At 53.8% G+C, this 71,281-nt stretch overlaps 1 protein-coding gene across 1 annotated transcript; it reads left to right on the forward strand.

Moving 5' to 3' along the window:
- The first annotated feature begins 869 nt into the window (after positions 1-869).
- Positions 870-47,481, forward strand: LOC147093065 (uncharacterized). The gene is made up of 2 exons (XM_085974252.1): positions 870-964; positions 44,314-47,481. Exon 2 carries the CDS (start codon positions 44,423-44,425, stop codon positions 46,376-46,378), a length of 1,956 nt encoding a protein of 651 aa, XP_085830378.1. The 5' UTR covers positions 870-964; positions 44,314-44,422; the 3' UTR covers positions 46,379-47,481.
- The last annotated feature ends 23,800 nt before the right edge of the window (positions 47,482-71,281 follow it).

The following is a 71,281-nucleotide window of genomic DNA, read 5'->3' on the forward strand; positions in this document are numbered from 1 at the left end:
CTGACATTTGTAGTAAACCTCCTTTTTCTGTTTTATTCTAACCTCGATATCCTTTGTCATCGGGAGCTCGAGCTTTGGACGCCCCATCTTTCCTCCTTATGGGAATATGCTTGGTTTCTACCCGGTGTCAAATTTTGTTTTATAACGCTCCCGTGAAGCGTGTTGGGACATTTTACTACATTAAATACGTTCTATAAATACAAGTTGTTGTTATTGTCTGACACTAACAAATTCCACAGAGGAAAATAACAATTTTTTTACTCCGAAATATTAAATATTTTGTTCCACGAAGTTTATCTGCTTTTATTGATGAATTTAAAAAGTCTGTATTAAAACCTGAGCCAGTGTGTTGTGAGACAAAGAGCCTTGTGTCCAATGCGGGGAATAAAGGCCCACAGCCTCCCCTGGCCCCGGACCCTGAACAAGGGACTGGAGAAACTCGCTGCCCTGCGGATCAGACAATCAGCCGGCGATAGTCCCGCCCCTCGGGCTCCCCGATTGGTTGGAGGACCCGCCGCCGGCTCGCTCCTCCAGCCCCGCCCACTGGGTGCCGCCAGCCCCGCCCACTGGGTGCCGCCAGTCCCGCCCCTCGGGCTCCCCGATTGGTTGGAGGACCCGCCGCCGGCTCGCTCCTCCAGCCCTGCCCACTGGTTGCCGCTAGTCCCGCCCCTCGGGCTCCCCGATTGGTTGGAGGACCCACCGCCCGTTCGCTCCTCCAGCTCCGCCCACTGTTTTGCCGCTAGCCCCGCCACTCGGGCTCCACGATTGATTGGAGAACCCGCCGCCCACTCGCTCCCTATTGGTCGGAGCTCCCGTCAATCAGGTTGTGGACCCGCGTCACATGTTTATGGGACGATGACGTACGCGGGGCCGCCGGTCCTGGTAACGTGTGTCTGAGGAACTCGAACCCTCTCCGCGAGACTGAATCCGCTCCGTTTGCTTTCCGGGACCCGAAAACTCCCAGGTTTGTGTTTACCGTAATTTATTTCCCCGTCCCTCTCCACTCGTCCGTCTAACTGAGAAAACTCGCTTTCCGCCGGTAATTCCGACTCTTCAAGCGTTAACGCAGTGTGTCGCCCCCGAGCATGCGCACTAGCAGCTGGGCCTGGGACTCTGCCCCTGAGCATGCCCACTAGCAGCTGGTCCTGGGACTCCGCTGCCCCTGAGCATGCCCACTAGCAGCTGGTTCTGGGACTCTGCCCCTGAGCATGCCCACTAGCAGCTGGTTCTGGGACTCTGCCCCTGAGCATGCCCACTAGCAGCTGGACCTGGGACTCTGCCCCTGAGCATGCCCACTAGCAGCTGGTCCTGGGACTCTACCCCTGAGCATGCCCACTAGCAGCTGGTCCTGGGACTCTGCAGCCCCTGAGCATGCCCACGAGCAGCTGGTCCTGGGACTCTGTGCCCCTGAGCATGCCCACTAGCAGCTGGTTCTGGGACTCTGGGCCCCTGAGCATGCCCACTAGCAGTTGGTCCTGGGACTCTGCTTCCCTTGAACATGCCCACTAGCAGCTGGTCCGGGGACTCTGCCCCTGAGCATGTCCACTAGCAGCAGGTCCTGGGACTCTGCTGCCCCAGAGCATGCCCACTAGCAGCTGGTCCTGGGACTCTGCCCCTGAGCATGCCCACCAGCAGCCAGTCCTGGGACTCTGCCCCTGAGCATGCCCACTAGCAGCTGGTACTGGGACTCTGCCACTGAACATGCGCACAAGCCGCTGGTCCTGGGACTCTGCCCCTGAGCATGCCAACTAGCAGCTGGTCCTGGGACTCTGCCCCTGAGCATGCCCACTTGCAGCTGGTCCTGGGACTCTGGGTCCCTGAGCATGCCCACTAGCAGCTGTTTCTGGGACTCTCCTGCCCCTGAGCATGCCCGCTAGCAGCTGGTCCTGGGACTCCGCTGCCCCAGAGCATGCCCACTCGCAGCTGTTTCTGGGACTCTCCTGCCCCTGAGCATGACCGCTAGCAGCTGGTCCTGGGACTCTGCTGCCCCTGAGCATGCCCACTAGCAGCTGGTCCTGGCACTCCGCTGCCCCTGAGCATGCGCACTAGCAGCTGGTCCAGGGACTCCGCTGCCCCTGTGCATGCGCACTAGCAGCTGGTCCTGGGACTCTGCCCCTGAGCATGCCCACTAGCAGCTGGTCCTGGGACTCTGCCCCTGAGCATGCCCACTAGCAGCTGGTTCTGGGACTCTGCCCCTGAGCATGCCCACTAGCAGCTGGTCCTGGGACTCTGCTGCCCCTGAGCATGCCCACTAGCAGCTGGTCCTGGGACTCTGCTACCCCTGAGCATGCCCACTAGCAGCTGGTCCTCGGACTCTGCCCCTGAGCATGCGCACTAGCAGCTGGTCCTGGGACTCTGCCCCTGAGCATGCCCACTTGCAGCTGGTCCTGGGACTCTGCCCCTGAGCATGCCCACTAGCAGCTGGTCCTGAGACTCTGCTACCCCTGAGCATGCCCACTAGCAGCTGCTCCTGGGACTCTGCTGCCCCACGAGCATGCCCACTAGCAGCTGGTCCTGGGATTCTGCCCCTGAGCATGCCCACCAGCAGTTGGTCCTGGGACTCTGCCCCTGAGCATGCCCACTAGCAGCTGGTCCTGGGTCTCTGCTGCCCCTGAGCATGCCCACTAGCAGCTGGTTCTGGGCCCCTGCGCATGCGCACTAGCAGCTGGTCCTTGGACTCTGCCCCTGAGCATGCCCACTAGCAGCTGGTCCGGGGACTCTGCCCTTCAGCATGCCCACTAGCAGCTGGTCCTGGGACTCTACCCCTGAGCATGCCCACTAGCAGCTGGACCTGGGACTCTGGGCTCCTGGACATGCCCACTAGCAGCTGGTCCTGGGACTCTGCTTCCCTTGAGCATGCCCACTAGCAGCTGGTCCTGGGACTCTGCCCCTGAGGATGCCCACGAGCAGCTGGTTCTGGGACTCTGCTCCCCTGAGCGTGCCCACTAGCAGCTGGTCCTGGGACTCTGCTTCCCCTGAACATGCTCACTAGCAGCTGGTCCTGGGACTCTGCTACCCCTGAGCATGCCCACTAGCAGCTGGTCCTCGGACTCTGCCCCTGAGCATGCGCACTAGCAGCTGGTCCTGGGACTCTGCCCCTGAGCATGCCCACTTGCAGCTGGTCCTGGGACTCTGCCCCTGAGCATGCCCACTAGCAGCTGGTCCTGAGACTCTGCTACCCCTGAGCATGCCCACTAGCAGCTGCTCCTGGGACTCTGCTGCCCCTGAGCATGCCCACTAGCAGCTGGTCCTGGGATTCTGCCCCTGAGCATGCCCACCAGCAGCTGGTCCTGGGACTCTGCCCCTGAGCATGCCCACCAGCAGCTGGTCCTGGGACTCTGCCCCTGAGCATGCCCACTAGCAGCTGGTTCTGGGACTCTGCCCCTGAGCATGCCCACTAGCAGCTGGTCCTGGGACTCTGCTGCCCCTGAGCATGCCCACTAGCAGCTGGTCCTGGGACTCTGCTACCCCTGAGCATGCCCACTAGCAGCTGGTCCTCGGACTCTGCCCCTGAGCATGCGCACTAGCAGCTGGTCCTGGGACTCTGCCCCTGAGCATGCCCACTTGCAGCTGGTCCTGGGACTCTGCCCCTGAGCATGCCCACTAGCAGCTGGTCCTGAGACTCTGCTACCCCTGAGCATGCCCACTAGCAGCTGCTCCTGGGACTCTGCTGCCCCACGAGCATGCCCACTAGCAGCTGGTCCTGGGATTCTGCCCCTGAGCATGCCCACCAGCAGTTGGTCCTGGGACTCTGCCCCTGAGCATGCCCACTAGCAGCTGGTCCTGGGTCTCTGCTGCCCCTGAGCATGCCCACTAGCAGCTGGTTCTGGGCCCCTGCGCATGCGCACTAGCAGCTGGTCCTTGGACTCTGCCCCTGAGCATGCCCACTAGCAGCTGGTCCGGGGACTCTGCCCTTCAGCATGCCCACTAGCAGCTGGTCCTGGGACTCTACCCCTGAGCATGCCCACTAGCAGCTGGACCTGGGACTCTGGGCTCCTGGACATGCCCACTAGCAGCTGGTCCTGGGACTCTGCTTCCCTTGAGCATGCCCACTAGCAGCTGGTCCTGGGACTCTGCCCCTGAGGATGCCCACGAGCAGCTGGTTCTGGGACTCTGCTCCCCTGAGCGTGCCCACTAGCAGCTGGTCCTGGGACTCTGCTTCCCCTGAACATGCTCACTAGCAGCTGGTCCTGGGACTCTGCTACCCCTGAGCATGCCCACTAGCAGCTGGTCCTCGGACTCTGCCCCTGAGCATGCGCACTAGCAGCTGGTCCTGGGACTCTGCCCCTGAGCATGCCCACTTGCAGCTGGTCCTGGGACTCTGCCCCTGAGCATGCCCACTAGCAGCTGGTCCTGAGACTCTGCTACCCCTGAGCATGCCCACTAGCAGCTGCTCCTGGGACTCTGCTGCCCCTGAGCATGCCCACTAGCAGCTGGTCCTGGGATTCTGCCCCTGAGCATGCCCACCAGCAGCTGGTCCTGGGACTCTGCCCCTGAGCATGCCCACCAGCAGCTGGTCCTGGGAGTCTGCCCCTGAGCATGCCCACTAGCAGCTGGTCCTGGGTCCCTGCTGCCCCTGAGCATGCCCACCAGCAGCTGGTCCTGGGACTCTGCCCCTGAGCATGCCCACTAGCAGCTGGTCCTGGGACTCTGGGCCCTGAGCATGCCCACTAGCAGCTGGTTCTGGGACTCTGGGCCCCTGAGCATGCCCACTTGCAGCTGGTCCTGGGACTCTGCTTCCCTTGAGCATGCCCACCAGCAGCTGGTTCTGGGACTCTGCTCCCTTTAGCATGCGCACAAGCAGCTGGACCTGGGACTCTGGGCCCCTGGACATGTCGACTAGCAGCTGGTCCTGGGACTCTGCCCCTGAGCATGCCCACTAGCAGCTGGTCCTGGGACTCTGCTGCCCCTGAGCATGCCCACTAGCAGCTGGTCCTGGGACTCTGCTTCCCCTGAACATGCTCACTAGGAGCTGGTTCTGGGACTCTGCTCCCCTGAGCATGTGCACTAGCAGCTGGTCCTGGGACTATGGGCCCCTGTGCCTGCCCACTAGCAGCTGGTCCTGGGACTCTGCTGCCCCTGAGCATGCCCACTAGCAGCTGGTCCTGGGACTCTGCCCCTGAGCATGCCCACCAGCAGCCAGTCCTGGGACTCTGCCCCTGAGCATGCCCACTAGCAGCTGGTCCTGCGTCTCTGCTGCCCCTGAGCATGCCCACTAGCAGCTGGTTCTGGGACTCTGGGCCCCTGCGCATGCAGACTAGCAGCTGGTCCTTGGACTCTGCCCCTGAGCATGCCCACTAGCAGCTGGTCCGGGGACTCTGCCCTTCAGCATGCCCACTAGCAGCTGGTCCTGGGACTCTACCCCTGAGCATGCCCACTAGCAGCTGGACCTGGGACTCTGGGCTCCTGGACATGCCCACTAGCAGCTGGTCCTGGGACTCTGCTTCCCCTGAACATGCTCACTAGGAGCTGGTTCTGGGACTATGGGCCCCTGAGCATGTGCACCAGCAGCCAGTCCTGGGACTCTGCCCTTGAGCATGCCCACTAGCAGCTGGTCCAGGGACTCTGCTGTCCCTGAGCATTCCCACTAGGAGCTGGTTCTGGGACTCTGCCGCTGAGCATGCCCACTAGCAGCTGGTCCTGGGACTCTGCCCCCTGAGCATGCCCACGAGCAGCTGGTTCTGGGACTCTGCCCCTGAGCATGCGCGGTAGCAGCTGGTCCTGGGACTCTGCCTCTGAGTATGCCCACTAGCAGCTGGTTCTGGGACTCTGCTCCCCTGAGCATGCGCACTAGCAGCTGGTCCTGGGAATCTGCTGCCCCTGAGCGTGCCCACTTGCAGCTAGTCCTGGTACTCTGCCCCTGAGCATGCCCAGTAGCAGCTGGTCCTGGGACTGTGCTCCCCTGAGCTTGCCCACTCGCAGCTGGTCCTGGGACTCTGCTCCCCTGAGCATGCGCACTAGCAGCTGGTCCTGGGACTCTGCTACCCTTGAGCATGCCCACCAGCAGCTGGTCCTGGGACTCTGCCCCTGAGCATGCCGACTAGCAGCTGGTCCTGGGACTCCGGGCCCCTGAGCATGCCCCCTAGCAACTGGTTCTGGGACTCTGCCCCTGAGTATGCCCACTAACAGCTGGTCCTGGCACTCTGCCCCTGAGCAAGCCCACTAGCAGCTGGTCCTGCGACACTTCCCCTGAGCATGCCCCCTAGCATCTGGTTCTGGGACTCTGCCCCTGAGCATGCCCACTAGCAGCTGGTCGTGGAACTCTGCTGCCCCTGAGCATGCCCATTAGCAGCTGGTCCTGGGACTCCGCTGCCCCGGAGCATGCCCACGAGCAGCTGGTTCTGGGACTGTGCTGCCCCTGAGCGTGCCCACTAGCAGCTGCTCCTGGGACTCTGCTCCCCTGAGCATGTGCACCAGCAGCCAGTCCTGGGACTCTGCCCTTGAGCATGCCCACTAGCAGCTGGTCCAGGGACTCTGCTGTCCCTGAGCATGCCCACTAGGAGCTGGTTCTGGGACTCTGCCGCTGAGCATGCCCACTAGCAGCTGGTCCTGGGACTCTGCCCCTGAGCATGCCCACTTGCAGCTGGTCCTGGGACTCTGCCCCTGAGCATGCCCACTAGCAGCTGGTCCTGAGACTCTGCTACCCCTGAGCATGCCCACTAGCAGCTGCTCCTGGGACTCTGCTGCCCCTGAGCATGCCCACTAGCAGCTGGTCCTGGGATTCTGCCCCTGAGCATGCCCACCAGCAGCTGGTCCTGGGACTCTGCCCCTGAGCATGCCCACCAGCAGCTGGTCCTGGGAGTCTGCCCCTGAGCATGCCCACTAGCAGCTGGTCCTGGGTCCCTGCTGCCCCTGAGCATGCCCACCAGCAGCTGGTCCTGGGACTCTGCCCCTGAGCATGCCCACTAGCAGCTGGTCCTGGGACTCTGGGCCCTGAGCATGCCCACTAGCAGCTGGTTCTGGGACTCTGGGCCCCTGAGCATGCCCACTTGCAGCTGGTCCTGGGACTCTGCTTCCCTTGAGCATGCCCACCAGCAGCTGGTTCTGGGACTCTGCTCCCTTTAGCATGCGCACAAGCAGCTGGACCTGGGACTCTGGGCCCCTGGACATGTCGACTAGCAGCTGGTCCTGGGACTCTGCCCCTGAGCATGCCCACTAGCAGCTGGTCCTGGGACTCTGCTGCCCCTGAGCATGCCCACTAGCAGCTGGTCCTGGGACTCTGCTTCCCCTGAACATGCTCACTAGGAGCTGGTTCTGGGACTCTGCTCCCCTGAGCATGTGCACTAGCAGCTGGTCCTGGGACTATGGGCCCCTGTGCCTGCCCACTAGCAGCTGGTCCTGGGACTCTGCTGCCCCTGAGCATGCCCACTAGCAGCTGGTCCTGGGACTCTGCCCCTGAGCATGCCCACCAGCAGCCAGTCCTGGGACTCTGCCCCTGAGCATGCCCACTAGCAGCTGGTCCTGCGTCTCTGCTGCCCCTGAGCATGCCCACTAGCAGCTGGTTCTGGGACTCTGGGCCCCTGCGCATGCAGACTAGCAGCTGGTCCTTGGACTCTGCCCCTGAGCATGCCCACTAGCAGCTGGTCCGGGGACTCTGCCCTTCAGCATGCCCACTAGCAGCTGGTCCTGGGACTCTACCCCTGAGCATGCCCACTAGCAGCTGGACCTGGGACTCTGGGCTCCTGGACATGCCCACTAGCAGCTGGTCCTGGGACTCTGCTTCCCCTGAACATGCTCACTAGGAGCTGGTTCTGGGACTATGGGCCCCTGAGCATGTGCACCAGCAGCCAGTCCTGGGACTCTGCCCTTGAGCATGCCCACTAGCAGCTGGTCCAGGGACTCTGCTGTCCCTGAGCATTCCCACTAGGAGCTGGTTCTGGGACTCTGCCGCTGAGCATGCCCACTAGCAGCTGGTCCTGGGACTCTGCCCCCTGAGCATGCCCACGAGCAGCTGGTCCTGGGAATCTGCCCCTGAGCATGCCCACTAGCAGCTGGTCCTGGGACTCTGCTGCCCCTGAGCATGCGCGGTAGCAGCTGGTCCTGGGACTCTGCCTCTGAGTATGCCCACTAGCAGCTGGTTCTGGGACTCTGCTCCCCTGAGCATGCGCACTAGCAGCTGGTCCTGGGAATCTGCTACCCCTGAGCGTGCCCACTTGCAGCTAGTCCTGGTACTCTGCCCCTGAGCATGCCCAGTAGCAGCTGGTCCTGGGACTGTGCTCCCCTGAGCTTGCCCACTCGCAGCTGGTCCTGGGACTCTGCTCCCCTGAGCATGCGCACTAGCAGCTGGTCCTGGGACTCTGCTACCCTTGAGCATGCCCACCAGCAGCTGGTCCTGGGACTCTGCCCCTGAGCATGCCGACTAGCAGCTGGTCCTGGGACTCCGGGCCCCTGAGCATGCCCCCTAGCAACTGGTTCTGGGACTCTGCCCCTGAGTATGCCCACTAACAGCTGGTCCTGGCACTCTGCCCCTGAGCAAGCCCACTAGCAGCTGGTCCTGCGACACTTCCCCTGAGCATGCCCCCTAGCATCTGGTTCTGGGACTCTGCCCCTGAGCATGCCCACTAGCAGCTGGTCGTGGAACTCTGCTGCCCCTGAGCATGCCCCCTAGCATCTGGTTCTGGGACTCTGCCCCTGAGCATGCCCACCAGTAGCTGATCCTGGAACTCTGCTGCCCCTGAGCATGCCCACGAGCAGCTGGTTCTGGGACTGTGCTGCCCCTGAGCGTGCCCACTAGCAGCTGGTCCTGGGACTCTGCTGCCCCTGAGCATGCCCACCAGTAGCTGATCCTGGAACTCTGCTGCCCCTGAGCATTCCCACTCGCAGCTGGTCCTGGGACTCTGCTGCCCCTGAGCATGCGCACTAGCAGCTGGTCGTTGGAATCTGCTACCCCTGAGCATGCCCACTAGCAGCTGGTCCTGGGACTCTGCTGCCCCTGAGCATGCCCACTAGGAGCTGGTTCTGGGACTCTGCCCCTGAGCATGCCCACTAGCAGCTGGTCCTGGGACTCTGCCCCTGCGCATGCGCACGAGCAGCTGGTCCTGGGACTCTGCCCCTGAGCATGTGCACTAGCAGCCAGTCCTGGGACTCTGCCCCTGAGCATGCCCACCAGCAGCCAGTCCTGGGACTCTGCTGTCCCTGAGCATTCCCACTAGGAGCTGGTTCTGGGACTCTGCCGCTGAGCATGCCCACTAGCAGCTGGTCCTGGGACTCTGCCCCCTGAGCATGCCCACTAGCAGCTGGTCCTGGGACTCTGCCCCTGAGCATGCCCACTAGCAGCTGGTCTTGGGACTCTGCTGCCCCTGACCATGCGCGGAAGCAGCTGGTCCTGGGACTCTGCCCCAGAGTATGCCCACTAGCAGCTGGTCCTGGGACTCTGCTCCCCTGAGCATGCGCACTGGCAGCTGGTCCTGGGAATCTGCTGCCCATGAGCGTGCCCACTTGGAGCTGGTTCTGGGACTCTGCTCCCCTGAGCATGCCCACTAGCAGCTGGTCCTGGGACTCTGCTGCCCCTGAGCATGCCCACTAGCAGCTGGTCCTGGGACTCTGCTCCCCTGAGCATGCCCACTAGCAGCTGGTCCTGGGACTCTGCTGCCCTTGAGCATGCCCACCAGCAGCTGGTTCTGGGACTCTGCTCCCTTTAGCATGCGCACAAGCAGCTGGACCTGGGACTCTGGGCCCCTGGACATGTCGACTAGCAGCTGGTCCTGGGACTCTGCCCCTGAGCATGCCCACTAGCAGCTGGTCCTGGGACTCTGCTGCCCCTGAGCATGCCCACTAGCAGCTGGTCCTGGGACTCTGCTTCCCCTGAACATGCTCACTAGGAGCTGGTTCTGGGACTCTGCTCCCCTGAGCATGTGCACTAGCAGCTGGTCCTGGGACTATGGGCCCCTGTGCATGCCCACTAGCAGCTGGTCCTGGGACTCTGCTGCCCCTGAGCATGCCCACTAGCAGCTGGTCCTGGGACTCTGCCCCTGAGCATGCCCACCAGCAGCCAGTCCTGGGACTCTGCCCCTGAGCATGCCCACTAGCAGCTGGTCCTGGGACTCTGGGCCCTGAGCATGCCCACTAGCAGCTGGTCCTGCGTCTCTGCTGCCCCTGAGCATGCCCACTAGCAGCTGGTTCTGGGACTCTGGGCCCCTGCGCATGCGGACTAGCAGCTGGTCCTTGGACTCTGCCCCTGAGCATGCCCACTAGCAGCTGGTCCGGGGACTCTGCCCTTCAGCATGCCCAGTAGCAGCTGGTCCTGGGACTCTACCCCTGAGAATGCCCACTAGCAGCTGGACCTGGGACTCTGGGCTCCTGGACATGCCCACTAGCAGCTGGTCCTGGGACTCTGCTTCCCCTGAACATGCTCACTAGGAGCTGGTTCTGGGACTATGGGCCCCTGAGCATGCCCACTAGCGGCTGGTCCTTGGACTCTACTGCCCCTGAGCATGCCCACTAGCAGCTGGTCCTGGGACTCTGCCCCCTGAGCATGCCCACTAGCAGCTGGTCCTGGGACTCTGCCCCTGAGCATGCCCACTAGCAGCTGGTCTTGGGACTCTGCTGCCCCTGAGCATGCGCGGGTAGCAGCTGGTCCTGGGACTCTGCCCCTGAGTATGCCCACTAGCAGCTGGTTCTGGGACTCTGCTCCCCTGAGCATGCGCACTAGCAGCTGGTCCTGGGAATCTGCTGCCCATGAGCGTGCCCACTTGGAGCTGGTTCTGGGACTCTGCCCCTGAGCATGCGCACTAGCAGCTGGTCCTGGGACTCTGCTGGTCCTAATCATGCCCACTAGCAGCTGGTCCTGGGACTCTGCTGGTCCTGAGCATGCCAACTATCAGCTAGTCCTGGTACTCTGCCCCTGAGCATGCCCAGTAGCAGCTGGTCCTGGGACTGTGCTCCCCTGAGCTTGCCCACTCGCAGCTGGTCCTGGGACTCTGCTCCCCTGAGCATGCGCACTAGCAGCTGGTCCTGGGACTCTGCTACCCTTGAGCATGCCCACCAGCAGCTGGTCCTGGGACTCTGCCCCTGAGCATGCCGACTAGCAGCTGGTCCTGGGACTCCGGGCCCCTGAGCATGCCCATTAGCAGCTGGTCCTGGGACTCTGGGCCCCTGAGCATGCCCCCTAGCAGCTGGTTCTGGGACTCTGCCCCTGAGTATGCCCACTAGCAGCTGGTCCTGGCACTCTGCCCCTGAGCAAGCCCACTAGCAGCTGGTCCTGCGACACTGCCCCTGAGCATGCCCCCTAGCATCTGGTTCTGGGACTCTGCCCCTGAGCATGCCCACCAGCAGCTGGCCCTGGGTCTCTGCCCCTGAGCATGCGCACTAGCAGCTGGTCGTGGAACTCTGCTGCCCCTGAGCATGCCCACTAGCAGCTGCCCCTGAGCATGCCCATTAGCAGCTGGTCCTGGGACTCTGCTGCCCCTGAGCATGCCCACTAGCAGCTGCCCCTGAGCGTGCCCACTAGCAGCTGGTCCTGGGACTCTGCTGCCCCTGAGCATGCCCACTAGCAGCTGGTCCTGGGACTCTGCTGCCCCTGAGCATGCCCACTCGCAGCTGGTCCTGGGACTCTGCTGCCCCTGAGCATGCCCACTAGCAGCTGGGCCTGGAACTCTGCTGCCCCTGAGCATGCCCACTAGCAGCTGGTCTTGGGACTCTGCTGCCCCTGAGCATGCCCACTAGCAGCTGGTCCTGGGACTCTGCCCCTGAGGATGCCCACTAGCAGCTGGTCCTGGGACTCTGCTGCCCCTGAGCGTGCCCACTAGCAGCTGGTCCTGGGACTCTGCTTCCCCTGAACATGCTCACTAGCAGCTGTTTCTGGGACTCTGTTCCCCTGAGCATGTGCACCAGCAGCCAGTCCTGGGACTCTGCCCCTGAGCATGCCCACCAGCAGCCAGTCCTGGGACTCTCCCCTTGAGCATGCCCACTAGCAGCTGGTCCTGGGACTCTGCCCCCTGAGCATGCCCACTAGCAGCTGGTCCTGGGACTCTGCCCCTGAGCATGCCCACTAGCAGCTGGTCTTGGGACTCTGCTGCCCCTGACCATGCGCGGAAGCAGCTGGTCCTGGGAATCTGCTCCCCTGTGCATGCGCACTAGCAGCTGGTCCTGGGAATCTGCTGCCCATGAGCGTGCCCACTTGGAGCTGGTTCTGGGACTCTGCCCCAGAGCATGCGCACTAGCAGCTGGTCCTGGGACTCTGCTGGTCCTAAGCATGCCCACTAGCAGCTGGTCCTGGTACTCTGCCCCTGAGCATGCCCAGTAGCAGCTGGTCCTGGGACTGTGCTCCCCTGAGCTTGCCCACTAGCAGCTGGTCCTGGGACTCTGCCCCTGAGCATGCCGACTAGCAGCTGGTCCCGGGACTCCGGGCCCCTGAGCATGCCCATTAGCAGCTGGTTCTGGGACTCTGCCCCTGAGTATGCCCACTAGCAGCTGGTCCTGGCACTCTGCCCCTGAGCATGCCCACCAGCAGCTGGCCCTGGGACTCTGCCCCTGAGCATGCCCACTAGCAGCTGGTCGTGGAACTCTGCTGCCCCTGAGCATGCCCACTAGCAGCTGCCCCTGAGCATGCCCACTAGCAGCTGGTCGTGGAATTCTGCTGCCCCTGAGCATGCCCACTAGCAGCTGCCCCTGAGCATGCCCACTAGCAGCTGGTCCTGGGACTCCGCTGCCCCTGAGCATGCCCACTAGCAGCTGGTTCTGGGACTGTGCTGCCCCTGAGCATGCCCACTAGGAGCTGGTTCTGGGACTCTGCCCCTGAGCATGCCCACTAGAAGCTGGTCCTGGGACTCTGCTGCACCTCAGCATGCGCACTAGCAGCTGGTCCTGGGAATCTGCTGCCCCTGAGCATGCGCACTAGCGGCTGGTCCTGGGACTCTGCCCCTGAGCTTGCGCACTAGCAGCTGGTCCTGGGACTCTGCCCCTGAGCATGCCAACTAGCAGCTGGTCCTGGGACTCTGCCCCTGAGCATGCCCACTAGCAGCTGGTCCTGGGTCTCTGCTGCCCCTGAACATGCCCACTAGCAGCTGGTTCTGGGACTCTGGGCCCCTGCGCATGCGCAATAGCAGCTGGTCCTTGGACTCTGCCCCTGAGCATGCCCACTAGCAGCTGGTCGTGGAACTCTGCTGCCCCTGAGCATGCCCACTAGCAGCTGCCCCTGAGCATGCCCACTAGCAGCTGGTCCTGGGACTCCGCTGCCCCTGAGCATGCCCACCAGCAGCTGGTTCTGGGACTGTGCTGCCCCTGAGCATGCCCACTAGCAGCTGGTTCTGGGACTCTGCCCCTGAGCATGCCCACTGGGAGCTGGTTCTGGGACTCTGCCCCTGAGCATGCCCACTAGAAGCTGGTCCTGGGACTCTGCTGCACCTCAGCATGCGCACTAGCAGCTGGTCCTGGGACTCTGCCCCTGAGCTTGCGCACTAGCAGCTGGTCCTGGGACTCTGCCCCTGAGCATGCCCACTAGCAGCTGGTCCTGGGACTCTGCCCCTGAGCCTGCGCACTAGCAGCTGGTCCTGGGACTCTGCTGGTCCTGAGCATGCCCACTAGCAGCTGGTCTTGGGACTCTGCTGCCCCTGAGCATGCGCGGTAGCAGCTGGTCCTGGGACTCTGCCCCTGAGTATGCCCACTAGCAGCTGGTTCTGGGACTCTGCTCCCCTGAGCATGCGCACTAGCAGCTGGTCCTGGGAATCTGCTGCCCATGAGCGTGCCCACTTGGAGCTGGTTCTGGGACTCTGCCCCTGAGCATGCGCACTAGCAGCTGGTCCTGGGACTCTGCTGGTCCTAAGCATGCCCACTAGCAGCTGGTCCTGGGACTCTGCTGGTCCTGAGCATGCCAACTAGCAGCTAGTCCTGGTACTCTGCCCCTGAGCATGCCCAGTAGCAGCTGGTCCTGGGACTGTGCTCCCCTGAGCTTGCCCACTCGCAGCTGGTCCTGGGACTCTGCTCCCCTGAGCATGCGCACTAGCAGCTGGTCCTGGGACTCTGCTACCCTTGAGCATGCCCACCAGCAGCTGGTCCTGGGACTCTGCCCCTGAGCATGCCGACTAGCAGCTGGTCCTGGGACTCCGGGCCCCTGAGCATGCCCATTAGCAGCTGGTCCTGGGACTCTGGGCCCCTGAGCATGCCCCCTAGCAGCTGGTTCTGGGACTCTGCCCCTGAGTATGCCCACTAGCAGCTGGTCCTGGCACTCTGCCCCTGAGCAAGCCCACTAGCAGCTGGTCCTGCGACACTGCCCCTGAGCATGCCCCCTAGCATCTGGTTCTGGGACTCTGCCCCTGAGCATGCCCACCAGCAGCTGGCCCTGGGTCTCTGCCCCTGAGCATGCGCACTAGCAGCTGGTCGTGGAACTCTGCTGCCCCTGAGCATGCCCACTAGCAGCTGCCCCTGAGCATGCCCATTAGCAGCTGGTCCTGGGACTCCGCTGCCCCTGAGCGTGCCCACTAGCAGCTGGTCCTGGGACTCTGCTGCCCCTGAGCATGCCCACTCGCAGCTGGTCCTGGGACTCTGCTGCCCCTGAGCATGCCCACTAGGAGCTGTTTCTGGGACACTGCTCCCCTGAGCATGCGCACTAGCAGCAGGTCGTTGGAATCTGCTGCCCCTGAGCATGCCCACTAGGAGCTGGTTCTGGGACTCTGCCCCTGAGCATGCGCACTAGCAGCTGGTCGTTGGAATCTGCTACCCCTGAGCATGCCCACTAGCAGCTGGTCCTGGGACTCTGCTGCCCCTGAGCATGCCCACTAGCAGCTGGTCCTGGGACTCTGCCCCTGAGGATGCCCACTAGCAGCTGGTCCTGGGACTCTGCTGCCCCTGAGCGTGCCCACTAGCAGCTGGTCCTGGGACTCTGCTTCCCCTGAACATGCTCACTAGCAGCTGTTTCTGGGACTCTGTTCCCCTGAGCATGTGCACCAGCAGCCAGTCCTGGGACTCTGCCCCTGAGCATGCCCACCAGCAGCCAGTCCTGGGACTCTCCCCTTGAGCATGCCCACTAGCAGCTGGTCCTGGGACTCTGCCCCCTGAGCATGCCCACTAGCAGCTGGTCCTGGGACTCTGCCCCTGAGCATGCCCACTAGCAGCTGGTCTTGGGACTCTGCTGCCCCTGACCATGCGCGGAAGCAGCTGGTCCTGGGAATCTGCTCCCCTGTGCATGCGCACTAGCAGCTGGTCCTGGGAATCTGCTGCCCATGAGCGTGCCCACTTGGAGCTGGTTCTGGGACTCTGCCCCAGAGCATGCGCACTAGCAGCTGGTCCTGGGACTCTGCTGGTCCTAAGCATGCCCACTAGCAGCTGGTCCTGGTACTCTGCCCCTGAGCATGCCCAGTAGCAGCTGGTCCTGGGACTGTGCTCCCCTGAGCTTGCCCACTAGCAGCTGGTCCTGGGACTCTGCCCCTGAGCATGCCGACTAGCAGCTGGTCCTGGGACTCCGGGCCCCTGAGCATGCCCATTAGCAGCTGGTTCTGGGACTCTGCCCCTGAGTATGCCCACTAGCAGCTGGTCCTGGCACTCTGCCCCTGAGCATGCCCACTAGCAGCTGGTCCTGGGACACTGCCCCTGAGCATGCCCACTAGCATCTGGTTCTGGGACTCTGCCCCTGAGCATGCCCACCAGCAGCTGGCCCTGGGACTCTGCCCCTGAGCATGCCCACTAGCAGCTGGTCGTGGAACTCTGCTGCCCCTGAGCATGCCCACTAGCAGCTGCCCCTGAGCATGCCCACTAGCAGCTGGTCGTGGAATTCTGCTGCCCCTGAGCATGCCCACTAGCAGCTGCCCCTGAGCATGCCCACTAGCAGCTGGTCCTGGGACTCCGCTGCCCCTGAGCATGCCCACTAGCAGCTGGTTCTGGGACTGTGCTGCCCCTGAGCATGCCCACTAGGAGCTGGTTCTGGGACTCTGCCCCTGAGCATGCCCACTAGAAGCTGGTCCTGGGACTCTGCTGCACCTCAGCATGCGCACTAGCAGCTGGTCCTGGGAATCTGCTGCCCCTGAGCATGCGCACTAGCGGCTGGTCCTGGGACTCTGCCCCTGAGCATGCCCACTAGCAGCTGGTCCTGGGTCTCTGCTGCCCCTGAACATGCCCACTAGCAGCTGGTTCTGGGACTCTGGGCCCCTGCGCATGCGCAATAGCAGCTGGTCCTTGGACTCTGCCCCTGAGCATGCCCACTAGCAGCTGGTCCGGGGACTCTGCCCTTCAGCATGCCCACTAGCAGCTGGTCCTGGGACTCTACCCCTGAGCATGCCCACTAGCAGCTGGTCCTGGGACTCTGCTTCCCCTGAACATGCTCACTAGGAGCTGGTTCTGGGACTATGGGCCCCTGAGCATGCCCACTAGCGGCTGGTCCTGGGACTCTACTGCCCCTGAGCATGCCCACTAGCAGCTGGTCCTGGGACTCTGCCCCTGAGCATGCCCACCAGCAGCCAGTCCTGGGACTCTGCCCTTGAGCATGCCCACTAGCAGCTGGTCCAGGGACTCTGCTGTCCCTGAGCATTCCCACTAGGAGCTGGTTCTGGGACTCTGCCGCTGAGCATGCCCACTAGCAGCTGGTCCTGGGACTCTGCCCCCTGAGCATGCCCACTAGCAGCTGGTCCTGGGACTCTGCCCCTGAGCATGCCCACTAGGAGCTGGTTCTGGGACTCTGCCCCTGAGCATGCGCACTAGCAGCTGGTCGTTGGAATCTGCTACCCCTGAGCATGCCCACTAGCAGCTGGTCTTGGGACTCTGCTGCCCCTGAGCATGCCCACTAGCAGCTGGTCCTGGGACTCTGCCCCTGAGGATGCCCACTAGCAGCTGGTCCTGGGACTCTGCTGCCCCTGAGCGTGCCCACTAGCAGCTGGTCCTGGGACTCTGCTTCCCCTGAACATGCTCACTAGCAGCTGTTTCTGGGACTCTGTTCCCCTGAGCATGTGCACCAGCAGCCAGTCCTGGGACTCTGCCCCTGAGCATGCCCACCAGCAGCCAGTCCTGGGACTCTCCCCTTGAGCATGCCCACTAGCAGCTGGTCCTGGGACTCTGCCCCCTGAGCATGCCCACTAGCAGCTGGTCCTGGGACTCTGCCCCTGAGCATGCCCACTAGCAGCTGGTCTTGGGACTCTGCTGCCCCTGACCATGCGCGGAAGCAGCTGGTCCTGGGAATCTGCTCCCCTGTGCATGCGCACTAGCAGCTGGTCCTGGGAATCTGCTGCCCATGAGCGTGCCCACTTGGAGCTGGTTCTGGGACTCTGCCCCAGAGCATGCGCACTAGCAGCTGGTCCTGGGACTCTGCTGGTCCTAAGCATGCCCACTAGCAGCTGGTCCTGGTACTCTGCCCCTGAGCATGCCCAGTAGCAGCTGGTCCTGGGACTGTGCTCCCCTGAGCTTGCCCACTAGCAGCTGGTCCTGGGACTCTGCCCCTGAGCATGCCGACTAGCAGCTGGTCCTGGGACTCCGGGCCCCTGAGCATGCCCATTAGCAGCTGGTTCTGGGACTCTGCCCCTGAGTATGCCCACTAGCAGCTGGTCCTGGCACTCTGCCCCTGAGCATGCCCACTAGCAGCTGGTCCTGGGACACTGCCCCTGAGCATGCCCACTAGCATCTGGTTCTGGGACTCTGCCCCTGAGCATGCCCACCAGCAGCTGGCCCTGGGACTCTGCCCCTGAGCATGCCCACTAGCAGCTGGTCGTGGAACTCTGCTGCCCCTGAGCATGCCCACTAGCAGCTGCCCCTGAGCATGCCCACTAGCAGCTGGTCGTGGAATTCTGCTGCCCCTGAGCATGCCCACTAGCAGCTGCCCCTGAGCATGCCCACTAGCAGCTGGTCCTGGGACTCCGCTGCCCCTGAGCATGCCCACTAGCAGCTGGTTCTGGGACAGTGCTGCACCTCAGCATGCGCACTAGCAGCTGGTCCTGGGAATCTGCTGCCCCTGAGCATGCGCACTAGCGGCTGGTCCTGGGACTCTGCCCCTGAGCTTGCGCACTAGCAGCTGGTCCTGGGACTCTGCCCCTGAGCATGCCCACTAGCAGCTGGTCCTGGGACTCTGCCCCTGAGCATGCCCACTAGCAGCTGGTCCTGGGTCTCTGCTGCCCCTGAACATGCCCACTAGCAGCTGGTTCTGGGACTCTGGGCCCCTGCGCATGCGCAATAGCAGCTGGTCCTTGGACTCTGCCCCTGAGCATGCCCACTAGCAGCTGGTCCGGGGACTCTGCCCTTCAGCATGCCCACTAGCAGCTGGTCCTGGGACTCTACCCCTGAGCATGCCCACTAGCAGCTGGTCCTGGGACTCTGCTTCCCCTGAACATGCTCACTAGGAGCTGGTTCTGGGACTATGGGCCCCTGAGCATGCCCACTAGCGGCTGGTCCTGGGACTCTACTGCCCCTGAGCATGCCCACTAGCAGCTGGTCCTGGGACTCTGCCCCTGAGCATGCCCACCAGCAGCCAGTCCTGGGACTCTGCCCTTGAGCATGCCCACTAGCAGCTGGTCCAGGGACTCTGCTGTCCCTGAGCATTCCCACTAGGAGCTGGTTCTGGGACTCTGCCGCTGAGCATGCCCACTAGCAGCTGGTCCTGGGACTCTGCCCCCTGAGCATGCCCACTAGCAGCTGGTCCTGGGACTCTGCCCCTGAGCATGCCCACTAGCAGCTGGTCTTGGGACTCTGCTGCCCCTGAGCATGCGCGGTAGCAGCTGGTCCTCGGACTCTGCCCCTGAGTATGCCCACGAGCAGCTGGTTCTGGGACTCTGCTCCCCTGAGCATGCGCACTAGCAGCTGGTCCTGGGAATCTGCTGCCCATGAGCGTGCCCACTTGGAGCTGGTTCTGGGACTCTGCCCCTGAGCATGCGCACTAGCAGCTGCTCCTGGGACTCTGCTGGTCCTAAGCATGCCCACTAGCAGCTGGTCCTGGGACTCTGCTGGTCCTGAGCATGCCCACTAGCAGCTAGTCCTGGGACTCTGCCCCCTGAGCATGCCCACTAGCAGCTGGTCCTGGGAATCTGCCCCTGAGCATGCCCACTAGCAGCTGGTCTTGGGACTCTGCTGCCCCTGAGCATGCGCGGAAGCAGCTGGTCCTGGGACTCTGCCCCTGAGTATGCCCACTAGCAGCTGGTTCTGGGACTCTGCTCCCCTGAGCATGCGCACTAGCAGCTGGTCCTGGGAATCTGATGCCCATGAGCGTGCCCACTTGGAGCTGGTTCTGGGACTCTGCCCCTGAGCATGCGCACTAGCAGCTGGTCCTGCGACTCTGCTGGTCCTAAGCATGCCCACTGGCAGCTGGTCCTGGTACTCTGCCCCTGAGCATGCCCAGTAGCAGCTGGTCCTGGGACTGTGCTCCCCTGAGCTTGCCCACTAGCAGCTGGTCCTGGGACTCTGCCCCTGAGCATGCCGACTAGCAGCTGGTTCTGGGACTCCGGGCCCCTGAGCATGCCCATTAGCAGCTGGTTCTGGGACTCTGTCGCTGAGTATGCCCACTAGCAGCTGGTCCTGGCACTCTGCCCCTGAGCATGCCCACTAGCAGCTGGTCCTGGGACACTGCCCCTGAGCATGCCCACTAGCATCTGGTTCTGGGACTCTGCCCCTGAGCATGCCCACCAGCAGCTGGCCCTGGGACTCTGCCCCTGAGCATACGCACTAGCAGCTGGTCCTGGGACTCTGCCCCTGAGCATGCCCACTAGCAGCTGGTCGTGGAACTCTGCTGCCCCTGAGCATGCCCACTAGCAGCTGCCCCTGAGCATGCCCACTAGCAGCTGGTCCTGGCACTCTGCCCCTGAGCAAGCCCACTAGCAGCTGGTCCTGGGACACTGCCCCTGAGCATGCCCCCTAGCATCTGGTTCTGGGACTCTGCCCCTGAGCATGCCCACCAGCAGCTGGCCCTGGGTCTCTGCCCCTGAGCATGCGCACTAGCAGCTGGCCGTGGAACTCTGCTGCCCCTGAGCATGCCCACTAGCAGCTGCCCCTGAGCATGCCCACGAGCAGCTGGTCCTGGGACTCCGCTGCCCCTGAGCATGCCCACTAGCAGCTGGTTCTGGGACTGTGCTGCCCCTGAGCGTGCCCACTACCAGCTGGTCCTGGGACTCTGCTGCCCCTGAGCATGCCCACTAGCAGCTGGGCCTGGGACTCTGCTGCCCCTGAGCATGCCCACTAGCAGCTGGTTCTGGGACTGCTCCCCTGAGCATGCGCACTAGCAGCTGGTCCTGGGAATCTGCTACCCCTGAGCATGCCCACTAGCAGCTGGTCCTGGGACTCTGCTGCCCCTGAGCATGCCCACTAGGAGCTGGTTCTGGGACTCTGCCCCTGAGCATGCCCACTAGCAGCTGGTCCTGGGACTCTGCCCCTGAGCATGCCCACTAGCAGCTGGTCCTGGGACTCTGCCCCTGAGCATGCGCACTAGCAGCTGGTCCTGGGACTCTGCCCCTGAGGATGCCCACTAGCAGCTGGTCCTGGGACTCTGCTGCCCCTGAGCGTGCCCACTAGCAGCTGGTCCTGGGACTCTGCTTCCCCTGAACATGCTCACTAGGAGCTGGTTCTGGGACTCTGCTCCCCTGAGCATGCCCACTAGCGGCTGGTCCTGGGACTCTACTGCCCCTGAGCATGCCCACCAGCAGCCAGTCCTGGGACTCTCCCCTTGAGCATGCCCACTAGCAGCTGGTCCTGGGACTCTGCCCCCTGAGCATGCGCACTAGCAGCTGGTCCTGGGACTCTGCCCCTGAGCATGCCCACTAGCAGCTGGTCTTGGGACTCTGCTGCCCCTGAGCATGCGCGGAAGCAGCTGGTCCTGGGACTCTGCCCCTGAGTATGCCCACTAGCAGCTGGTTCTGGGACTCTGCTCCCCTGAGCATGCGCACTAACAGCTGGTCCTGGGAATCTGCTGCCCATGAGCGTGCCCACTTGGAGCTGGTTCTGGGACTCTGCCCCTGAGCATGCCGACTAGCAGCTGGTTGTGGGACTCCGGGCCCCTGAGCATGCCCATTAGCAGCTGGTCCTGGGACACTGCCCCTGAGCATGCCCACTAGCAGCTGGTCCTGGGACACTGCCCCTGAGCATGCCCACTAGCATCTGGTTCTGGGACTCTGCCCCTGAGCATGCCCACCAGCAGCTGGCCCTGGGACTCTGCCCCTGAGCATGCGCACTAGCAGCTGGTCCTGGGACTCTGCCCCTGAGCATGCCCACTAGCAGCTGGTCGTGGAACTCTGCTGCCCCTGAGCATGCCCACTAGCAGCTGCCCCTGAGCATGCCCACTAGCAGCTGGTCCTGGGACTCCGCTGCCCCTGAGCATGCCCACCAGCAGCTGGTTCTGGGACTGTGCTGCCCCTGAGCATGCCCACTAGCAGCTGGTTCTGGGACTCTGCCCCTGAGCATGCCCACTGGGAGCTGGTTCTGGGACTCTGCCCCTGAGCATGCCCACTAGAAGCTGGTCCTGGGACTCTGCTGCACCTCAGCATGCGCACTAGCAGCTGGTCCTGGGACTCTGCCCCTGAGCTTGCGCACTAGCAGCTGGCCCTGGGACTCCGCTGCCCCTGAGCATGCCCACTAGCAGCTGGTTCTGGGACTGTGCTGCCCCTGAGCATACCCACTAGCAGCTTGTCCTGGGACTCTGCTGCCCCTGAGCATGCCCACTAGCAGCTGCCCCTGAGCATGCCCACTAGCAGCTGGTCCTGGGACTCCGCTGCCCCTGAGCATGCCCACTAGCAGCTGGTTCTGGGACTGTGCTGCCCCTGAGCATGCCCACTAGGAGCTGGTTCTGGGACTCTGCCCCTGAGCATGCCCACTAGAAGCTGGTCCTGGGACTCTGCTGCACCTCAGCATGCGCACTAGCAGCTGGTCCTGGGACTCTGCCCCTGAGTATGCCCACTAGCAGCTGGTTCTGGGACTCTGCTCCCCCGAGCATGCGCACTAGCAGCTGGTCCTGGGAATCTGCTGCCCCTGAGCATGCGCACTAGTGGCTGGTCCTGGGACTCTGCCCCTGAGCTTGCGCACTAGCAGCTGGTCCTGGGACTCTGCCCCTGAGCATGCCCACTAGCAGCTGGTCCTGGGACTCTGCCCCTGAGCATGCCCACTAGCAGCTGGTCCTGGGACTCTGCCCCTGAGCATGCCCACTAGCAGCTGGTCCTGGGACCCTGAGCCTGCGCACTAGCAGCTGGTCCTGGGACTCTGCTGGTCCTGAGCATGCCCACTAGCAGATGGTCCTGGGACTCTGCCCCTGAGCATGCCCACCAGCAGCCAGTCCTGGGACTCTGCCCCTGAGCATGCCCACTAGCAGCTGGTCCTGGTACTCTGCCCCTGAGCATGCCCACCAGCCTCCAGTCCTGGGACTCTGCCCCTGAGGATGCCCACTAGCAGCTGGTTCTGGGACTGTGCTGCCCCTGAGCATACCCACTAGCAGCTGGTCCTGGGACTCTGCTGCCCCTGAGCATACCCACCAGTACCAATCCTGGGACTCTGCTGCCCCTTAGCATGCCCACCAGCAGCTGGACCTGGGACTCTGGGCCCCTGAGCATGCCCACTAGCAGCTGGTTCTGGGACTGTGCTGCCCTTGAGCATGCCCACCAGCAGCTGGACCTGGGACTCTGGGCCCCTGAGCATGCCCACTAGCAGCTGGTTCTGGGACTCTGCCCCTGAGCATGCCCACTAGCAGCTGGTTATGGGACTCTGCCCCTGAGCATGCCCACTAGCAGCTAGTCCTGGGGCTCTGCAGCCCCTGAGCATGCCCACTAGCAGCTGGTCCTGGGACTCTGTGCCCCTGAGCATGCCCACTAGCAGCTGGTCCTGGGACTCTGCCCCTGAGTATGCCCACTGGCAGCTGGTTCTGGGACTCTGCTCCCCTGAGCATGCGCACTAGCAGTTGGTCCTGTGAATCTGCTGCCCCTGAGCATGCCCACTAGGAGCTGGTTCTGGGACTCTGCCCCTGAGCATGCCCACTAGAAGCTGGTCCTGGGACTCTGCTGCCCCTGAGCATGCGCACTAGCAGCTGGTCCTGGGACTCTGCCCCTGAGCATGCCCACTAGCAGCTGGTCCTGGGACTTTGCCCCTGAGCATGCCCACTAGCAGCTGGTCCTGGGACTCTGCCCCTGAGCATGCGCACCAGCAGCTGGTCCTGGGACTCTGCCCTTGAGCATGCGCACTAGCAGCTGGTTCTGGGACTCTGCTCCCCTGAGCATGCCTACGAGCAGCTGGTCCTGGGACTCTGCCCCTGAGCATGCCCACTAGCAGCTGGTCCTGGGACTCTGCCCCTGAGCATGCCCACTAGCAGCTAGTCCTGGGGCTCTGCTGCCCCTGAGCATGCCCACTAGCAGCTGGTCCTGGGACTCTGTGCCCCTGAGCATGCGCACTAGCAGCTGGTCCTGGGACTCTGCCCCTGAGCATGCCCACTAGCAGCTGGTCCTGGGACTCTGCCCCTGAGCATGCGCACTAGCAGCTGGCCGTGGAACTCTGCTGCCCCTGAGCATGCCCACTAGCAGCTGCCCCTGAGCATGCCCACGAGCAGCTGGTCCTGGGACTCCGCTGCCCCTGAGCATGCCCACTAGCAGCTGGTTCTGGGACTGTGCTGCCCCTGAGCGTGCCCACTACCAGCTGGTCCTGGGACTCTGCTGCCCCTGAGCATGCCCACTAGCAGCTGGTCCTGGGAATCTGCTACCCCTGAGCATGCCCACTAGCAGCTGGTCCTGGGACTCTGCTGCCCCTGAGCATGCCCACTAGGAGCTGGTTCTGGGACTCTGCCCCTGAGCATGCCCACTAGCAGCTGGTCCTGGGACTCTGCCCCTGAGCATGCCCACTAGCAGCTGGTCCTGGGACTCTGCCCCTGAGCATGCGCACTAGCAGCTGGTCCTGGGACTCTGCCCCTGAGGATGCCCACTAGCAGCTGGTCCTGGGACTCTGCTGCCCCTGAGCGTGCCCACTAGCAGCTGGTCCTGGGACTCTGCTTCCCCTGAACATGCTCACTAGGAGCTGGTTCTGGGACTCTGCTCCCCTGAGCATGCCCACTAGCGGCTGGTCCTGGGACTCTACTGCCCCTGAGCATGCCCACCAGCAGCCAGTCCTGGGACTCTCCCCTTGAGCATGCCCACTAGCAGCTGGTCCTGGGACTCTGCCCCCTGAGCATGCGCACTAGCAGCTGGTCCTGGGACTCTGCCCCTGAGCATGCCCACTAGCAGCTGGTCTTGGGACTCTGCTGCCCCTGAGCATGCGCGGAAGCAGCTGGTCCTGGGACTCTGCCCCTGAGTATGCCCACTAGCAGCTGGTTCTGGGACTCTGCTCCCCTGAGCATGCGCACTAACAGCTGGTCCTGGGAATCTGCTGCCCATGAGCGTGCCCACTTGGAGCTGGTTCTGGGACTCTGCCCCTGAGCATGCCGACTAGCAGCTGGTTGTGGGACTCCGGGCCCCTGAGCATGCCCATTAGCAGCTGGTCCTGGGACACTGCCCCTGAGCATGCCCACTAGCAGCTGGTCCTGGGACACTGCCCCTGAGCATGCCCACTAGCATCTGGTTCTGGGACTCTGCCCCTGAGCATGCCCACCAGCAGCTGGCCCTGGGACTCTGCCCCTGAGCATGCGCACTAGCAGCTGGTCCTGGGACTCTGCCCCTGAGCATGCCCACTAGCAGCTGGTCGTGGAACTCTGCTGCCCCTGAGCATGCCCACTAGCAGCTGCCCCTGAGCATGCCCACTAGCAGCTGGTCCTGGGACTCCGCTGCCCCTGAGCATGCCCACCAGCAGCTGGTTCTGGGACTGTGCTGCCCCTGAGCATGCCCACTAGCAGCTGGTTCTGGGACTCTGCCCCTGAGCATGCCCACTGGGAGCTGGTTCTGGGACTCTGCCCCTGAGCATGCCCACTAGAAGCTGGTCCTGGGACTCTGCTGCACCTCAGCATGCGCACTAGCAGCTGGTCCTGGGACTCTGCCCCTGAGCTTGCGCACTAGCAGCTGGCCCTGGGACTCCGCTGCCCCTGAGCATGCCCACTAGCAGCTGGTTCTGGGACTGTGCTGCCCCTGAGCATACCCACTAGCAGCTTGTCCTGGGACTCTGCTGCCCCTGAGCATGCCCACTAGCAGCTGCCCCTGAGCATGCCCACTAGCAGCTGGTCCTGGGACTCCGCTGCCCCTGAGCATGCCCACTAGCAGCTGGTTCTGGGACTGTGCTGCCCCTGAGCATGCCCACTAGGAGCTGGTTCTGGGACTCTGCCCCTGAGCATGCCCACTAGAAGCTGGTCCTGGGACTCTGCTGCACCTCAGCATGCGCACTAGCAGCTGGTCCTGGGACTCTGCCCCTGAGTATGCCCACTAGCAGCTGGTTCTGGGACTCTGCTCCCCCGAGCATGCGCACTAGCAGCTGGTCCTGGGAATCTGCTGCCCCTGAGCATGCGCACTAGTGGCTGGTCCTGGGACTCTGCCCCTGAGCTTGCGCACTAGCAGCTGGTCCTGGGACTCTGCCCCTGAGCATGCCCACTAGCAGCTGGTCCTGGGACTCTGCCCCTGAGCATGCCCACTAGCAGCTGGTCCTGGGACTCTGCCCCTGAGCATGCCCACTAGCAGCTGGTCCTGGGACCCTGAGCCTGCGCACTAGCAGCTGGTCCTGGGACTCTGCTGGTCCTGAGCATGCCCACTAGCAGATGGTCCTGGGACTCTGCCCCTGAGCATGCCCACCAGCAGCCAGTCCTGGGACTCTGCCCCTGAGCATGCCCACTAGCAGCTGGTCCTGGTACTCTGCCCCTGAGCATGCCCACCAGCCTCCAGTCCTGGGACTCTGCCCCTGAGGATGCCCACTAGCAGCTGGTTCTGGGACTGTGCTGCCCCTGAGCATACCCACTAGCAGCTGGTCCTGGGACTCTGCTGCCCCTGAGCATACCCACCAGTACCAATCCTGGGACTCTGCTGCCCCTTAGCATGCCCACCAGCAGCTGGACCTGGGACTCTGGGCCCCTGAGCATGCCCACTAGCAGCTGGTTCTGGGACTGTGCTGCCCTTGAGCATGCCCACCAGCAGCTGGACCTGGGACTCTGGGCCCCTGAGCATGCCCACTAGCAGCTGGTTCTGGGACTCTGCCCCTGAGCATGCCCACTAGCAGCTGGTTATGGGACTCTGCCCCTGAGCATGCCCACTAGCAGCTAGTCCTGGGGCTCTGCAGCCCCTGAGCATGCCCACTAGCAGCTGGTCCTGGGACTCTGTGCCCCTGAGCATGCCCACTAGCAGCTGGTCCTGGGACTCTGCCCCTGAGTATGCCCACTGGCAGCTGGTTCTGGGACTCTGCTCCCCTGAGCATGCGCACTAGCAGTTGGTCCTGTGAATCTGCTGCCCCTGAGCATGCCCACTAGGAGCTGGTTCTGGGACTCTGCCCCTGAGCATGCCCACTAGAAGCTGGTCCTGGGACTCTGCTGCCCCTGAGCATGCGCACTAGCAGCTGGTCCTGGGACTCTGCCCCTGAGCATGCCCACTAGCAGCTGGTCCTGGGACTTTGCCCCTGAGCATGCCCACTAGCAGCTGGTCCTGGGACTCTGCCCCTGAGCATGCGCACCAGCAGCTGGTCCTGGGACTCTGCCCTTGAGCATGCGCACTAGCAGCTGGTTCTGGGACTCTGCTCCCCTGAGCATGCCTACGAGCAGCTGGTCCTGGGACTCTGCCCCTGAGCATGCCCACTAGCAGCTGGTCCTGGGACTCTGCCCCTGAGCATGCCCACTAGCAGCTAGTCCTGGGGCTCTGCTGCCCCTGAGCATGCCCACTAGCAGCTGGTCCTGGGACTCTGTGCCCCTGAGCATGCGCACTAGCAGCTGGTCCTGGGACTCTGCCCCTGAGCATGCCCACTAGCAGCTGGTCCTGGGACTCTGCCCCTGAGTATGCCCACTGGCAGCTGGTTCTGGGACTCTGCTCCCCTGAGCATGCGCACTAGCAGCTGGTCCTGGGACTCTGCCCCTGAGCATGTCCACTCGCAGCTGGTCCTGGGACTCTGCTGCCCCTGAGCATGTCCACTAGCAGCTGGTCCTGGGACTCTGCCCCTGAGCATGCCCACTAGCAGCTGGTCCTGGGAATCTGCTGCCCCTGAGCATGCCCACTAGCAGCTGGTTCTGGGACTCTGCCCCTGAGCATGCCCACTGGAAGCTGGTCCTGGGACTCTGCTGCCCCTGAGCATGCACACTAGCAGCTGGTCCTGGTACTCTGCCCCTGACCATGCACACTAGCAGCTGGTCCTGGGACTTTGCCCCTGAGCATGCCCACTAGCAGCTGTTCCTGGAACTCTGCCCCTGAGCATGCACACCAGCAGCTGGTCCTGGGACTCTGCCCCTGAGCATGCCCACTAGCAGCTGGTCCTGGGACTCTGCCCCTGAGCATGCCCACTAGCAGCTGGTTCTGGTACTCTGCCCCTGAGAATGCCCACTAGCAGTTGGTCCTGGGACTCTGCCCCTGAACTTGCGCACTAGCAGCTGGTCCTGGGACTCTGCCCCTGAGCATGCGCACTAGCAGCTGGTCCTGGGACTCTGCTGGTCCTGAGCATGCCCAGTAGCAGCTGGTCCTGGAACTCTGGGCCCCTGAGCACGCCCCCTAGCAGCTGGTTCTGGGACTCTGCCCCTGAGAATGCCCACTAGCAGTTGGTCCTGGGACTCTGCCCCTGAGCATGCCCTCTAGCAGCTCGTCCTGGGACTCTGCTACCCCTGAGCATGCCCACTAGCAGCTGGTCCTGGGACTCTGCCCCTGAGAATGCCCACTAGCAGCTGGTACTGGGACTCTATGCCCCTGAGCGTGCACACTAGCAGCTGATCCTGGGACTCTGCCCCTGAGCATGCGCACTAGCAGCTGGTCCTGGGACTCCGCTGCCTCAGAGCATGCCCACTAGCAGCTGGTCCAGGGACTCTGCCCCTGAGCATGCGCAGTAGCAGCTGATTCTGGGACTCTGCCCCTGAGCATGCCCACTAGCAGCTGGTCCTGGGACTCTGCCCCTGAGCATGCCCACTAGCAGCTGGTTCAGGATCACTCGCTTGTGCATTCTCCAGACACACCAGCGAGTTCACACTGGGGAGAGGCCGTTCACCTGCTCAATGTGCGAGAAGGGATTTAATCGATCATCTAACCTGCTGACACCAGCGAGTTCACATGGGACTGCATGGGTAGGATTCTGCTGTTAATCACATCCAGGACTGAACCATGTTCATTCTGACAGTTGGGGTTTGTTTCTGCTGATGTTAATATCCCTATAACTAGGCTGGAGTTTAATATTCTGGATATATAGCTGATTGAGTTGTTGGAGCTGCAGTGTTTATTTAAGAACTGCTGTCTGATGTTTCCCCTTAATTTCTGATGAAAGTCCCTGAATTATTTCACAATAAAATTATGAACTTTTACTTCAATCGTATATTAATCTTTGGGATAAAATCTACAATTCAGTGTCTGAAAGGTTCCACTGATGAACATCTCCATTAGAAAGTGCAGATTAATCCTTGCTGACAATTCTTACTGACTTGCACATTACACACAGTGGCACCTCCATTATCCACCAGAAAGAAGGGGAATGGGAATTGGTGGAGAATCGAGAGTCCCCAAATGTTGCCCCTCCCGTCTGGTACAGCAATCCCCTCGGCACGGGAATGGAGTCAAGTCCAGTTATAGTGACGGGATGAGTGAAAGGTATTTACTCAGACGGGCGGAAGGTGGGAAGTGGTGTTCCACGGGGATCGGTGCTGGGACCACTGTTGTTCACCATTTACATGAATGATTTGGACTTGGGAATCAGAAGTACAATTTCAAAATTTGCAGATAACATGAAATTGGGGGGTGTAGTTAATACTGAGCAAGACTGCGATAGCATCCTTGTAGAATTATTCAGTTGTGTTCAGTAAATAGCAGCATCTTTTAATTTGCTTTGACTGATCACATCACTATATAGTTATGTGAAAAACAGAAATCATTAACAGCTCCCAATTTCAGAATTGTCAGATTCAAACTCAGCTTCTTCCAAGTACAATCTAACATTTCAAAAGTTGTAATGGATGCAGGCGAGATATTAGGACTGTTGTCTAACACAATCCAAGCACAGTGACACACAGACAGATGGGCAGGTGTAGCTTCACAGCGAATCCTTTCAAGTCTCACTAAAAAGTGGCAGACTGGCAATCCATTGTTCACTAATGGAGTTGTGATCTTTGTAAATTAAGAAAGGAAATGCATGGGAATGTGTCAACGAGTTGATTAACAGAGTGAGGCATCGGCCCAGAAATTCGGGTCGGGGGCTTCCCGCGGGTGTAAGCCCCCGATCTGCACTTACCTTGCGCGCTGGCCGTTGACCTCTGGGCCCCCGTGGAATTCCGATCCGGGGCCTGGTCCATCTGCCGGCGCGCAGTGCTTGCGTATCCCAGGGGCGCAGTTAGTTCGATGCGTCCCCTGGGATCACGTGGGCCACGGGGAGCCAATCGGAGCAGGGAATGCTCCGTTCATAAGTCTGACAGGAAGACCTGTCAAGACTTATAAATACTACGGCCCCAAAACAGCACTAAATCTTCAAATACATTTTTTTTTAATCACGTATTTTAAATAAACTGTAAATTACATGAAATAACTATTTTAAACAATAATTTAAATTTTTGAAAAAAATAATTTTATTTTCTAACGGGGCTAAAAATCAACTTACCTTTAAAGTATTTAAAAAATAATAAACCTGTGGGGAAAAATGTTTTAATTTTAATTAATTCACCACTTACCTTGTAAAAAGCAGGCCTTACACCTGCTTTTTATATTTCTAAATTCTGCAGGCTTACCCTCCCGGGAATACCTGTATATATTAAAAAAAAACAAAGTTTGATGCGCAGGCGCCCCCGTGCACGCGTTCGACCTCTGAACTTCTTCGTTCAGAGGAACGGAAGTGCCGGTTTCCCGCACATGCGCAGTGCATGCAGGAAACCAGCACTTCCATCGGGTCTACGGGTGAGTACCCCGTACGTACTCACCCGTGGAGACCCGAATTTCTGGGCCATCATCTCCCTTTGATTTCTATTTCTGACACCAGGCAACAGAAACAGGTCATTACAACACGACATAAACAGACTCTTCAGGTGTGAGACATCAGACTTCAGAACAACATGTCTGCCAGCTCTGGCCACAAACCTCAGTACAGTCAACTTTTCAGCAGCTGCAGCCCTGATTAAATAACTAGTAGTTTAACATGTCTAGTAGAACTTTTGTATCAAAATAGAAGAAATGGATTTGTGACACACACACAATTAATAATTACATCACAATGTGATTGTGAGGATCAATTATCGCATTTTGATACCTTCCGTGTCCACCGGTCAAGGAAGGTATCAATTGAACCGGTGGACTCCACCTGCTCCCTCTCCAGGGCCACCCGGGCAGGGACAAGACCACGGGAGAGAGGCAGGCAGCCAGAGTGACCCCCCATGGGCCCCGCCCATTCTGGACCTACAAATTGCTGTTTTCACCAGGCCCAAGAGCAGGTCCAACAGCAGATCCTCCAACTTACCCACCCCCCTCCGCACCAGGCGGACAAAGTTTAGGAGTGTGGGGCTAAAGTGTAACCAAGAGTTGAGGAGCAGCCCCTTCAGGTAACTATAGAGGGGCTGTAACCTCTCACACTGAATATATACACGGCCCGGGGACTCCTCTAGGCCGCAAAAAACACATCTGGCCTTGGAGTCCGGAAAGGAATTAAAAAACTGTTGCACACGACAGCTCCCTGCAACAGTCTCCACCCCAGATCCCCAATGGTGCAGGGAAGGACCCCCGCGTAGAAAGCCCTCCACTGGGGAACCTCGCCTCCGTCAGACAGCAAGATGACCCGCCAGTCTGATTGAGATTGGGCAATAAACTAAATTAATCAATAAATGATACAGAAACCCGAGTACCCGGGTCCTCAGCCCTGGTGTGAAGTACGCTGGCCACCAATTTTCCATTACTAACTCACACCTCAGGCCCCGCCCAGTCTGGTTTAATTGCTAAATGTTTTCTAACTCGAGTTCAGGCCTGTCATTCTGAGGGAAACTTACAAGGCCTCATTTATTGGTGTGTCCCACCCGAGCGGCTGTTAATGGCTTTAATAAACTGGCAGCAAGGTTTTTTTAAAGGTGGAAAGTGGTGAAAATCGCCACTAGCAATGCCTCAAAACTCACGGACAGAGAAATCCACTTAATCAGCGCCCCTGCCACAGGACTCAATATCCACCCCCTCCACCACTGGTGCACTGTGTCTGCAGTATGTACGGTCTACAAGATGACCACAGTCAGGCCGTGTGGAGTCAAGGGCCAGGCAACAGAATGGATGGAAAGATCGCTACAAACTTCCCTTAACTCCAACCCTCTGACTTCTGTTTTGTAGCCATCTTTCCATCCATTCTGCTGCCAGGCCCTTCACTCCACACGGCCTGACCCGGGTCATCTTGTCGATCTTACATACCATTTATGGATAGCAAGCTGGTTAGAAAACAGAGAGTAGGGGTTGGGAGTAGCTACTCAGACTGGCAAAAGATGGGAAGTGGTGTTCCACAGGGATCGGCGCTGGGCTCACTGTTGTTCACCATTTACATAAACGATTTGGACTCGGGAATCAGAAGAACAATTTCAAAGTTTGTCGATAACACCAAATTGGGAGGTAGAGTTAATTCTGAGGAAGACAAAATGCAAGAAGACATTAATAAATTTCACAATGGGCATGTAATTGGCAAATGAATTTCACTGTCGATCAGTGTGAGGTGGTGTGTTAATGAATTTCACGATAGATCAGTGTGAGGTGGTGTGTTAATGAATTTCATGATAGATCAGTGTGAGGTGGTGTTAATGAATTTCACTAGATCCGTGTGAGGTGGTGTGTTAATGAATTTCACTAGGTCAGTGTGAGGCGGTGTGTTAATGAATTTCACTAGATCTGTGTGAGGTGGTGTGTTAGTGAATTTCACTGTAGATCAGTGTGAGGTGGTGTGTTAATGAATTTCACTACAGGTCAGTGTGAGGTGGTGTGTTTTGGTGGGAAGTATAAGGAGGCCACACACTACTTGGACAAGGGGGTGAAATTGTGTTGCTTTGTGCCTCCTGTGATATTCAGCGGGAGGTTAGCAGCGGCGGTAGCCAGTAGCGCCCCGTGGCACTGCACCGCCGGCAATGACGTCATCATCGTGCGCAGCACCCCGGCTGCAAACTTGGGTTGTGACCCCTGACCTATCGCCGGACGATATGTCCGACAGGGTCAGGGGCCGATCCTGCAGCCACGGCGGTGCCACTTAAAGGGCAGGTGTCGGGCAGCAACTTTTTATTTTGGCCGACTGCCAGCACCTGCCCCCTTCCCCTTCGGGGTGCCGGCCGCGATCGCTCAGCCCAGCGCTCCTCTTGATCCGACACCCCGCTCCCCGGTGGTCCAGCAGGGCCCCAGTGTGCGCAGCACTAGGCCCCTCCCCTTTAATCAGGGCGGGAGGTCTGCTATGACGCGGTGCTATGTGCCGATGGGCGTGGCGCTGTTGCACGAAGTGCCGTGAAATTCACTGGTAGCGGCTCAAGAAGGAGGGGAGCGCTTCCAGTAGCACCCCGCCTCCCGCCTGGGGCACTACCACTGAAATTAATGCACAGGGGCGCTAACTTTTTCGGGGGGCTAAAATTAGCCCCGGCGACGTTGGCAACCCAAAGGGGGCATCACCGAATTTTTCCTCTCTTAAGAGTCTAAATGGGCTGGAGGAGCAGAGGGATCCAGGGATACAGATACACAAATCACAAAGTAGCGACACAGGTTAATAAGGCCATTGAAAAAAAAAAGCACTGGGGTACATTCCTGAAGGAGCCTTCTGTTCCATGCCTAGGAGCTCTGAACCATGGCAGAGAGCGGCTGGGACACGTTTCTCACACGCCTCGAGATTAACCCGCACAGCAACTTTGCTGTCAGTGAAGAGAGACAAGAAAGACCAAAGTGCCGTTTGCCCCTCTCAGTGTGGCCCTGAAGGACTGTGTCCAGGCTAGAGTTCTGTTCCCACTGTACGATCCTCCCCCAGATTGTCCTTTCTGAGCTCCAGCCAGGTGATGCTGAACACTCAGGTGGGAAAGAAGAAAATCTACAACAATGTGTTTAAAACAAAGTTGGTTTATTTGACATATATCCAGAATATTAAACTCCAGCCCAGTTATAGGGGTTATTAACATCAGCAGAAACAAAACCCAATTGTCAGAATGAACATGGTTCAGTCCTGGATGTGATTAACAGCAGCAATAACAGCAGAATCCGACCCCTGCAGTCACTTGTGAACTGGCTGGTGTCTCAGCAGGGTGGATGACTGAGTGAATCCCTTCCCACACACGGAGCAGGTGAACGGCCTCTCCCCGGTGTGAGTGCGCTGATGGACAGTGAGTTCAGATGATCGCCTGAACCCAGTCCCGCAGTGAGAGCACCTGAGCGGCCTCTCGTCAGTGTGAACACGTTGATGGTACGTCAGTTCCCAGGAACTTTTATAGCACTTCCCACAGTCCAGGCATTTAAAAGGTCTCTCATCAGTGTGAGCGTGCTGATGATTCAGCAGGTTGGATGATTGAGTGAATCCCTTCCCACACACCGAGCAGGTGAACTGCCTCTCCCCAGTGTGAACTCGCTGGTGTCTCAGTAGGTGAGATGAATTAGTGAATCCCTTCCCACACTCAGAGCAGGTGAATGGCCTCCAGTGTGAATGCACTTGTGTGTCGATAGGCCAAAGGATTGGCTGAAGCCTCGTCCACACACAGAACACGTGTACGGTTTCTCCCCGCTGTGAACGGTGCTTTTTGCTTCCATGTTCAGAGGCCGGTGATATTCAGATACGATGAGTCGAGTGACTCTGTCAGATCTTGGCGTGATGTTTGGTTTGAGCTTGCCATCTGTAAATTCCTCCCCTTCTAATACCCTGTGTTCTGCCCTCGCAACGCGATTCTATGCAGAGCTAGACAGATAGCGAACAACTCGATATCTTCCAATAAAATCACAAGGCTTGACTTTTCTTGTAACACTTTACTGAACGATTCTAATTGTAAAACTGAAATACAACACAGAAATGGAAGCACACATTAGTATACAGGCGCATAACTGATATGTATACACAGATTTAGGTACGCCTGAGCAACACAGTACATTTAGTAAACTGGGAGGCATTCTCTTTAAATTAGCCCTGTACATAGTGTATGAAAATACAGCTACTAGTTAATCAGCTAGGCAGAGAAAAGTTACAACTAAACATTTTCTACAACATACAGTGCACATTAATCATCCATAGCATTCTAAAATACTTACAGACAAACAATTTCCAAGACTCAAGCATGGGGACAGCCTGTGCTGCTGTAGGAGCACCGTGGTGTAGGTCTGTGTCCCAGCGAGGACTCCACGAGGACTACGTAGCAGTCCTGTGGGGAGCGTGATGACCTCATCACGCTCGGTAGCGTTGTCCGCGCTTGGGGCGCCACGTGATGCGCGTGGTCGCGTTTCTGGCCGTGGAGGCCGAAGTCGGGAGCGGGAGCTGGAGGCCAGGCTGAGCCGATGCTTGCCGCGGGAGCGGAAGATCGCGTCGCTCCCGGCGGCTGGTAGATGCGGCCAAAGACGCTAGGCCGGGCTGTGCCGGCAGCCTTTCTGGAAGGCCGAGTCGGGCCGGCAGCCGCCTCACGCACGTCACGTCGTACGTGCCGTGACGTCAGCATGCTACGTTGTACGTGACGTGACGTCAGCACGCTAAGGCGCGTCTTAAAGGGGCAATGGCCCTAAAAGGTAAGTTAAAGGGGCAACGGCCCCAACAGGTAGGTTATACATATATAAGTAAGTTAAATACATACAGTGAGGTTAAGTTAGAGGGAGAGGCAGCACACTCCCCGCTTGGTACAATTCCATTGTACCACTACAGATACAAAATAAACCTGAAGAAAACGTCCTTTGGCTGCAACATACTCAGAGTTCGTTCTCTAGGTTACTTCAGAAAGGAGGATCTCTGAGACTGGCCTCAGAAACACTTTGATAGGCCCCTCCTTGACAATCTTCACCTCCACCTTGCGGACCCTCTTGTCCCTGGTCGGCAGAGTTTTGACAACCAGGCCCACTGGCCATTCATTTCTGCGTGCTTGGCTGTCTTTCAGCAAGACAACGTCTCTCACTTTGACGTTTGGCTTGTCTTCTGTCCATTTCCTACGGCTCTGTAGGGTGGACAAATACTCTCCTCTTTGCTTGGGGAATGTCTGTCCCTCTTCAAGACATTTGAATTCCTCCTTGAAGACATCATGCTGGACAGAGCGAATGATCACACCTTTGGCTTGTGATGGCTCACTTGTGCTGGATACTTCTTTAGAACATTTCCATCCTTTGCGTTCTATGTTGTCCGAATTCCCCTTGAAGGATGCTGCTACATGAATGAGTCGGGCTGTGGTTCGGCAGAGTGTTCTCCAGCTTGAGAATCGCTCGAAGCTTTGTGAGCCCAACTGAGATTCTGAGGCTTTGGTGACCAGGGTCGTAACTTCAGGCCGAATCTCGGTATCAGCTTCAGGCTCCACAAGGGTGAAGGGATTGGACTCAGGAGTCTCCTCTGTGTTGACATTAGACAGGAAAGAGGGGCCCGAGAACCAACTGCTTTGCTGTAGGTGTGCTGCTGGTATAGACCTGGTAGCATGGTCTGCAGGGTTCAGGTCCGTGGGGACATAGCACCACTGGTCAGGGTGAGTGGATCGTCTGATACGAGTCACCCAGTTGGAAACATACACGTAAAACCTTCTTGTGGAGTTGTGGATGTAACCAAGTACAATCTTGCTGTCCGTGAAGAACTTGACGGCGCCCACATCGATGTCAATCTTGTCTCTGATCAACTGTAGGTTCCATTTTGCTTCTTTTTCAGGGAGGAGTGGAGCATCCCACTCACTCTGATCCGATGAGAGTTCCCGTACAAATGCTTTTCCTTGCATTGTTATGGGAGCTACGAACCCCAAAGGGTCGTACAAACTGTTGACTGTGGACAGGATGTCTCTCCGTGTGAATGGCCTTTCTTCACGGGACACCAGGAATGTGACGCTGTCTGTTTCCAGGTTCCAGGAGAGCCCCAGGCTCCGTTGAAGGGGGGGAGGATCCACTCCAAGGTGCAAATCCTTTAGATCCTTGGCACGGTCCTCTGCAGGGAAGGCTTCCATCACCTGTCCACTGTTCGATGCTACCTTGTGTAGTCTCAGGTTGGGCTCTTTCCATGACCAACAACTTTCAGGACGGCCATCTAACTCCAGAAGGCCCGAACTCAACAACTCTCGGCGGATAAGGCACCCAGCGAGGTCCTGTGTACCCTGTGGCTCGGGTGAGGACTGCTTGGCTGGATTGGCCGAGTGCTGTGGAGGTCTCTGTAGGTAAGTCTTGCTTGTTTCTTCTCCTTTAAGCTCAGTGTCTCCAAAAACAGGCTGTTTGCTACTGTGTTGAGTAGCTGGTTCTGCGTTGAGATAGTTGGATGTTTCCTTGGAGAACAATTTGGAGTGTTGTTGGACACACTCACTTGTACGTTGCACTGGACTGAGGGGCTGTCCCAGAACATATGTTTCCTGGCTGGGCTCCCCGCCTTCGTTCTCCTCACCTTCTTCATAAGCTGCGGCTTTAGCTTTAGCGGCAGCGGCAGCTCTCTGGCTTTGGAGAATGTGGAGACTGGCAGCGAGGTCAGCTCTCTGCTTCATAACCCTAGCTTCTTTTTCAGCAAGGGCCAATTGAGCCTGGGCAGCTTTTGCCTTGGCACGTGCTTTGGCGGCTGCAGAAGCTCTCGATGACGACGGTCTGCTGGACTGCCGAGATGATCTAGTGGATACTTTAGAGGACTGTGCTGTCTGCTTCATCACACTAGCGTCGAGGTCAGCTCTCTGCTTCATCACACTAGCGTCGAGGTCGGCTCTCTGCTTCATAAGGTCAGCTTTCTGCTTCATCATACTAGCTTCGAGGTCGGCTCTCTGCTTCATAAGGTCAGCTTCTTTTTCAGCGAAGGACAATTGAGCCTGGGCAGCTTTTGCCTTGGCACGTGCTTTGGCGGCTGCAGAAGCTGTCGATGACGACGGTCTGCTGGACCGCCGAGATGACCTAGGGGATACTTTAGAGGGCTGTGACTTGGCATCGTTTGCTAGGAGAGGCTCATGCTTCTCGCTTGACTGGTCGACGTCCTCTAGGGTATATTGTTTTCCTGAGCGTAGACTCATGGTAGCTGAGTGGTATCTTCCTGCGCTTGAGCCCGCTGTGCTGTTGTCTTTTTACTGTTCTGCCCTCGCAACGCGATTCTATGCAGAGCTAGACAGATAGCGAACAACTCGATATCTTCCAATAAAATCACAAGGCTTGACTTTTCTTGTAACACTTTACTGAACGATTCTAATTGTAAAACTGAAATACAACACAGAAATGGAAGCACACATTAGTATACAGGCGCATAACTGATATGTATACACAGATTTAGGTACGCCTGAGCAACACAGTACATTTAGTAAACTGGGAGGCATTCTCTTTAAATTAGCCCTGTACATAGTGTATGAAAATACAGCTACTAGTTAATCAGCTAGGCAGAGAAAAGTTACAACTAAACATTTTCTACAACATACAGTGCACATTAATCATCCATAGCATTCTAAAATACTTACAGACAAACAATTTCCAAGACTCAAGCATGGGGACAATACAACTGCCCGGAGCCTGTGCTGCTGTAGGAGCACCGTGGTGTAGGTCTGTGTCCCAGCGAGGACTCCACGAGGACTACGTAGCAGTCCTGTGGGGAGCGTGATGACCTCATCACGCTCGGTAGCGTTGTCCGCGCTTGGGGCGCCACGTGATGCGCGTGGTCGCGTTTCTGGCCGTGGAGGCCGAAGTCGGGAGCGGGAGCTGGAGGCCAGGCTGAGCCGATGCTTGCCGCGGGAGCGGAAGATCGCGTCGCTCCCGGCGGCTGGTAGATGCGGCCAAAGACGCTAGGCCGGGCTGTGCCGGCAGCCTTTCTGGAAGGCCGAGTCGGGCCGGCAGCCGCCTCACGCACGTCACGTCGTACGTGCCGTGACGTCAGCACGCTACGTTGTACGTGACGTGACGTCAGCACGCTAAGGTGCGTCTTAAAGGGGCAATGGCCCTAAAAGGTAAGTTAAAGGGGCAACGGCCCCAACAGGTAGGTTATACATATATAAGTAAGTTAAATACATACAGTGAGGTTAAGTTAGAGGGAGAGGCAGCACACCCTGTAAAATTACTTTAAAACGGGGAGTGTGAGAGAGAACACACAAGAAACCAAAGCCAGGTTGTGAAATTGAGTTTAATGAATCTGGTCATTTGTGGGGCCGGCACTAGAAAAAAGTGACCATGAAAGCTGCCGGATTGTCATAAAAATCCAACTGGTTCATTAATGTCCCTCAGGGAAGGGAATCCACCACCTGGTCTGGGCCTACACACGACTCTGGCCTCTATGGGAGGAGAGAGAGAGAGAGGTGGGAGGGGGAGGGGGAGGGGGGCGAAGAAGATGGATTTTATACATCTGCAACTCGACCAGAACTTTGACAGAACATCCAAAACCCACAACCTTCACCACCTAGAAGGACAAGGGCAGCTGTTGCATGGGAGCACCATCATCTCCAAGTTACTCTCCAAGTCACACACCATCCTGACTTAAGACATATTCATCGTTGCTGGGTCAAAATCCTCGAACTCCTTACCGAACAACATTGTGGGAGTACCTTCACCACACGGACTGCAGGAGTTCAAGAAGGCGACTCACCACCCCCTTCTCAACGGGCAACTGGGGATTGGCCATATTTGCTGCTCTTGCGAGCGGCGCCCACATCCCAAGAATGAATTAAAGCAAATCTGTAGATGTAAACTGGATTAAAAGCCTCTACAGAAATACTTGTTCCTAAAACAATACTCTTTTACATTGTAGGGACAGTGTCTGTTTAACAACCTAATCTCCCCCAGAATCCACCTCCCTTGACAGTCTCACATTGGAAATTGTTGGGTCCTCCTGGGCTCAGAAGTACTGGGGGTTAAACCCAGCAGCTTCTCCTCCATCTCCACTCCAGCTCAAAATGAAGCAACAAAAAGACCTACACAGGCGGCCAGGGACTGACTTCCGTCAGCCTGCAATAAAACTTCCCGAAAGCCGCTGACTAATGGTGGCCGCAGCACCCACAATTCACCACGCCCCAGAAACCACTCCATCCAATGCGCTGATTTCCCCGCTGAGAGTGCGCATGCTCCCCAGGGCTGCCGGCCATTCTGGGAGCCTGGCTCCTGTCCTTTGACCTGAGTTGGACTCGGTGGAACCAGCTGAAGAAACCGGGAAGCAGCGGCTTGGATGGGGGAGGCGCTACACCCTGGGTTTCCTGGTGCCGGGGCTCTGGCCGCATGTCCGCTGGGCCTGGCCGCTCTGATTCTGATTGAGTTTTTTGATGAGGTAACAGAAAGGGTTGATGAGGGCACTGCGGTTGACGTGGTGTACATGGATTTCCAAAAGGCGTTCGACAAAGTGCCACATAATAGGATTACCAGCAAAGTTGAAGGCCATGGAATAAAAGGGACAGTGGCAACATGGATATGAAATTGGCAAAGTGACAGAAAACAGAGAGTAGTGGTGACCGGTTGTGTTTCGGACTAGAGGAAGGTACACAGTGGTGTTCCCCAGGGGTCGGTACTAGGACCACTGCTTTTCTTGATATATATATTAATGACTTGGACTTGGGTGTACAGGGCACAATTTCAAAATTTGCAGATGTCACAAAACTTGGAAGTATCGTGAACAGTGAGGAGGATAGTGACAGACATCAAGAGGACGTAGACAGGCTGGTGGAATGGACGGACACGTGGCCGATGAAATTTAATGCAGAAAAGTGCGAAGTGATACATTTTGGTAGGAAGAATGAGGAGAGGCAATATAAACTAAAGGGTACAATTCTAAAGTGGGTGCATGAACAGAGGGACCTGGGGGTATATGTGCACAAATCATTGAAGGTGGCAGGGCAGGTTGAGAAAGCGGTTAAAAAAGCATACGGGATCCTGGGCTTTATAAATAGAGGCAGAGAGTCCAAAAGCAAGGAAGTTATGATGAACCTTTATAAAACAGTGGTTCAACCTCAACTGGTGAATTGTGTCCAATTCTGGGCACCGCACTTTATGAAGGATGTCAAGGCCTTAGAGAGGGTGCAGAAAAGATTTACAAGAATGGTTCCAGGGATGAGGGACTTCAGTTACGTGGATAGACTGGAGAAGCTGGGGTTGTTCTCCTTAGAGCAGAGAAGGTTGAGAGGAGATTTGATGGAGGTGTTCAAAATCATGAGGGGTCTAGACAGAGTAGATAGAGAGACACTGTTCCCATTGGCGGAAGGGTCGAGAACCAGAGGACACAGATTTAAGGTGATTGGCAGAAGAACCAAAGGCGACATGAGGAAAAACTTTTTACGCAGCGAGTGGTTAGGATCTGGAATGCACTGCTTGAAAGGGTGGTGGAGGCAGATTCAATCACGGCTTTCAAAAGGGAATTGGATAAGTATCATTAAATATATTCAAGAAGGAGTTAGATATATTTCTTAAGGCAAAAGGGATCAAGGGATATGGCGAGAAGGCAGGAACAGGGTACTGAGTTTGGATGATCAGCCATGATCTTATTGAATGGCGGAGCAGGCTCAACGGGCCAAATGGCCTCCTTCTGCGCTGTAACCATTCTATGATTCTATGAAATATTAGAAAGTTTGTTCCACAGAAGCACGGGGTTTATCTGATTTTATTGATGAATTTAAAAAGTCTGTATTAAAACCTGAGCCAGTGTGTTGTGAGACAGAGCCTTGTGTCCAATGCGGGGAATAAAGGCCCACAGCCTCCCCTGGCCTCCGGGCCCTGAACAAGGGACTGGAGAAACTCGCTGCCCTGCGGATCAGACAATCAGCCGGCGCTAGTCGCGCCCCTCAGGCTCCCCAATTGGTTGGAGGACCCGCCGCCGGCTCACTCCTCCAGCCCCGCCCTGCTCGCTCCCTATTGGTCGGAAGCTCCCATCAATCAGGCCATGGGTCCGGGTCACGTGTCCCTCACCAACTTCACAAAGAAATCCTTGCGCGGTCACCGGGCGGAGCTGCAGGTCAGCAGGAGCGGAGTCGGGAGATTAATAAACTGCGGGTAGGCCGCACCGCAGGGTTTATAAAGTTGGAGAACGGCCTCAGGCCCGAATGAGATCCAGCGGCTCGGTCTGTGTTCCGCCGGACGGCAGCGGTGAGGCTTTTTCTCGGTGATAGGCCCGGGCTACGCGCCGCCATCTTGGTGGAGGAAAGACCGGCCGGTTCCACCTGCATCACAGGGAGTGGGCGGGGCTTCAGGGTCCCAGTGCCCTTCCCCGAATGCCCCGCGCCAACTCCGTCCGACAGGATCCGAGTGCACAGGCGCAGCTCCGAGTGGGGGAAGGGGGTTGGTCTACTCTGGGCATGCGCGGTTATTACCCTTGGTGACCGGGAGGGGTCGCTGTGCCGGACCCGACCGAAACCGCCGTCGCGCCTGCGCATGCGCGGACTCTCAGCTGTCAATCAACTGTCAGCCAGCAGAGGTCGCTGGTGAGACCAGTGAAGGAAGAAAGACTTGCATTTATATAGCGCCTTTCACCACCACCAGACGTCCCAAAGCGCTTTATAGCCAATGAAGTACTTTTGAAGTGTTGTCACTGTTGTAATGTAAGAAACGCAGCAGTCAATTAGCGCACAGCAAGCTCCCACAAACAGCAATCTGATAATCTATCATTTTGTTATCTTAATTGAGGGATAACCATTGAAACATAGAAGATAGGAGCATGAGTAGGCCATTCAGCCCCTCGAGCCTGCTCCCCATTCCATGAGATCATGACTGATCATCCAAACTCAGTACCCTGTCCCTGCCTTCTCCCCATATCCCTTGATCCCTTTAGCCTTAAGAAATATATCTAACTCCTTCTTGAATATATTTAATGAATTGGCCTCAACTGCCTTCTGTGGTAGAGAATTCCACAGGTTCACCACTCTCTGGGTGAAGAAATTCCTCCTCATCTCTGTCTTAAATGGCTTACCCCTTATCCTTAGACTGTGACCCCTGGTTTGGACTTCCCCAACCATCGGGAACATCCTTCCTGCATCTAGTCTGTCTAGTCCTGTTAGGATTTTATAAGTTTCAATGAGATCCCCTCTCATTCTTCTAAACTCCAGCGAGTATAAGCCCAATCAACCCAATCTCTCCTCATACGTCATTCCTGCCATCCCAGGTATCAGTCTGGTGAATCTTCGCTGCACTCCATGGCAAGAACATTCTTCCTCAGATAAGGTGACCAAAACTGCACACAATACTCAAGGTGTGGTCTCACCAAGGCCCTGTACAACTGCAGCAAGACATCCTTGTTCCTGTACTCAAACCCTCTCGCTACGAAGGTCAACACACCATTTGCCTTCTTAACCGCCTGCTGCACCTGCATGTTTACCTTCAGCAACTGGTGCACAAGGACACCCAGGTCTCATTGCACTTCCCCTCCTCCCAATCTATTGCCGTTCAGGTAATAATCTGCCTTCCTGTTTTTGCCACCAAAGTGGATAACCTCACATTTATCCACATTATACTGCATCTGCCATGCATCTGCCCAATCACCCAACCTGTCCAAATCATACTGGAGTTTCTCGGCATCCTCCTCACAGCACACACGCCCACCCAGCTTTGTGTCTTCTGCAAACTTGGAGATATTACATCTAGTTCTTTACATAGGAGCAGGAGAGGGCCATTCAGCCCCTCAAGCCTGCTCCACCATTAAATGAGATCATGGCTGATCTTCTGCCTCAACTCCATTCACCGGCCCTATCGCCATATCCCTTGATGCCCTTACTGGTCAAAAATCTATCGACTTCTGTTTTGAATATACCCAATGACTGAGCCTCCACAGCCCTCTGGGGTAGAGAATTCCAAAGATTCACCACCCTCTGAGTGAAGAAATTTCTTCTCATCTCAGTCCTGAATGGCCGACCCTTTATCCTGAGGCTGTGGCCCCTGGTTCTAGACTCCCCAGCCAAGGGAAACATTCTCCCAGCATCCACCCTATCAAGCCCTGTAATAATTTTGTATGCTTCAATGAGATCCCCTCTCATTCTTCTGAATTCAAGAGAATACAGGCCTAGTTTACTCAATCTCTTCTCATACGACAGTCCCGCCATCCCAGGAATCAATCTCGTGAACCTTTGTTGCACTCCCTCTGTGGCAAATATATCCTTCCTTAGGTAAGGAGACCAAAATTGTACACAGTACTCCAGGTGTGGTCTCACCAAGGCCCTATATAACTGGAGTAAGACTTCTTTATCCTGTACTCAAATCCTCTTGTAATGTCAATCAACCAACAGTCAGAAGAGGTCGCTGGTGAGATCAGTGAAGAAAGAAAGACTTGCGCCTTTCACCACCACCGGATGTCCCAAAGTGTTTTACAGCCAATTAAGGACTTTTGAAGTGTAGTCACTGTTGTAAGAAATGCGGCGGTCAATTAGCACACAACAAGCTCCCACCAACACCAATGTTATAATGACCACTGGGGATAACTCCCCTGCTCTTTCCCACATTACAACAGTGACTACTTCATTGTAGTACTTCATTGGCTGTAAAGCACTTCAAGACATCTGGTTGTCATGAAAGCACTATATAAATGCAAGTCTTTCTTGAAATTGTGCCATGGGATCTTTTACATCCACCCGAGAGAGCAGACAGTTTAACGTCTCATCCGAAAGACGGCACCTCCGACAGTGCAGCACTCCCTCAGTACTGCACTGGAGTGTCAGCCTAGATTTTTGTGCTCAAGTCTCTGGAGTGGGACTTGAACCCACAACCTTATGCCTCAGAGGCGAGAGTGCTACCAACTGAGTCACAGCTGACACTAAAGAGCAAGCAGTTCTGACGAAAGGTCATCGACCTGAAACGTTAACTCTGTTTCTCTCTCCACAGATGCTGCCTGACCTGCTGAGTATTTCCAGCATTTTCTGTTTTTATTAAATAAACGAGGGAGTGATTGCTGACAGGAAGAATGTTGGATCGTCCTGTGCATGCGCACCTCCCTGGCGGCTGAGGCGAAACACCGACTCGCCTCCACCTGAGCCGCGCACGTGTACCAGATGTTCCGGCTCCACATGCGCGCCCGATGTTCCAACCGCGGGGTTTTGTGCACTCAGCATGTGCGTTGTGGACCGATCGGGACGGGCAATTGTGGAGCAGGAGGGAGAGCGCGGGGGCCATGAGCACATGCGCGGGACTCGGAGTCAACAGAGCGCTTTCTGCAGCACCGGGGCTTGTGGGTATTACAGCCGCCATTACTGCTGATCCTTTCAGCCGACCTGTGCAGCAGCTGGGGCCTGAAAATCAGCTTCACTGACACTAGGTTCGGAAAGAGGAAAATTAAACAAAAGTTTGTCTCTGATCCTTTTCTGATCTCAATTTACAGGGTTATAGAAGTGGAGCAGTTACAGGCAGGAAGCTCAGACCAAACATCACGTCAAGATCTGACAGAGGCGCTGGATTCATCAGGACCTGAATATCATCGGCCTTTGCACATGGAAAGAGAAAGCAGCGATCGCAGCGATGACAAATTGCACACGTGTTTGGTGTGTGGACGCGGATTCAGCCGATCGCCTGACCTGGCGAGACACGTGTACCGTCACACCGGGGAGAAACCGGGTAAAGGTGGGGACGGTGGGAAGGGAGTCATTTCCCCGTCTGCAATAGAAATTCAACGACGCAGTCACACCAGGGACTGTCCATTCATCTGCTCCGTGTGTGGAAAGGGATTTGTTCGTTCATCCCACCTGCAAACACACCAGCGCGCTCACACTGACGAGAGACCATTTCAGTGTTCTGACTGTGGGAAGAGCTTTAAAAGCCCCCAGGATCTGAAGGGACACCAGCGATTTCACACTGATGAGAGGCCGTTCACCTGCTCCGTGTGTGGAAAGGGATTTGTTCGTTCATCCCAACTGCAAAGACACCAGCGAGCTCACACTGACAAGAGACAATTTCAGTGTCCTAACTGTGGGAAGATCTTTAAAAGCCCCGAGGATCTGAAGGGACACCAGCTTGTTCACACTGATGAGAGACCATTTCAGTGTCCTAACTGTGGGAAAAGCTTTAAACGCGCCAGGGAACTGAAGCAACACCAGCTTGTTCACACTGATGAGAGACCATTTCAGTGTCCTAACTGTGGGAAGAGCTTTAAAAGCCCCGAGGATCTGAAGGGACACCAGCTTGTTCACACTGATGAGAGACCATTTCAGTGTCCTAACTGTGGGAAAAGCTTTAAAAGCCCCGGGGAACTGAAGGAACACCAGCTTGTTCACACTGATGAGAGACCATTTCAGTGTCCTAACTGTGGGAAGAGCTTTAAAAGCGCCAGGGATCTGAAGCAACACCAGCGAGCTCACACTGATGAGAGACCATTTCAGTGTCCTAACTGTGAGAAAAGCTTTAAAAGCCCCGGGCATCTGAAGCAACACCAGCTTGTTCACACTGGGGAGAGACCATTTCAATGTTCTGACTGTGGGAAAAGCTTTAAAAGCGCCAGGGATCTGAAGGAACACCAGCTTGTTCACACTGATGAGAGACCATTTCAGTGTTCTGACTGTGGGAAGAGCTTTAAAAGCGCCAGGGACCTGAAGGGACACCAGCGAGTTCACACTGATGAGAGACCATTTCAGTGTTCTGACTGTGGGAAGAGCTTTAAAAATACCGGAGATCTGAAGGGACACCAGCGAGTTCACACTGATGAGAGACCATTTCAATGTCCTGATTGTGGGAAGAGCTTTAAAAGCACCGGGGATCTGAAGGGACACCAGCACACTCACACTGGGGAGAGACCGTTCACCTGCTCCGTGTGTGGGAAGGGATTCACTCAGTCATGCACTCTGCTGAGACACCAGCGAGTTCACACTGAGCGATCTTTCACCTGCTCTTATTGTGGGAAGGTTTTCGCTTGGAAGTCTAACCTGCTTAATCACCAGCAAGTTCACACTGGGGAGAGACCATTCACCTGCTCCATGTGTGGGAAGGGATTCACTCAGTCATGCACTCTGCTGACCCACCAACGCACTCACACTGGGGAGAGACCATTCACCTGCTCTGTGTGTGGGAAGGGATTCACTCAGTCATGCACTCTGCTGACCCACCAACACACTCACACTGGGGAGAAACCATTCACCTGCTCCGTGTGTGGGAAGGGATTCACTCAGTCATGCACTCTGCTGACCCACCAACGCACTCACACTGGGGAGAAACCATTCACCTGCTCCGTGTGTAGGAAGGGATTCACTCAGTCATGCACTCTGCTGAGACACCAGCGAGTTCACACTGAGCGATCTTTCACCTGCTCTTATTGTGGGAAGGTTTTCACTTGGAAGTCTAACCTGCTTAATCACCAGCAAGTTCACACTGGGGAGAAACCATTCACCTGCTCCGTGTGTGGGAAGGGATTCACTCAGTCATGCACTCTGCTGAGACACCAGCGAGCTCACCAGTGATTGCAGAGGTTGGATTCTGCTGTTATTGCTGCTGTTAATCACATCCAGGACTGAACCATGTTCACTCTGGCAATTGGGCTTTGTTTCTGCTGATGTTAATAACTAGAATAACTGGGCTTGAGATTGATATTCTGGACAAATATTAAATAAAGCAGCTTTGTTTCAAACACACAGTGTGTCTAATATTTGATTTCTCCATAATAAGAGGAGACTAATTGATGTTCTGTTACTGACTGTTCCATTTTTGGGCCTTTTCTTACTCTGGATTATTTCAGTTCTCATCTAGTTCACCTTCTACCACATCAAACCCCAAACTTGTTCTACTTGTGTACACGGCTTGTGGGTGTCAAAGACTGAACTGTAGTGTCTCACTTTACACTCACCTGAAATTCCTGAACCACCTCTTTACAGAACTACTTTGCATAAGATTTGAAATCTGTTATTTTCTGTATCATTTAACATCTCTTGGATCCGATTTAAAAAAAAACTCCACACATACTGCATGTGACAGCCTTAGAAATGTTCTGATCTTTGTAATTGTCATTGCTGATTTTGATGGTCTCTTTGATTTAATCTCTTGTTACTAATATACATTGCACTATTTCTTTAATCGAGATAATTGTTTCAAATACTTCCTTTATCAGGTCTTTAGCTCCTCCATTGATCCCTGTCAATAATCCTTGGTCAGGGGCTGGGGTTAGGGTGTAGGATTGGGGTTAGTGATGGGGTTAGTGGTTATTGGTTAGGATTGGGGTTAGTGGTTGGGGCTAGTGGTTATTGCTTAGGATTGGGGTTAGTGGTTGGGGTTAGTGGTTATTGCTTAGGATTGGGGTTAGTGGCTGGGGTTAGTGGTTATTGGTTAGGATTGGGGTTAGTGGTTGGGCCTAGGGGTTATTGGTTAGGATTGGGGCTAGTGGTTATTGGTTAGGATTGGGGTTAGTGGTTGGGGCTAGTAGTTATTTGTTAAGATTGGAGTTAGTGGTTGGGGCTAGTGGTTATTGGTTAGGATTTGGGTTAGTGGTTGGGGCTGCTGGATTCGCAAAATTGGACTTTGTATTAATAAGGGTCAAATGGCAGAAGAGGCCATGATTTTAAAGCCTGTTTTAAAAGAAGCTCAGAAAAAGGGGCATATAAAATGGCCGCCATACCATGTAACCGGCTTATTGGGATATTTTTAAATGGTTCCTGCGAATCCTCAGATAGCTTTGTGGATTCAACCCACAGTAAGTTCTGGAAGCCGTTTCTGAGAGAACGAAACCAGACCCACACATATACATATGGATTAGATGCAGATCCAGTCAAGATCGGCCTGGAGACAGAGGCCATCTAAATGTTGACCCAGACAAAAGGGGACAATTTCATATTCATGAGAACAACACCAAGGACTAGATAATGAGATCAGCAGGACATTATAAACAATGAAGGTCATTCCAGACCAGAGACGGGCCTTTACCGGCCATCGAAAACATTAAAAAATATAATAACTACCCTGCTGTGCTCCCAGCCCGCCAAAAGTAAAACAAAGACTAACCTGATTTTGGGCAGGAAGTGGAGACTCCTGAAGAAAGGTATAACTGGAGGAGTTGCAGTTGTACAGACACTCTCAAGGAGACACACACCAGAGTTGCAGTGGAACAACAGTTGCGCACTCGAGGTACAGTTGGAGACACAGTCACACTCAGAGACACACGACTGAGTGGCAGTGGGTGAAGAGGAGTCGCTTCGGGAGAAGATCAGCAAACTCCTCTCCATCACCGGAGGAGGAAGAAGAATTAAGCCAACATCAGGAAGGCCGTTCGAAACCGGCGTCCCGCCCCGGGGAAAAACATCGGGAGATCATCGACCATCCCCGGGGCATTGCTGGAACGAGAGGCCATCGACCCAACTGGGGAGAAGAAACAAAAAAATAAAACCCCAAGAGAAGAAACCTTCCAGCCACTCCGGCTCGGGAAGAGACAATAACGAACTAAGGAAATCTATGGGGGCCAGTCCAAGGCTCCTCTGACCGGGGTCGAGCCGATGATCCCCGACCCCGCCGACAGCCAGAATCAGCCGGTGTCCAGCTGCCCCCGACCCCCACCTCAGGAGAGAGGTGTGGCACAGCTCGCTGGGGCTCCATGATCCACGTGGAGATGGAACGCCTGAAAGGATCAAACGCAGACTGGTTCAAAACCTTGCACTTCCTAGTTGGATTGGTGAGCATGTTTCTGGCCCTTCACAATCAGATCTAGATAGGTTTAATAAGGGGGTGGATTTAAGGGTACAATTAACATGAGTTGTTGTCCCTCGATGTTCCGTGTGTTTCCTTATTTCATGATGATCTTTGTAGAGTATAAGATGCCTGTATTTGCCTTAGTTAGTATGGTGTCATTATGATTTGTTTGTGTTTTTCCCTCCCATGTACTCTCTTATCTGCTTGCATTTGATTTTATATTTTTCCTTATGCAATAAAGTTTCATTTTGTTTCATCAAACTTGGTCTACAAGAGTTTTCTCTACATTGTAGTTCCTGCCCCAAAGTCCAGAGTATAGAATCTAAGGGGCGAGTGGGTCGAACCACTCAAGGTTTTACTGTGCAAGAGAGCGAGGCCTCTAGAGAGAGAAACCTCAGAGACATCTCTCAAGGAAAACCCCTTACAGAACTAGTGGGTATTGGTTAGGATTGGGGTTAGTGGTTGGGGCTAGTGGTTATTGGTTAGGATTGGGGCTAGTGGTTGGGGTTAGTAGTTATTGGTTAGGATTGAGGTTAGTGGTTGGGGTTAGTGGTTATTGGTTAGGATTGGGGTTAGTGATTATTGGTTAGGGTTGGGTTTAGTGGTTGGGGTTAGTGGTTATTGGTTAGGATTGGGGTTAGTGGTTGGGGTTAGTGGTTATTGGTTAGGATTGGGGTTAGTGGTTGGGGCTAGTGGTTATTGGTTCGGATTGGGGTTAGTGGTTGGGGCTCGTGGTTATTGGTTAGGATTGGGGTTAGTGGTTGGGGCTAGTGGTTATTGGTTAGGATTGGGGTTACTGGTTGGGGCTAGTGGTTAATGGTTAGGATTGGGGTTACTGGTTGGGGCTAGTGGTTAATGGTTAGGATTGGGGCTAGTGGTTATTGGTTAGGATTGGAGTTCGTGGTTGGGGTTAGCGGTTATTGGTTAGGATTGAGGTTAGTGGTTGGGGCTAGTAGTTATTTGTTAAGATTGGAGTTAGTGGTTGGGGGCTAGTCATTATTGGTTAGGATTTGGGTTAGTGGTTGGGGCTGTAGGATTCGCACAATTGGACTTTGTATTAATAAGGGTCAAATGGCAGAAGAGGCCATGATTTTAAAGACTGTTTTAAAAGAAGCCCAGAAAAAGGGGCATACAAAATGGCCGCCATACCACGTGACTGGCTTATTGGGACATTTTAAAATGGTTCCTGTGAATCCTCAGACAGCTTTGTGGATTCAACCCACAGTAAGTTCTGGAAGCCGTTTCTGAGAGAACGAAACCAGACCCACACATATACATATGGATTAGATGCCGATCCAGTCAAGATCGGCCTGGACACAGAGGTCATCTAAATGTTGACCCAGACAAAAGGGGACAATTTCATATTCATGAGAACAGCACCAAGGACTAGAAAACGAGATCAGCAGGTCATTAAAAACAATGAAGGTCATTCCAGACCAGAGATGGGCCTTTACCGGCCATCGAAAACATTAAAAAATATAATAACTACCCCGCTGTGCTCCCAGCCCACCAAAAGTAAAACAAAGACTAACCTGATTTTGGGCGGGAAGTGGAGACCCCTGAAGAAAGGTATAACTGGGGGAGTTGCAGTTGTACAGACACGCTCAAGGAGACACACACCGGAGTTGCAGTGGAACAAGAGTTGAGCACTCAAGTTACAGTTGGAGACACAGTCACACTCAGAGACACACGACTGAGTGGCAGTGGGTGAAGAGGAGTCGCTTCGGGAGAAGATCAGCAAACTCCTCTCCACCACCGGAGGAGGAAGAAGAATTAAGCCAACATCAGGAAGGCCGTTCGAAACCGGCGTCCCGCCCCGGGGAAAAACATCGGGAGATCATCGACCATCCCCAGGCCATTGCCGGAATGAGAGGCCATCGACCCAACTCGGGAGAAGAAACAAAAAAATAAAACCCCAAGAGAAGAAACCTTCCAGCCACTCCGGCTCGGGAAGAGACAATAATGAACTAAGGAAATCTATGGGGGCCAGTCCAAGGCTGCTCTGACCGGGGTCGAGCCGACGATCCCCGACCCCGCCGACAGCCAGAACCAGCCGGTGTCCAGCCGCCCCCGACCCCCACCTCAGGAGAGAGGTGTGGTGCAGCTCGCTGGGGCTCCACGATCCACGTGGAGATGGAACGCCTGAAAGGATCAAACGCAGACTGGTTCAAAACATTGCACTTCCTAGTTGGATTGGTGAGCATGTTTATGGCCCTTCACAATCAGATCTAGATAGGTTTAATAAGGGGGTGGATTTAAGGGTACAATTAACATGAGTTGTTGTCCCTCGATGTTCCGTGTGTTTCCTTATTTCATGATGATCTTTGTAGAGTATAAGATGCCTGTATTTGCCTTAGTTAGTACTGTGTCGTTATGATTTGTTTGTGTTTTTCCCTCCCATGTACTCTCTTATCTGCTTGCATTTGATTTGATATTTTTCCTTATGCAATAAAGTTTCATTATGTTTCATCAAACTTGGTCTACAAGAGTTTTCTCTACATTGTAGTTCCTGCCCCAAAGTCCAGAGTATAGAATCTAAGGGGCGAGTGGGTCGAACCACTCAAGGTCTTACTGTGCAAGAGAGCGAGGCCTCTAGAGAGAGAAACCTCAGAGACATCTCTCAAGGAAAACCCCTTACAGAAAATGGCAACCACGGCAGGACTCTGGCAGCAGGATTGCAATGTAGTAGATCCAAGTTTGAATGGTCGAAATGCAATGGATGAGAGGATAGCGGATTATGTCGTTGGCAAGGTAAATCTCACTAAACAGTGGATTTCCGATCTCTTACTGGATGGGCATCCGGTGGACGCAGCCATCAGGTGGACAGAGAGCAAAGACCATAAGAAGTCAGTGGAGAAGGCAGTGTGGCTGATGTGTTACAAGAAGCAGGTCCAGATCTTGGACCGAGTCTTTGCAGCACAGGCAGCCAAGATCACAACCCAGGCAGCAGACATAGAGGAAAAGGCCATGGGAGGGGAAAAACTCATCACAGCGCTTCACGCGCTGAATCAGGAATGCCAAGTGGTAGCTAGTCAACATCAGGCTAGGCTAGAGTACCTGGAGTGCCAGGTTACTGCGGCAAAGATTAATGAAATGAGGATACGGGAGAAAAACGCCCGCCTCGCACAACAGCTAAGAGTGCAGGAGGAGAGACTTGTGGAGGTTAAGGCAGCTTACAAGCTAGCCCTCGAGCACAGGTTTGAGAGCACATACCACGGCCCCTGCCAAAAGACCATAGAGGACCTAAGAATGGCCCTGGTAAAGGCAAAAGGCATGGTGTGTCTCGTCAGCCCGAAAGCTAGTCACATGGACTTTTTAAAGGAATCAAAACAGCCGATTCCAGCTGAGGTAATTGTGGTACCAGCCACCGAGCCCTCAGCACCGCCGAGCTATAGTGAAACTTGGCCGGAAAAGGAGGAGGTAGTGAATGATGAGCTGGCTGAGGTGGAGTGTGAGGAAGAACCACAGGTAGCAAAGCCGGGACCGGCACCAATGTGTCCCACTCGGCACCAGAGGTTCGGTCCTAACGCTGCCGATGGCAGTATCGGACCCCACCAGAACCAGCTTGTGGTCCCCTACACTGGCCCGCAATTAAGGTCCATGGTGAGCCACCTCGCAGGACTCACAGTAAAGGGAGATCCCTCACTTCGTTTCAGGGAGATAGAGGAAACAGCAGCCATTAATGACTGTGATGCTCAGGAACAGGTGAAACTGTTGCTTTTCTCCCTGGATTGCACAATCCTTCAGTGCCTCTCAGAGGATAGTAAGAGGGGATGGAAAGGGTATGCGGATCTCAGGGAGGAAGTTTTAGAAGTAAGGGGAGTGGACGATGGTAGTCCATTCGACCATGTGGAAGGGACTGTGCAGCTATCTGGAGAACCCCCACGGGTTTTCGCAGAAAGGCTGTGGCCAGTGTATCGATGCAGCTGTCCGGGCATGCCTGAACAGGTTGCAATGAACGACGAACAGCGGGTTCATTGGCTCTGTTGCTTGGTTACCAACAGTTTGCCACAGATACGGGCCCTAGTCAGATCTTGGTTTGATCCCCAAGGTCCCGGCGTCACAGAGGAGGCGGTGCTCTGTCAGCTCAATGTGGCGTACAAGAATTGTAGAGGTCAGGAAACACCTCCCCAGAAGGGAAAGGTGTGAGAGGCAAAACCCGCAGCCCCAAGAAAGAAGGAGTGGCGTCAGGAGGGGAATCGCCCTGTCCAAGCCAAGCTGAATTGCTACGGGTGTGGGAAGTATGGACATTGGCGCAAGGACTGTAGAAATCCGTGGATGGATAATAAAGGGAGATTTCCCACAGCCCAAGCCCAAGCCCAGACCGCCGCCCCAGCACCAGCCAAAACCCAAGCCGTAGCTCCTGTCCCAGCACAAGGAGCTGGTGCAGTTATGGATCCCGCTGCGATTGAATCGATCATAGAGACAGTGCGGTCTCTGATGATTTCACAGGGGAAAATAGCCGTCACCACTGTTCTTGTCGCTCCTGAGACTCCGACCGTTGTACCCAAGTGACTAGAGTTGGCGCAGCCCATCTACCTGTGTGCGCTGTGATATGATGTATGGAGACGACCCCTCGTGGAGATGGAAGTGGAGGAGGTGACAGGGACCTATCTGTTGGATACGGGAGCATCGTGCACCATAATCCACGCAGATAACCCCACCACCTCGCCTCTGTCCACCGGCGTCCCATACCTTCTGTCGGGCTTCACGGGTTAAGAACAGGCTGGCACACATTCCCTTCCCCTCTCCATTCGTTTAGGACCACTCCACACCACGTGGAAGTGTGCACTAATGAAGTGGGAGGTGGGAGGTGGAACGGGAGTCCTGGGGTCTGATTTTTTGGTGGCCCACGGGATCCACGTGGACCTGAGAAATCATTGTCTCTGGGGAGCGGGTACGAGTGTGAAGGAGATAGAGAGGGTTAAGGAAAACCCTACGAAGGCACGGGTTGGCCGGCGAGAAGTAAAATTCTTGGGTCTAACCCTATGCACTGGTGAGAGAGCCATAGACCAGGAGGATAGACCGGAATCAGTGGAAAATCCACCGGCTTACGCCACTCACACAGTGGAAGTGTCCCGATGCAACAAGTGGTTTCGCATGAAGCGGTGCAAACTGTTTAAACTGGGTGCAAGAGCATCAGCAACTGAAGCCAGGTCTGAGGGTAAAGATCCTCAGCCTGAGGCGCGCGATGAGTCACAGACCACACAAGCTGGCGTTGTAGCCTGCTTGGAAGGAGAAGCTGTCCCACCCACCTGGGGGGAGCTTTCCCCAATGGCCTGGGACTTGGACGAGGAAGGGCCCAAACAACAAGGTCCCGCCCTCGACACAATTCTGGAGGAGGTGGAGTCAGAGGACGGAGGTCCCGCCCTTGACTCAAGCATGCGGGAGGTAGAAATTGGGGGCAGAGATTCTCCACCTGTAGGGACAGGTGAGGAGGAGCCATCTACCACAGGACCAATTCCCGAAGGGGCGGAGCCTGAGGGGAGGGAGCCGAAGCCCACAGTCGTGGAAGAGCCACGGGCTGTGAGAGCTAAAGTCCCACCCGAAGGTCCACTCGCCAAGGGAGCCTGCCCAAATCCCAAAGGGGCGGAGCCTGAGGGAAGGGAGCCGAAGCCCACAGTCGTGGAAGAGCCACGGACTGTGAAAGCTAAAGTCCCACCCGAAGGTCCACTCGCTAAGGGAGCCACGCCCAAAGCACCTTTTCGCAGGTCGACTCGTACGCCTCAGCTAGTAAAACCTTGGCCTGAGTCCCCTGTTCTCAGTAAACGCCAACTTGAGAAATCCTTGAAAAAACACAGTCCCCGATTAACAGCAAAAGGCTGCGGGGAACCCGAGCCACAGGTCACTGCAGCCCCGCCACAGGGAGCGGCGAGCTGCAGTCCAATCAGGGATTAGGCAAGCTGCCCGGGGATGGGCGGCACTGTACATAAGTTTAGGTTTAAGTTTAAGGTATGTAAATATTAAAATGATTAGAGTTTAAGTAATTTTGAAATCTGCCCAGTATGTGTGTAGTTTGGATCGAGGTTGAAAGACCCGATCATGCCGTCACCTAAGCCAGAATCTCTCGGGAGCCTGGCTATATTGTGTGATTTGTTGCAGGAACCAGGAGAAAGATGAGAGGGATCCTTGTCGCGTTCGTGACGATCGGGTGGAGCTGGGCCTATCGGGGCCGCACTAAGGACTCGACCATCTACGGGTGCTCTGGCAACAGAGGCCCATTGCGACTGATGGAACCGGCTCACGGGACGCTGAAGAGACTGCTGCCTACTTCCATGAAGGAAGATGGCCAGGCTGGCTGAGGTCGAACTCTACTGAAGACTCCAGCCAGATGGGGTTCGCATACAGTGAAACGTCTCTGATGTGCCCCAGGGTGCGGATCATTGCACCCAGGATCAGCATCACCATGGGCAAGAAGATTTGCTAACATAAGAACATAAGAACATAAGAAATAGGAGCAGGAGTAGGCCAATCGGTCCCTCGAGTCTGCTCCGCCATTCAATAAGATCATGGCTGATCTGATCCTAACCGCCAATCTACTATCACAGAACCATCTCCTGAATCTAACAGAATTAGGCACATGAAATAGGAGCAGGATCAGGCTACACAGCCCCTGGGCCCGCTCCGCTACCCACAGGGCCATGACCGATCCAAACCTAGACTCATGTCCAAATTCCTGCCCGCTCCCCGTAACCTTTAATTCCCTTTACTTCTAGGAAACTGTCTATTTCTGTTTTAAATTTATGTAATGATGTAGCTTCTACAGCTTTTTGGGGCAGCATATTCCATGGACCTATCACCCTCTGAGTGAAGTAGTTCCTCCTCATCTCAGTTTTGAAAGAGCAGCCCCTTATTCTAAGACTATGCCCCCTAGTTCTAGTTTCACCCATCATCGGGAACATCCTCCCCGCATCCACCCGATCCAACCCCTTTACAATCTTATATGTTTCAATAAGATCGCCTCTCATTCTTCTGAACTCCAATGAGTAGCGTCCCAATCTACTCAACCTCTCCTCATATGTCCATCCTCTCATCCCCGGGATTAACCGAGTGAACCTTCTTTGTACTGACTCAAGAGCAAGTATGCCCTTTCTTAAGTATGGACACCAAAACTGTATGCAGTATTCCAGGTGTGGTCTCACCAATACCTTGTACAACTGAAGCAATACCTCCCTATTTTTATATTCTATCCCCCTAGCAATGAAAGCCAACATTCAATTGGCCTTCTTAATCACTTGCTGCACCTGCATACTAACCTTTTGAGTTACGTGCACCAGGACCCCCCAGATCCCTTTGTACTTCAGTACTTTCCAATTTCTTGCCATTAAGATAATAACTTGCTCTCCGATTTTTCCTGCCAAAGTGCATAACCTCACACTTTCCAGTTTTGTATTCCATCTGCCAAATCTCTGCCCACTTACTTAGCCTGTCTATGTCCCCTTGCAGGTTTTTTATGTCCTCCTCACTCACTACTTTCCCTCCCTTCTTAGTATCATCTGCAAACTTTGATATGTTACACTCGGTCCCCTCCTCCAAATTGTTAATATAGATTGTAAAGAGTTGGGGACCCAGCACTGACCCCTGCGGAACACCACTAGTTACTGATTGCCAGTCTGAGAATGAACCATTTATCCCAACTCTCTGCCTTCTGTTAGATAGCCAATCCTCTATCCATGCCAGAATATTACCCCCAATCCCATGATTTTTATCTTAAGCAATAATCTTTTGTGTGGCACCTTGTCAAATGCCTTTTGGAAGTCTAAATACACTACGTCCACTGGTTCCCCTTTATCCACCCTATATGTTACTTCCTCAAAGAACTCCAGCAAATTTGTCAAACATGACTTCCCCTTCATAAAACCATGCTGACTTTGTCCTATTAAATTATGATTATCCAAATGTCCTGTTACTGTCTCCTTAATAATGGACTCCAAAATTTTACCTAACACAAATGTTAGGCTAACTGGTCTATAGTTCCAGCCTTCTGTCTACTGCCCTTTTCAAATAAGGGTGTTACATTCGCAGTTTTCCAGTCTGCTGGGACCTTTGCTGAGTCCAGGGAGTTTTGGAAAATTATTACCAATGCATCCACAATCCCTACCGCCACTTCCCTCAAGACCCTAGGATGTAAGCCATCAGGTCCAGGTGATTTATCCACCTTGAGTCCCATTATTTGCTTGAACTGTCTGGGACATGTACCTTTGGATCATTGGTGGTGGCTGCGCAAGTTGAGCAGCACCATGAAGAACTCCACTGTGGAATGGGAGAGATTGGGTAACAACACCCATCGGACAATTACCGGAACTCACGGGGGGTTGAGTGTCTGTTGGGACAAATGGTGGGAACCAGATGAGGGGATCTACATCTGTATGTGGAGTTCAGAATGCGCTTGCCCCACAGTTGTCTCCATCTTTTTCCAAAGACAGTGGCAGGATGCTGGACAAGGAATGAGGTGGGATGTCAGCACACGGGCGTGCGGAGTCCCATACTCTCAGACCCCAGTAAACGCCACCGAGCTCATCACCCGACCCTGCAAGCCCCTGCCCACAGTTCCAGTAGCTAAAGCCCTCAAGGAAGGGTGCCCCACCACAACAAAGGGACCCGGGAACGGATTGGTATTGGTACCCACAGGTCAGGTACAGTACCAAGGGGTCCACTATGCGGTGGCTTTGGTGATTTTAAACCTCACTGAGGTACGATTGCCAGAGTGGTGCCCCAGGGAAATGGAGCAATTATACCAGGTCCTGTTAACAAACATGTTTAAACAGTTTTACGAATTCGACTTTGCCGATGTCGACAGAGCCGAATTGCACACTACACCACATGTGATCTTGGACAGAGTAGGGAGACAAAGAAGGGGTGCAGTAAATGATATTTTCACAGCTTTTAATACAGGAACTTCCGTCATCAACACACTGGATGACGTGGAGCTGCAAACCCAAATCAATGGTTTGAAAACACAGTTGAGAAAGATACTGACTGATGAGAATAAGGTAGTGGGTTCTGAGCTACCTGAGGACCAGGCCATGACACTACACTTAAAAGAGATAATAGCTGAGCTGGAGAAACACGGCAGAACGGTAAATGCCCTCATTCGGGAGGATCGGAATGCATCCGATCAGGCTGCGCAGAACGAAGCTTCTGTGCTATACAGGGCATGGTTACTGGGCGAGGGCCGCAGTAATCTGGAGGATTTGAAAGCAAGATTTAGTCCCTCCTGGATCAGCAAAAAGCACCTCGCAGCCCTCCACCCTTTTGAGAATGCATTGAGTCAGTGCCAGCTCAGACTAGCTTCAGAGGCCTACCCAGTCCCAGTGGACTGTGGACGGTCTAATCACACCATTATGGGTATAGTGGTAAGAATGCCGGTGATGGGAAAGACAGCAAAACCCGCTCCGGTATACAGGGTGGAGAACATTGGAGTCATTCAGGGGGGTGCGCACATTCGCTACACAGGAGTCCCACCTTAAGTCATCCAATGGGAGCATGCAATGATGGGTACCGACCTCGCAGGGTGCCGGAGCCGGGGAGCACACATCATCCTGTGTCCCCAACACTTGAATGCCCATTCAAAACCACAGTGTGGGTTCAGAACTGCTGGCGCAAAGCCTATAAATTGCACCATGGAGGCAATGGCACAAGGCCATGTGCCCCCGCAGGTGGCATATATAGGAGGTGGGACATACTGTGTCACCACTGCAGCGCCCCACTACCAGCATGGACAGCACGGTTGGTGTCCGGTTAGTGACAGCAGCTTCTGTTTGAAGCCCAGGGCAAAAGTTCAAGTGGCCCAAGAGCGAATTGTCCCCATTCCTGAACCTTACACTGTTCACATCGCTGTGAAAGAGAATTTCACCGATCTTCAGCGATTCGTTGCACATTTTGGATATATCACTCCCCCTCTCCCTGAACACCTCACCAAGATATTAAAAGCCGTTGTTGTTTCACAGAAACACGTCTACACACTGGAGCAGAAGACTTTAGAGATAGGGGCAGACATATTGGATATAGTGACCCCACCATGGTGGGACCTGTTCACTAATATAGAAGTCCCTTCCTGGATTAGGAGAGCCTCCCACATTCTTGTAGTGTGCCAGGTTGTCATTGTAGTTTATTTACTGTTTGTACACTGTAAAAAGGTCAAACATTCGCAAAAGTATGAGAATAGAGGGGAATGGAGGGAGCATTATGTGCGGGTAGAAGAAGAGACACCCATTTAGATTGATGATGCTTTGTATAAAGTTAAAGTTTTCCCTCCCTCCTCTATTATTTTTGACATGTATTCATGTACATTGTGATTTTCGTGTGTATTTTATTTTATTATTGAAGTCTTATTAGATGTGATACTATTATTACAAGGGTAATGTGTATGCACTAGGTGATGTAAGCATATAAGGACCCCCTCCACGCCTGGAAGTAAGTTGTTAGATTTTTAACTCCAAGGTATTGCCATCTATAGATGCTAAATGTACACTAGATTTTTCTGAAATGGGAAATGCATGTGTCGTGGGGTCATAGATAGGTAAATACTGGGGATGGTTAGATTGTGGACAGTCAGAAAAATTTTCTCACCCAGAATTATGATGCTTCAAGAAAGTTACAGTATCAGGGGGGAGTGTAGGATTCGCAAAATTGGATTTTGTATTAATAAGGGTCAAATGGCAGAAGAGGCCATGATTTTGAAGACTGTTTTAAAAGAAGCCCAGAAAAAGGGGCATACAAAATGGCCACCATACCATGTGACCGGCTTATTGGGACATTTTAAAATGGTTCCTGTGAATCCTCAGACAGCTTTGTGGATTCAACCCACAGTAAGTTCTGGAAGCCGTTTCTGAGAGAACGAAACCAGACCCACACATATACATATGGATTAGATGCAGATCCAGTCAAGATCGGCCTGGAGACAGAGGTCATCTAAATGTTGACCCAGACAAAAGGGGACAATGTCATATTCATGAGAACAGCACCAAGGACTAGATAACGAGATCAGCAGGACCTTAAAAACAATGAAGGTCATTCCAGACCAGAGATGGGCCTTTACCGGCCATCTAAAACATAAAAAAATATAATAACTACCCCGCTGTGCTCCCAGCCCGCCAAAAGTTAAACAAAGACGAACCTGATTGTGGGCGGGAAGTGGAAACTCCTGAAGAAAGAGCATATTTGGAGGAGTTGGAGTTGAACAGAAACGGTTACAGTTGCAGAGACACACGACCGGGTGGCAGTGGAACAAGAGGAGTTGGTTTGGGAGAAAATCAACGAACTCCTCTCCACCATTGGAGGAGGAAGAAGAATTAAGCCAACATCAAGAAGGCCGTTTGAAGCCGGCGTCCCGCCCCGGGGAAAAACATTGGGAGATCATCGACCATCCCCGGGCCGTTGCCAAAACGAGAGGCCATCGAGCCAACTTGGGAAAAGAGACAAAAAAAATAAAACCCTGAGAGAAGAAACCTTCCAGCCACTCCGGCTCGGGAAGAGATGAAAATTAAACTGAAGAAACCTATATGAAGACCAGCCCAATGCTCCTCTGACCGGGGTCGAGCCAACGATCCTCGACCCCGCTGATATCCAGGCCCGCCGGCGTCCAGCCGGCCCGACCCCCACCTCAGGAGAGAGGTGTGGCGCAGCTCACAGGGGTTCCATGATCCACGAGGAGACGGGGTGCCTGAAGGGATCAAAACACAGATTTGCTTTCAAAACCTTGCACTTCCTAGTTGGATTGGTGAGCATGTTTCTGGCCCTTCACAATCAGATCTAGATAGGTTTAAGGGGGTGGATTTAAGGGTACAATTAACATGAGTTGTTGTCCATCGATGTTCTGTGTGTTTCCTTATTTCATGATGATCTTTGTCGAGTATAAGAGGCCTGTATTTGCCTTAGTTAGTATTGTGTCGTTATGATTTGTTTGTGTTTTTCCCTCCCATGTACTCTCTTATCTGCTTGCATTTGATTTATTTTTCCTTATGCAATAAAATTTCATTTCGTTTTCATCAAACTTGGTCTCCAAGAGTTTTCTCTACATTGTAGTTCCTGCCCCAAAGTCCAGAGTATAGAATCTAAGGGGCGAGTGGGTCGAACCACTCAAGGTTTTACTGTGCAAGAGAGAGAGGCCTCTAGAGAGAGAAACCTCTGTGATCTAAAACCCCTTACAAGGGATTGGATGATATCGGGAACAACCTAATCCCCACCTTTGTGACAAATAAACAGCTGGCAGAATGGAAGCTGTCAAATTCACGCTTTCCATCGTGAACTCAGGAGGTTGGGCAGAGTCTGGGCTACGTCTCACCCATTACATGCTAAACTGAAGGTTCTGGGAGGGATCATTCCTGCCCTGACAATACAAGTGACACATGGATCCATAAAAGTATGGGCAGTAGAATCAGTTCGGATATTGGAGGAGAAATTACATCATGAATATCAGCCCTTTCCACCGTACGTGGTGCTAGTAAATGAAAGATGGACAGCGCCAGACATGGCAGGTTGTTCTTTAATCAAATGACATGTCGATATCACCTGAGAGAAGTTAGTAAAACACCATGGGGGTTTTGTTTGTAATAAAGAAACTCCAAATTGCACCATGTCTGGAACAAGCCGGCACCAGAGACAAACTAAAGCTAGTTGTGTCGCACAGGGGCGTTATGGTGTCACTACGGCCGCAGCCTCTTGTGAGTACAGAGCGCTCACCTCCCTGTCACCCACTCCTGTTTCTGCTTTAAACCGACCCAGGTTACCCAGGTAGATCATGAGATCCTGATACCAGTGACCAAGCATGATGTTACTAACAGCGCAGTGCACGGTGGTATGCTCTCAGACACTGACAAAATATTGATTGGATTTGGATATCTGTTGGCTGCCCCTCTGCCACCACACAGATGACATTAAAATTAAAAGAGATTATAGAACGAACCGAGATCTCAGTAACACACCTGCAGCAACTACATCAGGAAAATGAAATCCTGCTAAAGAGATTGAGGGGCTGGGAAGGAAATCACAGTCAACAACATCTCGATACACCCGTTGGTCAGAATTATTTCACAACAGTTAGTTATTTTCCAATGCTGTCTACTTGTCCTGGTCATCATCGTATAGGTATTGCACAGACAAACCCTTACACAATTGAAGAGGAAAACAAGGAGCCGGGTCAGCAGAGAGCTCTCCCAAACCTGGAGTGTGGGAGAATGCAGGAATAATTATCAACAAATGCAATAAGAACAAAGGAATTGTTGGAGCCGTGCGGACATCAACTTAACAGTAATGGACTGTAAACTCCAAGCAGATCAATGCTAAAGACAGACAGAAAGTTAATTGGCTCAGAGTGATTGCTCAAATTCTGTGTCTAAAGAGATGAATGTTCGAATGATTTAAGTTGATTTGTGTTAGAATGCGTTCTGCTCCAACTATTCCAGCACCCTTTCGCTTAGGTTTGCATTATTATAACAATATGGGGGAACGAAGCAGATTCAGTAGTAACTTTCAAAAGTGAATTGGAAAAATACTTGATGGGAAAGAATTGGAGGGCTATGTGGAAGTGCAAGGTAGTGGGTCTAATTGGATAGATCTTTCACAAAGCCGGCACAGACCTGATGTGCCGAATAGCCTCCTTTCCTTCTGTGACACTCTAGGATGCTTAATCCTCTGTCTGGGTGTTGTTTATTTATTCCTGTGGGATTGAAATAGTAATGTCCTTGAGCAGGTAACTTCAGATAAAGTCATTTAGCAAAGGATTGGGGAAATCATCAGACTGAGGAACATTCAATGAATCTTCAACCTCACGGGTCCATGGACCTGCTGAATTATGACCATCTGAGATCAGGATGGGATGCTCGGAACAACAGAGCGTCAACAAGGCACTCTTATGAAAACACGGACGGGGGTCGCACCCGCACTTTTCACTTCACACGGCAGACGCATTACCGCTCGATAATCGAGCCTGATGTTACTTTTTCTAAAGCAAAATGCTGTGGATGCTGGAAATCTGAAATACAAACTGAAATTGCTGGACAAATTCAGCAGGGCAGGCAGCATTAGTGGAGACAGAAACAGATTTAACGTTTCAGATCGAAGACATTTCATCAGAACTGGGAAAAGTTAGAGATGTGAACAGGGAAAGGGGGCGGGGAGCAAAGAACAAAGGGGAAGGCCTGTGACAGGGTGGAAGGCAGGAGTCATTACATGACAAAAGGGAACGTGGTTGGGAATGAGCCACGTAAAGAAAAAAATATGCGCCTAAAGGAAGTGTAGAAGGGAACAGCAGAATCATTACCAACAGCGGCTGTCCGAAAAAAATGGGAGCAGTGTTTAGAAGCTGAAATTACTGAACTCAGTGTTGAGTCTGGAAGGCTGTAATGTGCCTATTCGAAAGATGAGGTGCTGTTCCTCAAGCTTCCATTGAGCTTCATCAGAACAGTGCAGGAGTCCAAAGACAGAGACATCAGAGTGAGAGTGGGGCGGAGAATTAAAATAGCGACCGGAAGCTCAGGATCACGCTTGTGGACTGATTTGAGGTTATCGGCAAAGCGATCACCCAAACTGTGTGTGGTCTCCCAAATGTAGAGGAGTTTGCGGCGAATACAGTTTACTAAATTGCAAGAAGTACAAGTAAATGGTTGTTTCACCTGGAAGGTGTGTTTAGGTCCCTGGACATTGGGAGGGAGGAGGTAAAAGGGTTGCTTGCACAGGAAGGTGCCATGGGAAGGGGAAGGGGTGGTTGGGTGATAGATGAGTGTACCAGAGTGTCACAGAGGGAGCTGTCTCTTCCGAATGCTGAATGAGGACGCTGGGAAAGATGTGTTTGCTGGGGGGATCACGCTGCAGGTGGTGGAAATGGCGGAGGATGTTCCGTTGAATGTGGAGGCTGGTGGGGTGAAAGGTGAGGACAAGGAGAACCCTATCATTGTCCTAGGTGGGAGGGGAATGGGTGAGAGCCGAAGTGAGGGAAATAGAACGGGCACGGTCGAGGGTCCTGTCCACCGCGGTGGAGGTGATTCCTCGATTGAGGGAAAAGTAAAACATATCGGAAGGTGGCATCATCAGAAGAGATGTGACGGAGATGGAGAAACTGAGAAAAAGGAATAGAGTACTTACAGGAATCAAGGTGGGAGGAAGTATCATCAAGTTAGCTGTGGAACAGCTGGGCTTATTTGGTTGATGTGAGTGGATTCAAAGGAGAAGTAGTTCAATGTGTGTTCAATACAATTTCAGGCGGAGGAGGTTGGTAGTGGATAGGGATTGTGTTGGCCTCCATTCAAGGAAGAAGTGGAGGGCCCTCCAGCCGTCCTGCTGGAGGTGTAGAGGGAATGGACCCACTTAGTGAAAAGCAGACGGTTAGGAGCAAGAAACTGGAAAGTAACTGATGTTATAATTTTCCACAGCAGCATTCAAATCAATGGCATTATCAATGGATTGTTATTTTGATGTGAAAGGAATTTGTTGAATTGTGTACAACTGCGCATTGCTGTTTAAAACACCAGGGCGGCTGATGGATTCGTGTTAAAGATCGAGTGTACATCAATTCATGTGGTTTCGAGCAATGCTGTCGGTGGATGTGATAATTCATCTGAGAATTGCAACCATTGGGAAGGAAGTTTTAATATTTACATTTCACATTTCCAGGCAGCATTCGTACATTACAGCAGGCGCTCTGCCGTTTGACGGAAAATAGGAACAGGAGTAGGCCATTCAGCCCTTCGAGCCTATTCCGCCATTCAGTGATATCATGGCTGACCTGGATCTTAACTTCACCCACCTGCTTTGACTCCAAATCCATTCCTACCCTTATCTACAAAAATCTATCGATCTCAGATTTAAATTATTGATTTAATTGGCAAAAGAGCCAGATGGGAGAGGATGATATTGTTTTATTACTCAGAGGGTAGTTATGATCTGGAATTCACTGTCTGAACTGTTGGTAGAAGCAGATCCGATCGCTGATCCAATAGTCACTTTCAGAAGGGAATTGGATAAATACTTGATGGCGAACAATGTGCAGGGCTGTGGGGAAAGTGCGTCATTCTATGGTTCTATGATGCAACAATCCTCTCCCTCAGTGAGCTTGTGTTTTCACCGGTAAACCTCAGGTCACGGCTTTAATTCCCGTCCGAGCTGGCAGCGACTTTCTCACCTTTAATGCGGTGTTTCTCTTTTTCTCGCTCTATGATTCACTCTATTTCTCTCTGTTTCTGTCTTTCTTTCCATGTGTCAGTCTCTCTGTATGTCTCACCCAGTCTCAGTCACTTTCGCTAAGCTTTTCTAATTGGGTCTCTGTTTATCCGTCCATCTATTACTTTCTCTCTGTCAATCTCTCCATCGCTCCCCACATCATTTTACTCTGCACCTCATGAGTTAACCCTTTAAGCGCTGGCTCAGTTTGAGCTTGCTGATCCTGGGTGTTTGAAGTGCATTTTAACATTCTTACTTCAAAGGTGTTCGGTGTTGACGGGAGGGGTTACATGTTCTGTGGGCTAAAAGCTGAGGGATTTCTTATCCAGTTACGAACGTTCAGCTCAATGCATTATTTGCCCAGCTGCTGTGCTTTTGCAGGTCAGCTTTTCACCATCCGTAGTTTTAGAAAATATCTTTACCCTCTCACACTTTCAGCTTATGCTTTTGTGTAGTTTGCTCCACCCTGAAAACTAAATTTAGAGTCTGCAAGAAATTTGTCGAATTTTCAAGCACTGCGCCGACAAGCTTGTATCACCAGGATGGCTGAGTGGTTAAGGTATTGGAGTGTGTTTGTCTTGATTCGAATCCCACTCCTAATAGATGCTCAGGTTGAACGTAAAACCTAAAACTATTTTTGGTATGAAAACGCTTATGATCTTTGCAAGAGATTGTGCCATATTAATAATTCACGCTTCAAGACAGCGTTTTTTCATTTACAACTGGTGTTCTGAACATAGGAACAGGTGGAGGCCATTCAGTCCCTTGAGCCTGATCGCCATTCACTAAATTCCTGTCTGAGCTGTGTCATTAAATCCATACATCTGCTTTGGCTCCAAATCATTATAACGCATGTCTGGCAAAAAGCTACCGATCTCAGGTTTATATTATTAATTGAGCTGGCATATACTGTTTTTTGTGGGAGAGAGTTCCACACTGCTACCAACCCTCGTGTGAAGAAATGTTTCCTAAGACCTGCACAACATTCAGGCTTGGGCTGATATGTGGAAAGTAACAATCGCACTACACAAGTGCCAAAGCTTCTTCCACAGCACCTCCCAAAACCGCGACCTGTACCTCCTAGAAGGACAAGAGCAGTTCGCGCATGGGAACACCACCACCTGCAAGTTCCCCTCCAAGGAATGCACCATCCTGTCTTGGAAATATATTGTTGTTCCTTCATTGTCGCTGGGTCAAAATCCAGGAGCTCCTTCCCTAACAGCACTGTGGGTACCTTCACCTCACGGACTGCAGTGGTACAAAAAGGCACTCAGCACCACCTTCTCAAGGGCAATTAGGGTTGTGCAATAAATGCTGGTATTACCAGCGACACCCACATCCTATGAATGGCGAATTTGTAAAGAAAATTGCTTTACAGAAAATGAATTGTTTTTTGAAGCGTAGTCACTGCTAATAAGGTAGGAAAACACAGCAGCCAATTTCTACACAGCAAGATCCCACTGGTGATGGTAGCTGTCGGACACAGATATGCCCAGGACACCTGGGAGAATTCACTACCTCTTAGAATCATAGAACCTTAGCAATTTACGGCACAGAAGGAGGGCCAACGGCTCTGGTCGAAAGAGCGATCCAGCCTAATCCCACTTTCCAGCTATTCGCCCATAGCCTTGCAGTTTACGGGACATCAAGTGCATATCCAAGTACTTTTCAAATATGGTGAGTGTTTCTGCCTCTACCACCATTTCTGATAGTGAGTTACAGACACCCGCCAGCCTTTGGGTGAAAAACGTTGTCCTCAACTCCCCTCTAATCCTTCTACCAATTACTTTCAATCTATTCCTCCTTGTTATTGGCCTCTCTGCTAACTGAAATAGGTGCTTCCTATCCACACTAGCTAGGCCTCTCACAATTTTATACACCTCAATTAAGTCTCCCCTCCGCCTCCTCTGTTCCAAAGAAAACAACTCCAGCCTATCCAATCTTTCCTCAGGGCCAGAATTCTCCATTCCTGGCAACACCCAGAGGACAACAGAGGACTCAGATTGAATGTATTTGGCAAAAGAACCAGAGGGGAGTTGAGGAGGTTTTTTGTTACATTGCGAGTTATTATAACCTGTAATGCTCTGCCTGAAATGGTGCTGGAAGCAAATGCAACAGTAACTTTCAAAAGGGAATTGGATAAATACTTGAATTGGAAAATTTTGCAGGGGTATGGGGAACGAACTGGGAATAATTGGATTGCTCTTTCAAGAGCATGACGGGGCAAATGGCTTCCTTCTGTGATGTATGATTCTGTGATTCTCTGAAAGGTTTTATTAAAGGATTCATGTAAATGAGGCAGTTATTTGTTGGCTCCACTATCTCAGTTTATTACTGTGTACAAGTGCATGTTCTGTTTCAACCTCATTGAAATGATTCGGGGTTCGGTAGCAATGAAGTTCATGTCAAATTCTGTTATACAGCACGGTGTACAAGTGGTAATGCGTCGGCCTCGTCAAACTGAAAATCGTGGGTTTGACTGCGCCTGGGGAAATTTTATCACATTTAATTTGATATTTTTAAGGTTTCTCCTTTTTATCTCTATCAAAACCAGCTTCTCCCATCTCTTCGCATAAATGAGCTCTCACATCCCTGTTACTATTCCAGTAACTGTATTCTGCACTTTCTTAAAGTGTGGTGCCCAAAATTGAACGCAATACTCCAGCTGAGGCCTGACAAGTGCTTTATACATGTTTAACATAATTTGCATGCATTAAGCTCTATTCGTCTATTAATAAAAGAAAGGAACCCAAATCGCTTTTTACAGATTTCTCAACTTGTCCTGCCACCTTCAAAGATTTGTGTGCACGCACCACATGTGTCCCTGTTCCTGAACCCTCTTTAAAATTGTACCATTTAGAGCTGGTTAATCAATTGCAGGGGAGAGCATTCTGAGCGGTTTCGGGGCCAGTGATCTCCAGAGGGAGCCGATTAAAGGAAGTAATCGGCCCCATTAAAGTTGTAACATTTATTTTACTTTGCCTCTCCTCATTCTTCCAACCAAAATATATTACCTTGCAATTCTCTGCATTAACTTTCATCTGCCTTTGTCTGCCCATTTCACCAGTCTGTTTCTGTTCATACTCCCCCTTTGTAGCTCTTACTACCTGCTTTGTGACCCTTTGCTGTTCTTTGTAACTTTCCCATTCAACAGGATCTGTGCAATGTTTTGCATTTGTGTTTGATTTTTCTTTTACTTTAATGCGGTGTCTTACCTCTTTAACCATCTATGCCTGTTTTTTGACCAGTTGAGTTCTTGCCCCTCAGATGTATAAACTGATCCTGTTACATATAAAATTATTTTAGAACACCTCTCACTGATCATCTGTTGTTTTACCTATGAACAGATTTGCCCAGTTTACTGCAGACAGGCTCTGTCTTGTTGAAGTCGGCCTTACCAAAATCTAGAATCCCTGTAGTTTTTTCGCATTTCTCCCTTTCAAACATTGCGTTGAACTCAATCATGTTCTGATCACTATTAAATACATTTTCATGCACGCTAAGTCTGATGAATAAATCTGGCTCGTTACTTATTACTAAATCTAATATGGCATGACTCCTTGTTGGTTCTGGGACATATTGTTGTAGAAAACTATCTCGGACACACTCAATAGTTCACTACCTTTCTGATAGGTGCTAGTCTGATATCCCAATCATTATTAAAGTTAAAAACCCCTTTAATACCACTCTGCCTTTACAACGTGCTTGTCAAATCGCTGCATTTATACAATCTAGCACTTCAGACCTGCGACCAGGGAGCCTATACACAAATCTTACTTTCTTAATCACTCAGTCTTAAACCCTTTCCTATTTCTTAATTCTATCCATAAATTCTCCACTGTCTGTTTACCTCTCGTTATATCCTCTCTTAACATTCAATTGATTTCATCCTGGATCACTAAGGCTACTCCTCCCACTGCCCGATTTCCCTATCTTTCCTGTAGACCTCCAGCAGCACTTCCACCCCTTTGTATTTCCACCATTTTGAGATTAAGGCTGATATTCCATGAACCTTGCATTTTTTTGTACGTGTCCGGTAGTTTGAAGTAATTACTGTACATGGACTTTTAAATCTCTCTGCTCCTCCACATTTCCTAACTTCTCACCATTTTGAAATTACTCTCATCCACCTTTCTTATTTTGACAGTCCATGATCTCACAGTTCCCCACATTGAACTCCGTTAGCCACAGTTTTGCCCATTCACTTAATCTATCAATGTTCCTTTGCAAATTTCTGCTCCCACCTACACCACTTACTGTGCTGCCTAACTTAGTGTCATCAGCGAACTTGGATATATGCTGGAAGTCATCAAACTGTGAAAGAGGGCTGGGAATGGGAATGGAACTGTGGGCTGATGTGAAAGGGCATTGATATTCAGAAGGTACAACATACAGTCTCCAATCTTCCGCTTATCTGCATCAACCCGAAAGTAATTCATAATACATGTTCAATGGTTATTGGTCGCTGCAACCTGATGCTGCAGCTTGGTGAATTAGTGGTTCAGTATGGAAAGGGTTGTGCCTCTGTGACACAATCAGTTAACATGGTCAGCCATGAGCTCAAAAATTAATGGTTCCACGAATGATCAGGTAATCTTTACCTTATTGTCTCACAGTTTCAGGTTTCAACGTGTGTTTTGACTGAAAGGAAATGTGCTGCAAACATTGCCAGCTGGGCAGGGCTGAAATTCCCACCATTTACCCGGAGATTGGATAGCAGGCGCATGAAAAATATATATATGGCTTCACGGAAATCAGAATTCCTCTTAACAGACAAGGCCATGAAAGGCCGGATGGGAGGCTGCACTGGTTGCAGGAGAGCTGGTTCGCTGTGACATGGATATGTCCGCAGTGAGCCAGACCAGAGTCTCTCCATGTCACACCATTTATTTTGGAATAGCAAAGTGATACTTGACGTAAGAAAACTACTAGGCACTTGGCCTGAGTATTAAACAAGGCTTTAATCAACTGTTTTTCAACATGGAGATCTAGTTGCATCCTTCACTAGTTCCTGTTAATGAATGTCCTGAGCAAGCTGTGCCCATGCCCGAGTATTTATACTCTCCCTGGACAGCGCCACCAACAGGCCGCCCAGTATCATTTCATAAGTCATTTCCATATGAGTGACAAGCTTCATGTCAATACTTACATTCTGACTGGTTTCAGTTGATATTTGAGAGATCATTATAAGATCCTGCAGGGCTGCCTCGGTTAATAACAACTGTTTGAAGCTGCATTTCAGACATGCCATCAAATCCATCGTCCTGTTGCTGTTTTCCAGAACCCAGAATGAGTGAGGCCACGAAAATCAGCTCTCTTCAATCACCCGCTGCTGGCAGAAAGCAGCGAATGTGGCCTCAGACAGCGCATTACAGCCCATCTCTGGGGAACAAGATCCCACTGAAGCAGACTTGTGCAGAGCTTTGCATCTCTCTCCTATAGGTGACCTCGTGGAGGTAGATATTATAGAATGATTGTATATTTCAACACAGAACTGGGCATTCAGCCCATCGTGCCTGTGCCGGCTCTTTGAAAGAGTGAACCAATTAATCCCATTCCCCAGCGATTTCAGTATATTTTTCAAGTATTTATCCAATTACCTTTTGAAAGTTACTATTGAATCTGCTTCCACTACCCTTTCTGCCGGTGCATTACAGATCATAAAAATCACTGCGTATTAATGTTTCCTCATCTCTACACGTAACAGAAGTCTTTCGTCCCTTGTGCCATTCGAGTAAATCTCTACTGCACACTCCCTGAGGCCTTGACATCCTTCCTCACTGTGGTGCCCTAAATTTGCCACAATACTCCAGCTTGAGCCTAAATGGTGTTTTATGAAGTTTGAGTATAGATTCCTGGATTTTGTTCTCTATTTCCCTATTTATAAAATCAAGGATCCCGAATGCCGAATAATGTCCTGCTCAATATTTATGATGTTGCCGACCCATCAGCAAACTTTGAAATTTGCTCCCGATACCCAAGTCCAGGTTATTTATATATAACAAGAAAAGTGATGCTGCTAATACCCACTGCTGGGGGACCCCACTGCAGTGAAGGCAGCACATTGCTGTCCATCCTTGGGAAGCAAGGTACAATATGGCCCGGCAAAGCCTCCTCATACACCGAGCACAGCGACAGTAAAATCTGTGGAGATTGAATCCAGGTCACTCGGCCTTCCAGCAACAGTTGTTGAGGACCCAATGAAATGAAAGGTTTTACTTGCCTCAGTGAGGAAATCACTGGATAATGTTACAGGAATAAAAACAGAAAATGCTGGAAATACTCAGCAGTTCAGGCAGCATCTGTGAAGAGAGAAACAGAGTTAACGTTTCAGGTCGATGAACTTCCGTCAGAACTGGAAAAAAGCAGTAAATGGAACAGGTTTTTAAGCAAGTGTAGGAGCTGGGAAAAGGGGAGGGAATGAAAGAACAAAAGGGAAGGTCTGTGATGGGATAGAAGGCAGGAGAGTGTAAGAGACATTAAGCAATATTAACAGATATTCAAGGCAAAAGGAGATGGTAATGGGGCAGATT

The sequence above is a fragment of the Somniosus microcephalus genome, unplaced genomic scaffold (genome assembly GCF_052327205.1).
Source record: "Somniosus microcephalus isolate GS21.2 unplaced genomic scaffold, FLI_Smic_1.0 unresolved_chr1, whole genome shotgun sequence".
Lineage (NCBI taxonomy): Eukaryota > Metazoa > Chordata > Chondrichthyes > Squaliformes > Somniosidae > Somniosus > Somniosus microcephalus.

Coding starts and splice junctions, on each gene's coding strand:
- LOC147093065 (XM_085974252.1), top strand. CDS start 44,423: ATGGAAAGAGAAAGCAGCGATCGCAGCGATGACAAATTGCACACGTGT.